Source organism: Aegilops tauschii, chromosome 6 (assembly GCF_002575655.3).
Source record: "Aegilops tauschii subsp. strangulata cultivar AL8/78 chromosome 6, Aet v6.0, whole genome shotgun sequence".
Lineage (NCBI taxonomy): Eukaryota > Viridiplantae > Streptophyta > Magnoliopsida > Poales > Poaceae > Aegilops > Aegilops tauschii.
The window spans coordinates 353,413,181-353,485,269 of NC_053040.3; the positions used below are offsets into that span (position 1 = coordinate 353,413,181).

Here is a 72,089-nt window from a genome sequence, read left to right on the forward strand (position 1 = left end):
CCCTCGCGCAGCGAAGAGGCCAATGAGGCGTCCGTCTCCCATATGATCGGCAACCAGATTGGTACGAGTCTCTCCCAATATATATTTGACTGCAATATTAATCGTTTTGGAATATACATGATTTTTTTACAATGCTACGGCGGGCTTACTCCAGCCTGAACCATTTTCATTATAAATAAGAGTGAGATACAAAGCAGTGAGTACAACAGATAACAGGGCCGGGCAGGTAAAATTCGGGGCCCTGTGCGAAACTAAAAGGTGAGGCCCTATCTAAATAGAAAAAATAAACTAACGAGCAATTATACTGTATATGATATAATGTCTAACGTAGCAATTGGATACATAAAAGATCATACCTACTCATCTTCCGGTAGTATAATATTTTTCTGTAACAACATCATTTCTTTTAGTATTCTTTAAAGTGAAATCTTCAAAGATATCCTCGTAATCAATCTTCTTCCCATGATGACTCAAATCTGTATTATTAGAACACAAGATACAAAAAATGAATAAGATAAATTTGAAGTGACACAGAAGCAATCAACAAATATCAATTGGAGATTATGCATGCGTTAATGTTGGCAATTAGACGAACCGTCTAACTCACCTAGCCTCGTGTCATGTCCAGATGAACTGCTATATTGTGATCTTTAATCGAGGAGGCAAGAACCGATCTCTAACAAAGTAACAATCTCTGCCAAAAGCTAATTAGGATTTAGGAATTAGGAGTAGGACTCTAGGAGGCAAAGTTAATCACGAGGACAAGCTAGCAGCAGCCGGCAGAAGTAGTTAAACACTTAATCTAGGGCCTGAACCATGCAAGTATTGATGAATTGTTTAACTCATGCCTGTATCAAATCAAGACGGGGAACCCTCCACGATCGATCCTATACATGCTCACACATGACTAGCGCGGCAAGAGGAGCATGTTTTGTGGATCTAGCTGATTGGGCGACAACGGGAGGAACATGTTCATCAGAGTTCAGACGAAGTTAATCGAAAATGAGAAGGCTCCTTCCCCGCCTCCGCCTGTCGTCGTCGTGTTACCCGTCGCCTCCTCTGGATGCGATGCGATCGATTTTGATCTGGTCTGGGTTGGCTGTCTAGTTTGCCAATTACTTCTGTATGTGATCAATCCCGTTCTGTTTCTGATCGAGGCATCGGATCGAGCAGCAGCCTCAGGCGGAGTTGCGCGAAAGCGCCAGGCGCCAGCGGCCCAGTGCCATGGGCGGCCCAGCACCCAGGAGAAAATATACATAGGCCTACATAAAATTTTCGGGCCCTGTGCGGGCCGCACACTGTGCACAACTATGGGCCCGGCCCTGACAGATAACATCCGACACACACAAGAAGGAAGAAGAAACAACGGAAGGAGAACCAGAAGCAAGCTACGAAAGCAGCCAACACCATGAACTTAGCATCCCTCACCACTAGGTGGACCGAGAAGAGAGGGAGATAACTTTGTTGGATCCGTCGAAGGAAGAACGCGCCGAGAAGACGTAGAGAAGAAGCCACCAGCTGCCCTGCAATCACTCTGCACCTTAAAGAACTAGGAGAGTCACGACCGCTGTCGAAGGGCTTCCCGCCGCCTAGCCACGTTGCGAGAAAGAGAGCCGCAAACCGTGCCGAAGGTCAATGTTCCACCGAGACAACCCTGCACCTCCTCTGGGCCACACCAAGGCCACCATCACAAATAGAGAGAACCAGAACACTATGGAAGCAACAAAACCTCAGGCATCGTCGAAGGGCACGGAACTACATGACCTCACCGCCGCCATGAGCAACCAAGAGATAGGTTGACCAACAGCGCCAGGATGGCCAAAGCAATGACCGCCGCCACCACCAGACTTCCCAACAAACCAACCACGCTCCAACCGAGAAACCACGCGACCAATAGTAGATCCATGGCTCCAAGATTACGCCCCCAAGGGGGAATATACGTGATGGTAATTGGTAAACATGGTGTGTTTTGGAAACAATCGTTGTTGTTCATGCATTCACGAAAGCTTAGGTGCCCAAAACAATCGTGATTCCCTTCCTTTCGCTCCGCAGCGATGCATGCACACGTATTGATCCCAGCCACACAGGCCCATACATGCACAGTCATATGGAATCGAGGCCTTTCCATTTTAGTTGCAGCACCCAGACCCAATAATTTCGGGAGGGATTAGAAAAAAAAACCATCAATTAGGGAAAATCCGAACAAGAAGTTGGCTCGTGTTGGAAAAATCGGTGTTGGGGTGTAACGCCCCGATACTGATGCGCCAGATGTCTTCCAGTGATTCGCCGTCGTTGCCATGTCATTCGCTTGCGTGTTGCACTTTGTCATGTCATCATGTGCATTTCATTTGTATTCGTGTTCGTCTCTTGCATCCGGTCATTTTCCCCGTTGTCCGTTTCGTAATCCGACACTCTCACATGCACCCGCCGCACCTCCCAGATCTTGTTTCGTGAGCGGGAGAAAAACGTTCTCGGAATGGACCGAGAGTTGACGAGTGGTCTTGGTATATCACCTGTAGACCGCTTGTCAAATTTCGTTTCGTTTGGAGATCGTTTGATGCCCAACGGTTAACCGCGTTAACCGCCGGACCCTTTTCTCTTTGCAGCCTCTTTGCAGCCCAACACCCCTCCACAACAGCCCACTAGCCCATCTAAACTCCCTCCAGGCTCTCCGTCGTTGGATCACGATCATGGGCGAACCCACACCTCAATAGCCCTCTTCTAGCTCCCTCTACCTATAAATAAGCCTCCCCCTCCACAAATCACGGGCAAACCCTAACCTCCTCTTCCTCCGCGCCGCCGGACGCATCCACCCATGCCGGACACGTCCAGCTGCCGCCGCAAATCCAATCGGGAGCCGCCACGTCAGCGCCCCGCACCTCCCACCGTCGTCGGGTCGGGCCCTCTTGGCCCGAAAGCCGCCTCCCCACGCCCCACATCCCGCGTGCCGCCTCGCCGCTCATCGCCGACCTCGCTGGACCACGCCACCGCCGCCTCGCCTCGACGTCCCGCCGCCCGGAGCTCCTCGCCGGAGCTTGCCGGCCCCGCCACGGCCGCCCCGGGTCCCACGCCCCGCGCCGCCCGGAGCTCCTCGCCGGTCGGATCCACGTCGGACCCGCTCCGCTCCACCTTCCTCGACCTGATCCGCGAACCTCGCCATTGACTACTTCGCGGTATAAAATCCTCCAAGTCCCTGATCTGTGACATTATGTGTGCAACTTCATCATGCCATAACTCCGTGCTCATGGCTCCGATTTGTGCATATGATATATAGAAATGTTCCTCTCTGAATTCTCTACATGATAGTGTAGTTTTCATGCATGTTACTGTCCATATTGATGCCTTAATCGTCATCGCAGAAGTGCTAAATGTTATAAACTGCTGAAAACTGTTGTAACTTGCTGATTTGTCTTTTTCATAGCATTTTGTGTGTTTATCTTTTGAGCATAATGTTCACATATTTAGGAGCATATTCATGCCCTCTTTACACACGTGCAATCCATGTTTTTTATGTGCCCTGTAGTGACTAGCACAAGCATGCAAAGTAGGGTACTTGCTGTTGCTGATTTCAGTGACTTGGTGATTTCTGCCAAGTCTGTAATTGCTATATTATGTTGCCATGTTAACCTGATGCTACTAGTGAATCGATGCATAATATGGAGATTCTCAGTAAGGATGTTTTGTGGATCTTGTTATTCTCTATGTATCGATGACCTTTTTTGAAATTATGGCCTGATGTAGTTTGTTGTATTCATGCTCTCAAATTGGTAAATAATGTTTCTGTCAGTCTGTTATCAGTAAGTTCAGTTTTGCCATGTGTATATCTAGTGTTCTATGCATCCTATGGCCATGTTCTTGACATGAGTAGTTGCAAAAACATGCCTTATTGCTGTTGGTTATATTCTCATGCTATTATATGCTTTATGTCGAGTTAACCAAGCTTGCAAACATGTCTATTTGTCGCTGTTTCTGCCATGTTCAGTTTATTCCAGTCTGTGAATCTGTTATCATTTGCATTCTTGCAATGATGTTTTGAGCATGTTCTAGTGTTTTCTGGCAGTAGCTCATTTTTCATGTTTTGTAGTGCCTGACATGTACATGCTTGACATGCCCTTTGACGCCATGAAATGTGTCTGTAGAATATACTTTTATTGTCTCAAACTATGCATCATGAATCTGTTTTCAGCCTTACTCTGTTTTTTACTAAGTCTGAGAATCTGTTATGACTTGCAATATTGTCTTGATGAATGCCATTGATCTAGAAGTTATATGGAGATTCTTAGTAATCATGTTTTTCCATGTTTAACCTGCACTTTAATGCCATGCTTTTTCTTGTTATGTTCTTGCACTTTAGCCTCATTGTTTCATGCCACCAACATGTTATTCCTACCCACATGTATGCCTAGTTTTTCACTAAGTCATAATCTGTGTTATAAAGTTGCTTCTTGCATTGATCATATTGGTTTAATCTTGATGCCTATGCACCTGAACCTTAATGATATTTGAAGCATGTAATCTGTACTTTGAGGGAATATCAAGTTTGTGTCCATATGTTTCCTATAGCATGTTCTTTCCTTGATTGCAAAGTGCTTACTTGCTGTTTTGGGCAGATTGTGTTTGAAACTTGTATTGAGTGTATGTGTTGAACCGTGGCTCTGTTTGGAGCATGCTCTACATGAAACTTGCTTCGTTTTGCATGTAGTTTCATGTTACCTTGTTGCATCCTTGTTTTTGAGTGTTTCTGATGTTGTTTTGCTTGCATTTGCATCAATGTCATGTTTAACTTGTTTTCCTCATATCTTCTAGGCCGTAGCTCCGAATTAAATTAACTTTATATGCAACTTGACTAGAAAACTGCGTAGATCATCTTGGTGCACTTTAACTTAATGTTTAACAACTTTAACATAATGTTTTGTTCAGATCAGTACCAATTTCGAAATTTGCATATGAGGACTTACCGGAATTGTTATATGTTTATTCCGGCCTCATTTAAACTTGCTTTAATGTGTTGTTCTTGTATGCATCATCTCTTGCCATGAGTAGCATCATGTAGCCTTGTCATGCATCATACTTGGTTGAGCATCATGTCATGTTTATGTGTTGTGTGTTTACCATGTTGTTTGCTTCTTTCTGGTTGTACTTCTCGATAGTTCCTGTTTCGTTGCGATCGTGAGGATTCGTTCGACTACGTGGGTTCGTCTTCTTCATGGACTCGATCTTCTTCCTAGCGGGATTTCAGGCAAGATGACCGTCACCTTGGATCTCACTACTATCATTGCTATGCTAGTTGTCTCGATGCTATCGCTATGTCGCGCTACCTACCACTTGTTTATCAAGCCTCCCAAACTGCCATGATAGCCTCTAACCTTTTCCACCGTCCTAGCAACCCGTTGATTGGCTATGTTACCGCTTTAATCAGTCCCTCTTATAGCGTTGATAGTTGCAGGTGCAGTTGCAGGTTGTTCCATGTTGGGACATGGATATCTTGGGATATCACAGTATCTCTTATTTAATTAATGCATCTATATACTTGGTAAAGGGTGGAAGGCTCGGCCTTTTGCCTGGTGTTTTGTTCCACTCTTGCCGCCCTAGTTTCCGTCATACCAGTGTTATGTTCCTTGATTTTGCGTCCCTAACACGGTGAGGGTTTATGGGCCCCTCTTGGCGGATTCGCTTTGAATAAAACTCTTCCAGCAAGGCCCAACATTGGTTTTAACATTTGCCATAATAATATTGAACTAGATATAATTAATTGGCATAGGGCGTCATGAACCCGAGGATTCTTTCTACATAAACAGGGGGCCAGTGCTGATGGTGTTGGTCCCAAACGGGCAGCCTGCGGGGCCACCTCGGGGAAACTCGAGGGCTTGTTTTACTCGTAGCTTGACCCATCCGATCGTGGCCTGAGACGAGATACGCGCGGCTACTATCAGGGTGTTGACACGTCGGGAGGTCTTGCTGGATTTGTTTTACCATTGTCGAAATGTCTTGTGCACCGGGATTCCGAGTCTGATCGGAGGGTCCCGAGATGGAGGATTGTCTCTGCGGATCGTGAGCTTGTCATGGGCTAAGTTGGGACACCCCTGTAGGGTTTAAACTTTCGAGAGCCGTGCCCGCGGCTATGTGGCAGATGGGAATTTGTTAATATCCTGTTGTAGTGGACTTGAAGTAAACTCAGTTAAAATACACCAACCGCGTGCGTAACCGTGACGGTCTCTTTTCGAGTGAGTCGAGAAGACAACACGGTGGGGCTATGTTTGAATGTAAGTAGTTGAGGATCACTTATTGATCATTATTAGTTTGCACCCGTTTGCGTAGATTCTCATCTTACTCTTGTACTCGTAAGTTAGCCACCATACATTGCTTAGTCGCTGCTGCAACCTCATCACTTATCCTTTCCATACCCATTAAGCTTTGCTAGTCTTGATACCCATGGTAATGGGATTGCTGAGCCCTCGTGGCTCACAGATTACTGCAACAACAGTTGCAGGTACAGGTAATGCGATGATCATGACGTGAGAGTGATGTTTACTTGTTTTGGAGTTCTTCTTCTTCTTCGTCGATCTTGGGATAGGTTCCTGGTCGGCAGCCTGGGCTAGCAGGGTGGATGTCGTTTGAGTTTCTGTTTGTGTTTCATCCGTAGTTGGATGTTGCTCTTCTGTATAATGTCTGATGTATTCGTGTGGCAGTGTATGCCTTTGTATGTATCCCCATCTATTATGTAATGGTACGATGTAATGATATCCACCTTGCAATAGCATTTCAATATGCGGCTCTATCCTTAGTGGGACCTTTGAGTTCCTCTTGGATAGGATCACATATTGGGCGTGACATGGGGGCTGGAGACGTGGATCGATCGATGTGGGAGGGAGGCTAAGAGCATCTTCAGTGGATGGTTCAAATTTTAATAGTCCAAAACCGGAGATGTAAAGCAAATAAACTCTCGCATGCAGGAAGACTCACCCTAATTAATTCTTTTTTTGCTTCAATCCCTGTTTATTATATGTCTAACATTCTTTTTCCTAAGAAATTCTTGTCAAAGCTTAATGCTATCATTAGAAAATTTTGGTGGACAGGGATAAAAGAAGAAACCAGTGCTAAATCTCTTTGCCTTAGAGCCTGGAAGGACATATGTTCCCCTCAGAATGAAGGTGGATTAGGTATCAAGAACATGCAAGCCACTAACAGAGCTATGATTCTATCTGCTGCTTGGAGAATAGTGGAACAACCCAACAGTCACATTTCGAAAGTCCTTCAATCTAAATATTTTCCTGATACTTCCTTTTGGAGAGCCAACCATAATGTTCCTAAATCTGCTTTTTGGACAACTATTCTCAAAGTTAGACCTATGCTCATCAACAACTCTTTTTATCAACTTACCGAAGGGAACATATCTATTTGGAGCTCTCCCTGGTATAAAGGCTGGAGCACAATCTACGATCATCTGATTATCCAAGATAGTCATTTTGTTTACCCTGCAATAGTCAGAGTCCTTTGGCTGCCAAATCAGAAACTTTGGAATACTAATCTTATTTGCAACCTTTTTGATCATGATACTACCGCAGAAATAATCCGAACGCCCATTATCCAATCCGGCGGAGAAGATCTTTTGTGTTGGAAACTAACTCAAACAGGACAATTCAACTCCAAAAGTGCTTGTAAATTATGCCTACAGGTGATGCAACACGAAGGAGAGCCGCAGCCAAGGGTCATTCCAGACAATACAAAAGCCCTTTTAAAGCAGATATGGAAGGCCAAGGACCTTGCACCGAGGGTTCAAACATTTGCATGGAGGCTAATTAGAAAAGCGCTTCCAACAGGTAAAAGAGCAGGTAAATATTCGAAGCATATAGATAAAGAATGCTCAAGATGCAGTGCTGAAGAAGATGAACGGCATATCTTTTTTACTTGTCCTTATGCTAGAGCAGCTTGGTTTGCAAAACCATGGTACATTAGAATGGACAACTTTATTAGTAATTCCACTTCAATCATCACCATTATTTTAAATCTGCTCAGTTCAGACCATCCTCATGCAAGTTTAAACAATATTTTCACATTCATGTGGTGTCTATGGAAAGTTAGAAATGAGAAGCTTTTCCAAAGGAAAGAAGGCTCCCCTGTACAGGTCTCCTTTGCAGCACAAGCAATTACAAACTCTTTTAAATTAGAACTAGATCATAATAATCTATGCAAGAATAAGATACCTATGCAGGACAAAAGGGAGGAACTAAGGTAGGGAAACACAATTGATGCATCCAAGCTTTCTACACAAAACACATTCTTCACAGATGCAGCATGGAATCTACAGGAGAGCCAAAACGGAAATGAAGGAGCACAAGCAGGAATAAGTGTCTACATTCAACTTAAGCAAGGTTACTTAAACCTTCAAGCATCAATTTCAGCCACAGGGATGATAGATAATTCAGCTGTTCAAGCGGAAGCACAGGGTCTAAAGTTGGCAGCAAATCTTTTGGAATCTCTGCACATTCAGGAAGCTGCGGTGCTAACAGACAACCTCACTGTGGCAAAAGCTGCAGCAGCAAGATCGCCAAGGAAGGAACCAGGGAATTGGCAGATAAGAAGCTATATAGCAGACTTTTGTGCAATGACAGAGTTCAAGAACATTCAAGTCTGCCATGTTAACAGAGATCAAAACAGCATAGTGCATGAAGCTGCAAGGTTAGCAATCACACAGGATCATGTAGCTTCTGGTTGCCCCATTCTCAGAGAAGGAGGTGTTTGATGCTATTGCACAGATGAAAAACAATAAGGCTCCCGGACCGGATGGATTCCCGGTCGAGTTCTACAGAAAGTGCTGGCACATTATTAAGGGGGATTTGTTACCTATGTTTCATGATCTGTTCTCTGGACAGCTTCACTTATTTCACTTGAATTTTGGAACAATCACACTGCTTCCTAAGAAAACGGATGCTCTGAGAATAGAGCAGTTCAGGCCGATCTGTCTTCTCAATGTTAGTTTCAAAATCTTCACCAAGGTCGGGACTAATAGGCTCACACAGATTGCGCATTCTGTGGTGCAACATTCCCAAACTGCTTTCATGCCGGACAGAAACATCCTTGAAGGGGTGGTCGTCCTTCATGAAACGCTCCATGAAATCCATTCAAAAAAATTAGATGGAGTAGTTTTTAAGGTGGATTTCGAGAAAGCGTACGATAAAGTCAAATGGCCATTCCTCCAACAGGCATTGCGTATGAAAGGTTTTGATGACGCCTGGCGCCGCCAGGTTGAATCGTTTACGCAAAAAGGGAGTGTTGGAATTAAAGTGAATGACGATATTGGTCATTACTTCCAGACACATAAAGGCCTAAGACAAGGAGATCCGATGTCCCCTATCCTGTTTAACATTGTGGTTGATATGTTAGCAATTTTGATAGGAAGGGCTAAGGAGAATGGTCAAGTAGGTGGCTTGGTACCTCATCTTGTTGATGGAGGTGTATCCATCCTTCAGTACGCTGATGATACAATCATCTTTATGGAGCATGACTTGGCCAAGGTGAGAAATATGAAGCTGGTGTTATGCCTTTTCGAACAATTGACCGGGTTAAAGATTAACTTTCACAAAAGCGAGTTGTTCTGCTTTGGTAGAGCCAAGGATGAACAAGAGGCTTATAGGCAATTGTTCGGGTGCGATTTGGGGGCTTTACCTTTCTCTTACCTAGGTATACCAATCCACCACCGTAAGCTGACAAACAGAGAATGGAAGTGCATCGAAGACCGATTTGAAAAGAAACTGAGTTGCTGGAAGGGCAAGCTCATGTCATACGGCGGCCGATTAATTCTGATAAATTCGGTGCTCACGAGTATGCCTATGTTTCTCTTATGGTTCTTTGAAGTCCCAGTTGGAGTCAGGAAAAGACTGGACTTCTATCGACCGCGTTTCTTTTGGCAGGGTGATGAACTAAAAAGAAAATACCGGCTAGCTAAATGGGATATCATCTGTAGACCGAAAGACCAAGGGGGTCTTGGTATTGATAATCTTGAAGTTAAGAACAAATGCCTTCTCAGTAAGTGGCTGTGGAAGTTGTCCAGTGAGACCGATGCCACGTGGGCGCAAATCCTTCGTAGCAAGTACCATCAGACCAAAACTTTGTCCCAGGTGACAGTCAGGTCATCCGACTCGCCTTTCTGGAAAGGACTGATGAAAGTCAAACAATCCTTGTTTAATAGGACAAAGTTTAGTATTGGCAACGGTGCTAGTACACGTTTCTAGGAGGATACTTGGCTCGGAGAGACACCCTTGGCCATTCAATACCCGTCTTTATATCGTATTGTTCAACGGCGTGAGGTGTTCGTTGCAACGGTATTTCAATCTATCCCCCTTAATATTCAATTCAGACGGTCGCTAGCGGGCAACCGTTGGGAAGCATGGCTCCGTCTAGTTAGGAGACTGATGGAGGTTCAGCTTTCTCAACAACCCGATGAATTACGCTGGAAGCTTACTAGGTCTGGAGTATTCACAGTTAAATCAATGTATATTGATGTTATCAATTCGAGCTTCATTCCTACCTCCAAGCATGTTTGGGTTGTCAAAGTTCCATTGAAAATAAAAGTGTTTATGTGGTTTGTCCATAAACAAGTTATTTTAACCAAGGACAACTTGATAAAGCGTAATTGGACAGGACCTACTAGGTGTAGTTTCTGTGATCGGGATGAGACGATCAAGCACCTTTTTCTTGATTGCCCATTAGCCAAAGTTCTTTGGCGGACGGTCCACATTGCTTTTAATATTACTCCACCGAATGTCAACACGTTATTTGGGACATGGCTTAATGGGATTGAGCCTGACTTAGCGAGACATATTCGTGTTGGAGTATTTGCTTTGCTGTGGACTATCTGGAATTGCAGAAATGATTTAGTTTTTAACAGAACATCACGTATTCATTTTTTGCAGGTTATTTTCCGAGCCACGGCATTGATCCGTTCATGGTCGCTACTCACTCCGATGGAGGCCAGGGAGCATTTGGTTACTGGATCTATCCGCTGGGAGATGGTAGCTCGGGATATCTTCAACCGATTTGGATGGCGGTCATGTAATAGGATAAGCAATTAGTTTACCTATCTCTCTTTAGCCAGCCGGTTGTGGCGTCCTTTATTTGGCTAGTTTGTGTTTCTAGCCCATTTTGGCTCTGTGTGAGCTTTTTTTCACTTTTTCCAGTTGAAGACTTTGAGACCTTGTTGGAACCTTTTTATTTGGTTAATAAGATAGCCGTATGCATCACTCTGATGCAGAGGCCGAGGAGATCCCCCTTTTCGAAAAAAATGTAGCTTCTCATATCCATAGGTTTAGTTGCACTAATCCTGTTCATACTAGAGGACATTGTCCTCTGCTTCAGAGATTAATGCACACTCAAATGCAGGGATTTGTACTTCTACGTGTAAATTGTTTCTCAGATTAATGCAATAGTATGGGCGCCTGGTGCGCCATTTGTTTGTTCAAAAAAATGGACCGTCAAATAGTGCGTTTTGGAGCTCCGAAAAATGCTCAACTCCAACAAATGGTCCAAATCGGAGATGTAAAAAAAAGAGCAACTCCAACACATGGTCCAAAACGAAGATTAGAACGACCAACTACTACTTCATCTCAACATAGTTCAAACATGAAATTAAACATAGTTTCATACACAAATTCAACTACTACTTATTCGAACTACTAGATGAAACTACTCCTCGTCGTCCGAGCTGCGGAACTGCTCCTAGAACTCGTCCTTGGTCGGGTCATCGCACCCCTCGTCCTCCTCCGCGGAGTCACCCCAGTCCTCATCCGACGACTCGATAGGGATCGCAGTCGAGGGGCCGGCCTCGTCCTCCTTCTTCACACCCTTCTTTTTTGCCTCGATGTCATGCTTCCAGTAGTGCTCCAGCTCGGCCTGGACGTACTGCGGATGCTCTCGCGCAAAACGAACCATCGCCGCCTCGTCACTCTCGCCCGAAGTGACGACAACCGCCGGTCTCTTCTTCGCCGGCATCTTCTCCATCCGGATGCCCTGCGGCACGAGCCACTCCGCCACCTCCAGGGACTCGATCTCCGGGAAGTTGAGGTCCGTCTTCGGCCGTCCGGCATGCCACACCGCCATGTCGTAGGCACGCGCGGCATCATCGGCAGTGGGATACGTGCCGAGCCACCAAAGCCACCCGGCGTCGGAGAACCCCACTCCGGACTTCCCGGAGGGCTTCGCCCTCACGCCGAAGAAACCGGACTTGCCCTTCGGCGTCTTCTTCGGCGCCATTAGGGAGCGGGCGGCGGACGGACCGGAGGCGGACGGGGTGCGACGCGGCCGGAGAGGAGGCGGACGGGGTCGGGCCGGGGCGGAGGCGGCCGGAGAGGAGGCGGGCGGGGTCGGGCCGAGGCGGCGACGGGCGGGGAGCGGGCGGGGCGGAGCGGCGACAGGCGGCTGCCTAGGCGGGGAATCGGCGGCGGGGGTCTGGATCTACGGCGGGGCGGAGGCGGCCGAGCGGGGAGCTGTGGCGGGGCGGCGGCGGAAAGGAAGCAGGCGGGTGGAAGCGGAATGAAGTGGCGGTTGGGCGTTTCGCGGACGACCGCGGTTTTGGACCAGTTATATCTCGTGATATAAATTTGCATCACAAAGTTTTCAATTTTATATCACCGGAAGGCCGCGGTTCAATTCTTTTACATATAGACTGTCTGTTGGAGCAGCGTTTTTTGCTGCACACAGTCCAAAAGTTAGATATTTTTATATTTGAACCATCTATTAAAGATGCTCTAACTATACGAACAACAACGGATCCCCTTTAATAATAGTAAAGATTCTTATGCCCGGTTGCCTGAATAGTTTGGAGAACAATACTTGGTACTGACTTGTGCCCAGATAATATTTGGCAAGCGTATGCCTGGTGCTTTGCTTCTTTTTTTTTCCCTAGTGGTGAAGTTATTTACACTGTTGGCTTAACTGTTTTATGTTGGGTGATCTGGGCATGTCGCAACTGGGGGACGTTTGAATTTAAAGCTTTCAAAACTCTTTTTGAGGTTGTTTCTCTGTTTGTGTTTTTTTGTCATACTGGGCAGGTCTAATGAAACAAGGTGATGCGGCTGACCTGAGGACGGGGGTCAAGATGCTGAAGGATAACATGTCGAGGATGATGTGCATTTGCGCTGCTGTTTAAGATGAAGGGGCGCTTTAACGGTCTTTACCCGCCTGCTGCTGCTCGCTCTCGAGTTTCCTTCCCTTTGCGTGGGTGTTCATTCTGGTGCTCTTGCGTGAGCGTGCCTGTCTTGAACTTGGCCGATGCGGCTGTGACTATTTTGTCGGTGTCGTCGGGTTTTCATTCTACAGTAGGTATCTCGATGGCGAGTACTAACAGTAGGTTTACCGACGATGCTTGAACTTGCTCTTCCCTTTCCCGCCTCCTTTCTTGAACTGATGTATTTTCGTTATGTCAAAGTAATGAAAAGGGGGCCCGGTTTAAAAATAGTAGAGATTCTTAATCATTGAAACCAAGCCGCTGCACGATTTCGTTAAAAAAAATTGCCATGAGAGTTGTCATTATGGCTGATGGAGAATTTTTCGTTGCTACAAGATAAGGCAGTATGATTTGAACCGAAATACTCACCGCCGAAACCTTTGCTTGCCGTGATAGGGTCACCCTAACTTGGGAGTTGTATCTGGAGAAGGTGGTCATCGAGATGAATTCCTTGGTCCTGGTCTCGCTTTCGGAGTCAGGAGAGGTGAGCTGGTATTAGGGAACGCTTATGTCTTCAAGCATATCGTAGTCGGAACAGGATCCTCTAACATTGAGAAGAAAAGCTAGAGAAGCTACAATACCTTAACTTTCCTTCTTTCTATCTATATGATTATGGCTAAAATGACTTAAATTAATTTGCAAATTGATGATTTACTGTGTACATTTATAGTAATTATGTACAAACAAATTGACGGTGAAATAAAATTAATTTTAAATTATTTATATTTACAATAAATACCAACAGTAAACAACCTACTAATTATCTATTAACAGTCCTTAGCTTTCCTTCTTCATTTTACACTAGGCAAACACTGTAGCACCGTGACTTTCCTTCACAATGTTAGAGGATCCGGTTCCATCGTAGTCCAGCCTACGAGGGCTTCTGAATTTGAAATTTTCATGTAAGAAAGAGGTGCAAACAAAGCAACTCATATATAAGGGCGTCTCCAACGGTAATCTACAAATTTTCTTTCGCATCCATTTGTGGACAGGGGACCAGTACGCGGACATGAATACGGGAGGTCGCCATCCAGCGTTGCCCGCATATATCCGGCCAACAATTCAAACTAATCGAACGAAATTCGTTCAAACCGGGTGGATTTTATTGAAGTTCAGACATAATTTACATAAAGGTCGATATTTCGACCGTTTAACAATTATTAAAAAAACTAAACCCTATATCGGGCGACCACCTTGTACGCATGGTCGCCCTATTCTATCGCACCGCCGTCTCCGTCCCTCCAGCGGCGGAACGACGCTGGAGGGCCGCGGCAGCCATGTCCGGCGGCTACCTGCCGCTCGCGTAGGAGCCGCTCTGCCTCCTGCTGCGCTGTGCAGAGTGCCGCTGCGGCCACTGTCGACGTGGCCGTCGGAGCCCTGGTGGCGGCCTTGCCGCGACCGGAGTTGGCGGAGCAGTCGCTAAGCGACCACTCCTCACCAATCTTGGCGAGCTCGCCGTCAAGGAGGCGGCGGCGCTTGGCGGCCGTCTTCGCGGTGGTCACGGAGCGGTCAAGCGCACACACGGCGGCGAGGTCAAGGTCGTTGCGGACCCAGTCCTACTCCGCCTGCTGGCGCGGGGCACCACGACTTCGGCATCGCCTTAGCTTAGCCACGGAGGAGGAGGGGCTCGGGCATGGAGACGGGGAAGAGTTGGGGGCCGGTGCTCGGGGAGGGGGAGTGTGGCTTTGTGCCTCGTCGGCACATGGCTTAAATAGCCACAGCGAGGCCCATGCGAAGGGGCGGTCAACCCACTTCAATGCAGCGCAGCGGCCGGAGTTGGTTCATCGGGACGCGACGTCCACATTGAATCGGCGACGTCCCAAAGGTCACGTCCTGTCAGTGCCGCCCTCCCGTCCGTCAAATGGCGGCATCAATGCCGGCCGCTGCATGCTCTGGGCCTGCATGGATGTGGCGCGGCAAGCGGCGCGACGCGTAGAATGGAAATCACGGAGGGACAGGTGGGGGTTTGGGTCTGTCAGTGTGATGAGAAGCGGGCATGACAGCCGTTCCGATGCCTGCAAAGCCCTTACGTTTGTCTTCAGTTTGCGAAAAACGCGTCCGCACCGCGCCGCAAACCGATACAGACCCGTGTTGAATGACTTTTACGGTCCAGACACGAATGCATGCGGTATAAAGGGTCGGCGTCGGAGATGCCCTAACTGTAATGTAAAACCAAATGGCCTCCGTCGATCTGGACCTCGCCTGGTCCCGTACATGAATCACGGTTGTAATCTTGCTGGTTAATCAATGTATGTAAGCACGATGGCTGAGGAAAAGAACCTACGCCTCATCGGGTACTCTCGATGCGACATCAAATCGTATCAGCATTCAGCAACACACCACAAGGGGGGCTTCCCCCACCGGCGAAGCAAACATCCTAGTACCAGTGTACCACATGAATCTAGCGGGCACCTCCATCCGTCGTACGTGTGCAACTGGAGCATAACCACACAAGAAGCCAAGTGCGCCCCATGATCAGGGCACATCGATAAGCAGCTTTTGACAGAGGATGCGAGACCCGCAACACTAACAGAGCACAATCAGATCAGACCCTTCCAAGAGTTCCAACGCCGCAAGTCATACCCAAGATCCAATCAGCCACTCGAAAGTAGGGTGGAGTGCACTCCAAAGCACGCACTGCTCCGTCCGACGACGCTGCCCAGGCGTACAAGCAAGCCACCGGAGCACGGTTATTTTATCTCCCTCTCCTCTCGCTGTCACCCTGTCGCCGTCGCGGCAGCACCACTAGCCAGCCGGGTGGCATGGCGTACTCGGCAGATCGTACACTAAGCCGTAACAGCCGGAGGCACGGTTACAGGACTGTCCCGTCCGTTTGGGCACGCAGGGCGCCACCTTGGCGAAAATGGGAGTGTCGCCGTTAGTGATGGGATCAGTCAGGCGGCCTACCGCCCTAAGCAAGAAAGAGCCACGCCACGACGCATCGGCCCGGTAGCTCTTACTTGAAGCATTGCATTTGCTTTGTCGTTGCGTGCCATGAGTGGGGTTTATAAGACACTCCCTCCCCGTTCCCCGGAACGGCATGATCGCAAGCCGCTGCCGGGGTATATACAGGTCTTGAAGTGGTAGGAGACGGCGGCGGCGTACGAGATGAAGGACTTGGTGGGGCTGGGGCACTTGTTCGTGGTGGCATTCCTCTTCCACTTCTCCTCCTTCATGGTGCTCCCGGCGATCACCGACGTGACCATGGAGGCCGTCTGCCCCGGCCGCGACGAGTGCTCCGTCGCCATCTATCTCAGCGGCTTCCAGAACGCCGTGAGCAATCTGACCTCTGCATTTGCCTGGACCTTCTTCTGCCTCTGTTTTTTGACATTGGCACGTACGTATACATGTGCAGATCACAGGGCTGGGGGCTCTGGTAGTGACTCCTATCGTCGGGAATTTGTCGGACAAGTACGGCCGGAAGGCGCTGATGACGCTGCCGGTGACCGTCGCCATTTTGCCTCTCTGTACGTATGCGCCGAGTCTGTTCTGCCTCTGCACCGTGATAATTCGTTGGCGAGGTTAATGTGCGGCCGGTGTGTGATCATGATCATTCGTTGTTTTGTTTTGGCAGTTATATTGGCGTGCAACCGATCGGAGGTGTACTTCTACGCGTACTACGTGATGAAGATCCTCGCCGGGATCTTCTGCGAGGGCAGCATCCACTGTCTCTCGCTTGCTTACGTGGTAAAGAAACATCAGATATATCAGTCTAGTTACTGCACAAAATTCAAATGAGGGGTTTGAAGAAAAAAAATCAAATATATATTTGCATTTATACCTCCCGTACAAAAAAAGAACGCACGAGAATTATATACTGGTACAGAAAGAACGTGCTTGGTACAAACAAATAGTAAAACGAGAAAGAAGCTGACTGGTCCCGCGTGTCATGGCAACACAAGCGTGGAGCTCAGCCGCTAGTTCGTGACCGTTGACTGACGAGGCGAATTTTGTGGCGCAGGCGGACCACGTAGGGACCAAACGGCGGGCGGCGGCGTTCGGGCTCCTCTCAGGCGTGTCGGCGGCCGGCTTCCTCTCGGGGACCCTCACCGCGCGGTTCCTCGCCACCTCCTCCACCTTTCAGGTCGCCGCGGCCGTCGGTGCAGCGGGAGCCATCTACCTCAGGGCATTCGTCCCGGATTCCGGCGCTGCTGTCTCCTTCCATGACGATGCCTGCGATCCCCTGCTCCAAGACTCGTCCTGCTCCTCTGCAGCTTCGTCTTCCGCTTCCTCCGACGAAGAGCTGTCGCCGAGGCTTCCGCCCTACAAGGGCGTGCTGCCGTCGCCGTCCGACATGGTCGCACTTCTCACTGGCAGGTGAGGTTTCTGCTGCCCAAGTGGTTGTGCCCTTTTTACTCCCTTCTGAAAGTAACTGAAAATGGAGTGATCCCGTGCGAAAACTTACCGCCGTGATTGTACCAACGATGTTCAGATATTACGATTTTGTCCACGTCAAATCCTCACACAGAGTAATCCTACAAGATGGCACACTGCTTCTCAGTTCTCACGACAGAATTATGAGTGGTGTGTGCTGATGTGCGGTTACTGTTCCGTGCAGTTTGACCTTGTCAACGGCGGCAATGATCACTTTCTTTTACAGTCTCGGTGAACACGGACTTCAGACTGCATTACTGGTATCTAGTAGTATTTCTTACTGTCTCATGTCCAAGTTAACCATTGTTTGGAATTTGAATTAGCAAGGATCAGAATTCAGAAGTCCTAGGGTTAAATAAAATTAGCAGTGCCAGCTATCCGGATTTCGGTATGCTGCATGAGTAAGACTACTATTGCACTGTTATAATTCAGTCGTCTAATCATCAATACACTATTTTGGCAAGAATTTTCACCAAACGGATCACACAATTGTTTATTTCTTGATCAAATAATTGCAACGGATTCCGGTTGCTCATAGTCTTGCTCAGTTGGGTCATAACAATACTCGTACAGTCGTACTGCTGTTTGGCTGAGGTCTGTTCCTCAAGAAATTCTATTGCTGTATCAGAACGATTGTAATCCCCATGGTTAAGCAATGAATTTCTTTTTCCCGCAAAAATAAATAATTGCAACAGAGTATCTGTTTTTTCTCTTATCTGTAATAATACACTAGTACTACCTGAAAGCACAGTTTCGCCACAAAAAAAAGAAACAGTTTAATTTTTGACTTGTTTGCAGTACTACCTGAAAGCACAGTTTGGTTACAGCAAAGACGAGTTTGCTAATCTAATGCTGATTGCCGGTGCTGCGGGAATGATCTCACAGGTACCAATACCATCGTAACTGCAGACCAGCTTTGCAGCCTTGAATTTCTACCCATGTCAAGGCCGTGTAGCTGTTTTCCCTTAAAAACATTCAAGGCTGCAAGAGTACTTATTCATATTCTTATATGCATTTTACCTTTTATTTGACTTCCTGCAACACCTTTGCAGTTAACAGTAATGCCAATATTTGCTCCAATCGTGGGTGAGGAGATGCTACTTATTGTTGGGCTGTTAGGAGGATGCACTCATGTAACAGACCTTTATTAAATCCTTTCTCTTACTTGCTGAAGTTTTTAGGATACCGCGGTTTTGATCATTGAATAATTTTCATATATTTGCAGGTTTTCCTATATGGCATTGCATGGTCGTACTGGGTACTTCCTATGGCCTTTGCAATTGCTTCCATACTTTGGTGCATTTGTCAGTTGCTGTGTCGACACAGCAGCAACAATAACATTAACGTAGATCTGACGCAGTGCAATAGTGTATTTCTATTTTATGTTCTCTAACGTTGCCGTAATTATCTCACAGGTGCCATATTTTGCTGCAGCATTTATAATTTTGAGTGCTTTTGTTCACCCATCTGTAAGCCATATTTTGCTCACCTTTTCGCTTTCACTTCCTTCCAAGAAATTTAAAAGAAACTTGATGATCCTTTCAACTTCTGTAGATAAGGACCAATGTGTCAAAAAGTGTTGGATCAAATGAGCAGGTAACTTACTAGTTGCTGATGTTTGTCTGTTATTACCCAACAGTTTACACTAGTGAGTTTGCTCATCAAAACTATTGTTTGGTGTCCACTTCCAGGGAATTGCTCAAGGGTGTATATCGGGAATTAGTTCTTTTGCCAGCATATTAGCTCCACTCATCTTCACTCCCTTGACAGGTATGGGCACATAACAAACGGATGCAAGTTTTGTCAGTCTTGGTTTTCCAAATGCTATGCAACTAAAATTAATTATCTTGTTTTCTTGTGTCAGCATGGTTCCTTTCAGAAACAACGCCGTTCAACTTCAAAGGCTTCAGCATTATGGTTGCTGGTTTTTGCACGGTAGGCCTGCCATGGAACACCTTTCTGAATTTTGTTCAATACAAAATTTATAATACTACCTGTTACTGAAGATTTGGTGAGTTTTTGTGCAGCTCACTGCCTTTGTCATCAGCATTAGGATGCGCGCGGCGAGATGTGGAGTTAGCGAGAAAGTGAGCCTTGTGCAGCATGAGCAAGCATGACACACACAACACCCTGGTTAAGAGTGGTTTGCTCCATGCTTCCAGGAGAATGAATGACCCTCGGCATGCAAAAGCACCTTTCTCTATTACATGAACGCTGCAGATGTCGAATTGGGTAGTGTCATGCAAGTTTAGCCTGGTGTAAACCTCCTACTGTCTTACCAGTACATAGCTGACCGGAATAGTTAACTGTATGTAGCTTGCTTCAGAAAGGGGGTCAGTGGGTAAGCACTTAGCATTCAGAGTTGGCGCAGTTCTGTTTCTGAATGCAGAATGTATGGTGGATGAATTACAAAGTACTAGTACATCGGTTCCAAAATATAAGATGTTTTGGCAGTTAATTTAAACTGCCAAAACGTTCATATTTAGGAACAGAGGTGGCAATATGTAAATACAGCGACTTCTGGTGATAAATTCGACTCGTCTGAGTACACAGGAAGCACTGGATAGAGGAAGTGTAGCTTGTTATGAAATGAGCTTATACATTATCGGGGCCAACAGGCCAGCACCCCCTCAAACTCGAGGGGGATCTTGGACACTGAGTTTGGACAGGAAAAAGTTGTGTTGTGACCGTATCTGAGCTTTCGTGAGAAAATCAGCAAACTGAAGCTCCGAGGGCACATACTGAAGGGCCATAATCCTCTCTTGCACCTGAGAACGCATGTAGAAGGCATCAACACCGATGTGCTTGGTGAGCTCATGCTTAACAGGATCACGGGCAATGCTGAGCGCCCCAGTGCTGTCGGAGAGCAAAGGGGTCGGTGCAGCAGTGGAAACACCAAAATCCTGAAGAAGCCACCATAGCCAAGTAATCTCTGCAGTCACAAATGCCAGAGCTCGCAGCTCAACCTCAGCTCTAGAGCGGGATACAGCAGTCTGCTTCTTAGTCTTCCAAGCAATCAGAGAGGAGCCAAGAAAAACACAATAGGCAGAGAGAGAGCGGCGATCAGTAGGATCGCTGGCGCAGGTTGCATCACAGTAGGCCTGAAACTGAAGAGAGCTGGAGCGAGGGAAGAATAAGCGACGAGTCACTGTACCACGAAGGTAACAAAGAACCCGAAGAAGATGATTGTAGTGAAGGTGAGTGGGAGCAGAAACAAACTGACTTAGAATGTGCACAGCGTAAGAAATGTCAGGACGAGTGATGCCTAGATAGACAAGGCTCCCAACAAGATTGCGGTAGCGTGTGGGATCTGCAAGGGGTTCACCGTCACTAGGACAAAGATGGAGACCAAGCTCCATAGGAGTGTCAATCGTACGCTTATCAGTGAGGCGAGCTCGAGTGAGAAGATCTTGGATATACTTTGCTTGAGAGAGATAAATGCCCTCAGGGGAAAAAGTGATCTCAAGTCCAAGAAAGTAGCGAAGAGACACAAATTAGTCGTCAAGAATTTCTCATGTAGACGGGTGGTCATCCCTTGTGATAAGCATGTCATCAACATAGAGTAGTAAAAGGGTGCGGCCGCGAGGAGAAGTGTGAATAAACAAAGTAGGATCATGAGCACTAGCAGAGAAACCGATCCCTGTGATGATGGAGGATAAACGCTCAAACCAGGTATGAGGAGCTTGTTTCAGCCCATAAAGAGAGCGCTGAAGATGACAAACAGTGCCATTAGAGATAGTATAGCCAGGAGACGGCTGCATATAGACTCACTTCCACCGGCTCGCCATTGAAGAAGGCATTCTTGACATCTAATTGAGAGATGGACCACTGTCGAACAACAGCAACAGCCAAAAGAGTGCAAACAGTGGTCATGTGAGCAACATGAGCAAAAGTCTCATCATAGTCACGATCATACTCCTGTCACTACAAAAAAAAGACACTTCCGTGATGATACGTGTTTGTCACAGTAGGTCACGTTTTCTGTCATGCATGTACATCGATGACAAATTTATGACAGAATCAAGATAGTCATACCTGTGCTGTTGTAGAAGTGTTCCATGACATTACCAAAATTATCATCACGGAAGTGTCCACTTACATGACGATAAATCGCGCGTCACAGAAGTGCTTTCGTCAAGGGTGACCGACACGTGGCATCCACCGTAATGGAACGCCGTTAAGCTATCGGGTCCGGTTTTGGATCTGATAACCCGTTAACAGCCTGGACCAATGGGGATTTTTCACGTGTAAAATCATCATTGGCCGGAGGAAACACATGTTGCCTCACCGTTGGGACAGATGTCATCCACTCATTGGACAGGAGGCGCCTATGATAGGTCGACACGTGGCACGACCCAATAGTGGCCCATTCCGGTGAAAAAGGCCAGCCCAGTAAAAAATAGCAGGCCGGCCCATATAAGGCCTACTTGTGTCAGGTCCATTTAAGCCCACGGCCCATACGAGATGTGCCAATTCGGCCCGTCAACGGCCCGTTAAAGATTTGACACCATTGCAGCCCATCGTCAGTTCGAGCCCGTTAACAGCCCGCTATATATTTGGACTCAATATCGGCCCGATGAGATTTCGGCCTGTTAACGGCTCATTCAGTGGATGGGCCAATTTCACGATGTACATCTTTCGGCCTTTTAGCGACCCATTTAAATATTGGGCTAATATCTGGCCCGGTGTGTCTTTCAGCCTGTTGACGGCCCATAAAGCAGTTGGGCCATTTGTAGTCGGACCCGAGTTTCGGCCTTTTAGCGACCCATTTAAGTGTTGGGCCAATTTCCGGCCCGGTGTGTCTTTCAGCCTGGTGACGGCCCATATATCTGTTGGGCCATTTGTAGTCGGACCTGAGTTTTGGCCTTTTAGCGACCCATTTAAGTGTTGGGCCAATTCTCGGCCCTGTGTGCCTTTCAGCCTGTTAACTGACCATAAATGAGTTGGGCCATTTGTAGTCGGACCTGAGTTTTGGCCTTTTAACGGCCCATGCCCTTCATGGTCCAATACCAGCCTGGTTTCTCTTTCGGCATGCTAAAGGCCCACAACACAGTTGGGCCATTTACAATACAACCTGACTTTTGGCCTCTTAGCGGCCCATGCTCTACATGGTCCAGTACAAGCCCGCTGTCTCTTTCGGCCTGCTAAAGGCCCACAGTATAGTTGGGCCATATGTAGCCCGAACTTAGTAACGCCCTGTTAACGACCCGTGAAATCAATTGGGCCCACCTGTTGCCCGCTTTGATGTCAGCCTGTTAACGACCCGGGAGTTAAGAGGGCCGACCATTAACTTTCGGTCTGGTAACGGCCCATTAACTTAATGGGCCCACTAAAGTTCGTACATGTCTTTAGGCCAAATTAGATAATTTGAGCCCATTACGACGAGCAATTATGCACAGGACCAAAACCGATCAAGCAAAGGTACGGCATACAGGGAAAAACGTTGCACATCCAGCATATATTACAGGAAATTACATCCACTGGGCAATCAAAGATTGATGCCAGTGCAAATAAATGAACAGAACCTAACGATCTACAACGTCACAATCTGCAACCTCAGCACAGATGATGCCCATAAGCATGTGGGCAAGTTCTTGCTGCTTTGCTACACTGTCTCTGAAAACATTGATCAATTGTTGTGTCGCACGACTCTGCACCTCTGATTCCTCCACCATTTCCATCATTCCTTCAGCCATTAATTGGTTCACAAACATACATTTTTTCCGTTGCATTCGAGACAGAGGATACTGAACAGATTCAGATGGCGATTATGATTCCTCCACCATTTCCATCATTCCTTCAGCCATTAATTGGTTCACAAACATACATTTTTTCCGTTGCATTCGAGATAGATGATACTGAACAGATTCAGATGGCGATTTTGGCAGGCTTGTATTATTGATAGTGGAGAGTGTCTCGACCATTGCATCATAACATAAATTAGGAGGGGAACCAAACAGATTAATCATGAGTTATTGGGTATATTACCTGGCCTAAATTTATTGGAAAGAAACAATGGGGTTGCCTTGCTGTTTTTAGAGTTTGTCTTCTTATCTTCAGTAGCCTGCACCAAATTAAGACACTAGCATTGCTATCATTGGCCAAGTCAGATAATAGGAAAGCAAGATTGGCACAACGAACGTTTGGGCAACTAGCCAACACCAAATTAACACAATATGGCACAGCTATCATCAGCCAGGTAAGGTAATACGAAAGCAACATTGACACAATGAATGAATGGGCAAGCAGAGCAGCACTACAATTCAGTAATGTGCATGATATGAGATAGTACACTCATGCAGCTCACTATGCAAAACTACCAGGCAGTTTTCTTTACAAAAATCAACATTGGCGCCTTTAACATTTTGCTACAACAAATTTTAGATCAGACAAAGGTTGGATTCACGCCGATTAACAAAATACATGCCGATGTAAAAATATAGTGATATACAACAGGTACTTACATCAGCATTGGAGCACAGAGAATTCCCGCAAGATATTTTCCTCGAATGCAATCCCAATGAAGAAAATCTTCTATCATTTAACCTTATTTTCTAAAAGAGAGATGGGTAAGAAATATGTAGAAAATATGATCAGAATGCTATAAAACTTCATGATGCGAGGATACGCACACGCTTCTTAGAATGGAGTTGACATTCTTTTGCTGGACTGGAGCGGACTAGTTCTTTGGCCACTGGAATCTGCTTATTATCAGTGGGAGTTGGGTTTCTCTATGCTGGAGCAGTATCTATGAAAAATGGAGTTGGTTTATTATCTCCTGACATTTGGATCTTTTGCAAAGACCTGGTTTGTAACCCTTCAGATTCTAACATAGTCGTCTTCCCCATGCATGCCTTATATAGAAGAATGGTGCTTCAATTATAAAACATGCTACAGCCGAGATGAAATAGGTACTGAAGAATAGAAAGGCATGACATATTGACATGTATTCCCTCTATCCGGAAGAAATGGATGGGTCTAGGCGTATTTCAGTTCTAGATACATCCAGTTTTATCCATTTCTGCGACATGTAATCCGGACGGAGGGAGTATGATGTAAGAGCTAGGGATACGACAGGACAACACAGTAAAAAACACTGAAAACCCACTGCAGAACCAAAGTAATCAAACCCACTGATATGAGATAGTACACTCATGCAGCTCAGGATGCGAAACTACCAGGCAGTTTTCCTTACAAAAATCAACATTGTGGCCTTTAATCATACATTTTGCTACAACTAAATTTAGATCCGATAAAGGTTGGATTCACGCCGATTAACAAAATACATGCTGATGTAAAAATATAGTGATATACAATAGGTACTTACATCTGCATGGGAGTACAGAGGATTCCTGCAAGAATCTTTTCTCACAGACGATACCAGTGCAGAAACTCTTCTATCTGTTAAGCTTATTTTCTAAAAGAGAGATGGGTAAGAAACATGTAGAAAATATGATCAGCATGCTATAAAATTTCATGATGCAAGGATACGCACACGCTTCTTAGAATGGAGTTGACATATTTTTGCTGGACTGGAGCGGACTAGTTCTTTGGCCACTCGAATCTGCTTATTATCAGTAGGAGTTGGGTTTCTCTGTGCTGGAGCAGTATCTATAAAAACTGGAGTTGGTTTATTATCTCCTGGCATTTGGATCTTTTGCAAAGACCTGGTTTGTAACCATTCAGATTCTAACATAGTCGTCTTCCCCTTGCATGCCTTGTATAGAAGAATGGTGCTTCAATTATAAAACATGCTACAGTAGAGAGATGGAATAGGTACTGAAGAATAGAAAGGCATGACATATTGACATGTATTCCCTCCATCCGGAAAAAAATGGATGGGTCTAGGCATATTTCAGTTCTAGATACATCCTTTTTTATCCATTTCGGCAACATGTAATCCGGGCGGAGGGAGTATGGTGTAAGAGCTAGGGATACGACAGGACAACACAGTAAAAAACACTAGTTGAATGAAAAACTATATGCTAGGGGAATACATACAGAAAAAACTAAGGCAGCATACACGTGTATGATTGGGAAACTAAGATGGCATTGCAACAGAGCACTAGAACAACACTTCAATGTAAAAAAACATGGTATGGTAGACATATGAAGTACGTACTGATGTATAACAATGCATAAGATATTCAGAAGCATGATGTCCAAATTAAGCAGATGGCATTGCGATAGAGTAGAATGACAGTACTTTAATTTGAAAACATGTTATCATGAATGGAATAGGTACTGAAAAACAGGAAGGCATGACATATTTACATGCATGATCAGCATGCTAAGCACATGGCATTGCAACAGAGTACATACACTTCAGGACATTATATGCATGTTGTACCCATATCACGGGCCAACTTAGAGCAAGGACCTTGTGGGGTGAAGAGGATTCAACATCTTTCTGCAAGTCTTCTGAAGAACTGCCTTTACATGTTCCATCATATTGGGTATCATTGACATCAAGTTTATTGGCCTTTACATTGCTCCGTGAGGTTCTTGTGGATATATCAGTGTGTGCAATTATATCTGACATGCATGGAAGACAACTAGTAGTTAGATTTATGTAATGAGTGCCTGTAGGAGACGACATAAATAGTAGGACTGGGGTTAACTAGCAGCAACAGGTCTCAAAAACTAAAGGGAGAACACAGATGAAAGCTACATAATATGTATCGTTTGTACTCGAGATTAACTAGATGGCACACAAAAGTATTAAAGAATAACATAGGTAATACTAGAAGTGGTATAATACTATAATCACCAGCCTGTGCGATAGCATTGGCTGATGGATGATAACTATGGAACAACGTTACCTAAAGAACAAGTATCTTAGCTGAACTATGGAACAACGTTAACTCCTGAACAAGACCCGTAAGAGATCAGCATAAATATACAGTGAAATGTGATAATCTATTTTCCATGCTTAGATGAATAACAAAGCCATAAATGTTGCACACAAGTAAGATGAGGGTACAACCTAACTGGCCGCTATCCATAGGAGTGAGCATAATGTGCTGACTTGTCGATGGCCCTATAGTTGTTGTGGCTGTCCATGTCGGGCACGCGCATTCGATGCAGGGAACTGTTGAGTGGGGACTATAGCTCCCTTTTGGTGTATGCTTCCCTTGTTGGAGCAGCTCCGGTGAGTCAGAAGACGGTGTGTGGCTGAAGATGTAGATAACGCATAATGTTCAGAATGACACATCTCTTTGATCTGAAGAAATACACTAAGAGATCAACAGCAAGGTACGAGAGTGGTCACACGTTTGTTGACTGAGACTAAATTGGGGTCAGACGATTTTATTTTATTTTGGTACTGTCCGATCTACGCCGGATGGCTTGATAGCCGTCTTGTGCCTCCCGGCTGACACTGTTAGGAATCTTCCCCGAAGAGCCAGCGACCAACGGCAGAGGAGCTTGCCTCCGCCGTCCGTGGCCCCGACCAAAACCCCGCTCCCCGCCCCACCGCACTGCCGTGGTTGCGCCGCCCCCGGGCCAATCCACAAAGACCCCCCGTCATCCAGATCCGGCGGCGGCAGTACCTTGAACCCACGCAACTCTAAGATAGCCATCTAAGTGCTGCTACCGCGGTGAACTTGCGGCCCCGCACCCTTACGTTAGAGACCAGCCAACCGGCAGCCTAGGAGCTCCGTCGCCTCGAGGGGTGTTGCTTCCCATTGGGAATCGATTGGCCCAGAATAAAAATTCAGACAACTGACGCCTAAATAAAGTGATTTGAGATGAGGGTGCGACCTATCTGGCAGCATGGTGAAGTAGGCAGGTCCAGCTGCCAAGTCGGTGAGGCCGGCGCGGTTGCGGTGGCCACCGGCGGCAGGGAAACAACGATGTCGCGACGGTCGACGGCTACGGGGAAGCAGCGCTGGGACTCTGGACGGATCCGAAGTTGGAGCCACTCCGGCGCCGTGAACAACGGCGAGGGTGAATCGGCTCCGGTACGGTTCACGCGGCCGTCGTCGAGGCAGCTCCAGCAGCATGAAGTAAGAGGCACACGGCCCAGTGCACGAAGACAAATGGACAGCGTCTCCGGCATTAGGGAGGAGGGCGACTGTGAAATTGGTGCGGTGGGGCGCCATGGAGGAGGGGCTGAGGTTTCATGGCTCGGGAGAAGGGAGCTTCCGGGGAGAAGGTGATTTGGTGCCCACGAGGTATGAATGGGGGGGATTGGGAGGGGAGTGGAACCATGTTTTACGGACGCATTTGTCTGAAATGTGAGGGGGAGTTACAGTTCTACCCCTGCCTTTAGGCTTCTCTGCTTGGGTCTGTGTACGGAGGGTCGGGGATAGTAGAGTAACTTTGCGTCTCCCCAAATAGTGGGCGGGAGCGATTTCGGGCGAGGAGGGCGTGTTTTGAAATATAGTGGGCGCGAGCGATTTCGGGCGAGGAGAGCGTGTTTTGAAAAAGTGGGCGCGAGCTATTTCGGGCGAGGAGAGCGTGTTTTGCCTACCATGGTTTATGAATTATTCGGCACATGTCATTTCGGCCGAGGAGAAGGCGCGCTTGGATGAAGTTACGAACCTACCCTCGATGCACAATGGGCCAATTAATGCGTCTCCCACATAGGACGGTAATTTCGCATCTCCCATTTATTTGCTCGGGCGAATTCCACCGAGCAGACGATGTTTAACGGTTCGTTCAAAATTTGGGAGAACGAGCATCCACGTCTACCTTACCAAGTCGATTCGAATCAAATTTAGAAATATTAGCTTGCCACTTCTTTTTTAGATGGAGAGATGATGCTCGGGAGTAATGTGTTTTTACATCCTCGTTGCGAGCGATTTACTATATGACAAATAGTTGACCCACTCAAAAACGGGAATCAAACCCAAAATGAAATACCTCGATTCAATGAAATAGCTCGTTAACCAGGTCAAAACAGTGAACTAAATCCAAAATTGAACACCTCAATCAAATAGCATGTTGTACAATATTATAGTACTCCATGAACATGTTGAAAGTCAAATTAATGAACTTGTTTGATATACGCATATATCCGTCCATGTGTGGATTGCAGACAACATGTTCTCCAATTTAAATATTTGAATGCAAGTTTATATCGAAACATGGTTTATATCAGTCTTCGATGCATAAAACGCGACCTCCCCCTCTCCCGGACTCATGCTCTCTCTCTCTCCCTCTCTCTCTCGCCAACAATCTTCAATTCTGTCGCACGCATCCAACACACAAACCTTGTTGGTCCTCTCTCTTTCTCTCCATCTCTCTCTCTCTTTGTGTGTGTGCGTGGGGGGGTCTTTCTAGTTCGCATGCATATATACTCCATCTATAGGTCTCTCTCGCACACTATGTATGATTATCTAGTCCAAGCTAGATATCTTGGGTGCACTCATCGTACGCACACAAATTCCTTGGCTCGTTGCCCGTAACTCTCTCACGCACCACTCTGTCGTCTCGGAGCTCTTCCCCCTCTCTCTCAAACTCTCCATCTACCTGGGTCACACATACACATGCATATCTCACTCGCCCTCGATAGGCCCATCTAAAACTCTATCTCTCTTCCTCATTCTCTCTCCATCTCACACGCACACACACACAATCTCATGCCTAGCTAGCCAAGTATGATGGTCTCTCACTCAATTGTAGGCACACGCAGTCCCCCCTATATGTATATGACTAGCTAATCTTAGTCTCCATCACAAACATGTGCATGGTCTATCTCGATTTCTCTCGGGGCATCTTTCTATCGCGCACGCACCTCCCTCGATCTCCCACCCATATAGTCCCCTCACGATCTCAAGGGGGTCTCTCTATCACAAACACACCCTCTCGCCCTCCCCATGTGTCCATGTTCTCCATGTGTCCCTCTCGACCTTTGTTCCTTGTTGGCCAGACCTCTATTGGACATGTGCTATAGGGGTGTCTCTCTCCGTTGCAAACAATCACACACTAGCTATCTTCGTGTATCTCCTCACCTTGCTTTTCTATCTCGGAGATGCATGCGTGATATGTTCGCCTAAGAAACAAAAAACACACACTCTCTCTAATTTATCGTTTGTTGTCACTTTCTCTTTCACACACATACTCTTTTTGCACACTTACTCATTCTCCTTCACACGCACTTGATCCCTCTCGAATTAGGCACTCTCCTCAGTCCATAGCATATTGATTTACTGAAAAGTCAAACATCACAAAGTTTGACCATGTACGTGGAGAAAAACAATTACATCTGGAACGACAAACATATACCATTAGATTCACCATGAGATGTAGTTTCGTATGATGTATCTTTGGTATTGAAGATATAAATAACATTTGTGTAAACCTGATCAAAGTTTCCAAAGTTTGACTTCTAAAAAAATTACATGCACTGCATTATCGAGCGGATGGAATATCTCTTTCCCCCCTCTCAGCTATCTGACGCACCACTCAGCCTTATCGGGGCTCCTCAATCTCTCTCAAACTTTATATCTCCCTGGTTCACACATACACATGTCTCGCTCGCGCTATACATATAGACCCATCCAACACTCTCCGCCCTTGTTCTCTCTCTATGTGACACGCACCCCCCTAATAAGTACCATAATCCCTCACTCAATCATAGGCGCAAGCACTCCCCCCCTAAGTATGATTATCTCTCACTAGCCATCAGGAACACACGTATTGTCTCCTTCCATCCATACGTCTATCTCGATATCTCTCGGGGTATCTTCTATCGCGCACACACCTTGTCACTTGATTTACCACCCATGTAGTCCCATCACGATCTCCAGGGGATCTCTCTATGACAAACATACACTCTCTCCTCCCCATGTCTGCATTTTCTCCATACGTATCTCTCGACCTCTCTCCCTTGTTTGTCAGACCCCTCTTGGCCACGTGCTAGGGGTCTTGCTCTCTCGGTTGCAAACAACCACACACTATCTCCTCACCTTGCTTCCGTTGTCGAAGATGCATCTGTGATATGTTTGCATAAGACACACATGTTTTTTCTCGACTTTTATCGAGTGTTGTCCATGTCTCTTTCACACACGTACACACACTTTTTTCACTCACTCTTTCTATCTCTCTCTCTCTCTCTCTAGTCAGGGACTCTCTCACGTCCATAAGCATATGGATGTTTTGGAAAGTCAAACCTCAGAAAAGTTTGACCAGGTATATGTGGAGAAAAACATTTACATCTGGAAAGATCATTAGATTCATCACAACATGTACTTACTTCATACTATCATTTATCTTTGGTATTGTAGATATAAGTAATTTCTTTATAAACTTGGTCAAAGTTTCAAAAGTTTGACTTTTAAAAAAATGTTGGAACTACATTATCGAACGGAGGGAGTAGCTCTTTCTCTCTCTCTCTCTCTGCTATCTCTCACGGGCCTCCCCTCTCACACGAACACTCTATACCGACAGATTATACGCTCACTGTGTCAGCGTATAGCTCCGTATATTGTTCAGTTGACCGGTCAACCAGTCCACATGCTGCCTTGTTAGCTCGTGTTATGTATCTTCGTGTGGTGGCCCATGTGGCAGTGGGTGAAAATAAGTAAACTAGAGGCCCATCTGACACGCGGTGAAGTAAACAAAGTTGAAACCACTCGGGGTAGCACCCTGCACGCTAGTAAATTGAGGGCGCATTGAGGACACACTTCTTCCGCGTGGAGGACGCACTCGCGCACAATTCACCAATGCGCAGCAGCATGCACAGAAGGACGCACTCGCGCACTCGCGCACACCCAGCACACAACACACACCAGCACACGTGTACACCGGCATCACCGCCGGTTGAGATGGACGGCGAGGCAGCCAACAAGCAGAGGCGGCTCGAGCCAAAAAACCGCATCCGGCGAGCCTGGACTTCATCAGCAGCTTCCCCGACGACATGCTGCTCGTCATCATCGGCCTCCTCCCCACCAAATCTGCCGTGCGGACCGCCCTGCTCTCCCGGCAGTGGCGCCCCCTCTGGCGCCGCGTCCCCCTCAACCTCACCGTCGACAGCTGCCTCTGCGATGGGGATTGCAAATGCATGGCCGCAGTCTCCAAGATCCTTTCATCGCACCCTGGGCCAGCTAGACGCCTTGACATCCCCATGTTCAGTACCAACTGCAAGGTCCAACCCAAGTTCGACGAGTGGTTCTTATCCCCCGCCCTAGATCAGCTCGAGGAGCTCAGCTTTGAAGCTGGACGATGTCGCTCTCTGCCGCCGTCCGCGCTCCGCCTCGCGCCAACGCTGCGCCGCGCCAGCTTCAGCTCCTGCTATCTTCCCCAGATTAATGCCGCGCCCACCCTTCTTCTCCCTCAACTCAAGCAGCTCGACCTCTTCGACGTTGTCATCTCGAAGAAGGCTATGGAGCACCTGCTCCGCAACTGTACTGCACTCGAGTACCTTCGTATTGAGCAGATCCACGGGTTCATTAGCCTCCACATCGCCTCGACGAATCTCCGATGGATTTATGTGTCTTGGTGGCCCCGCAACAAGACATCAATTGGGAAGAGATCACTCCAGCTGTTCCATGTTATGGTCATTGAGAATGCACCTTTCCTTGAGAAATTGCTTGTATCGGATCTAGAAGGTCCAACAAAAATCAGGGTCATTGACGCGCCGAAATTGACAGCGTTGGTGCACTCGTCTGCCAAATTCTCTGAACTCTTTATTGGATCCGTAATCATTTAGGTACATCACTCATCTTCTTCTCCGTCTTCTTGAAATTCACATTTTTAAATTTCTTCTTGATGTATTTACGACCATCTTCCAGAAAATGATTCCCACAAGCTTGACCCAGTCTATGCGCACAGTGAAGATCTTGGCGATAAAATCTATCGGCCCCAATCTGGATCAAGTTGTTGGATTCCTTACATGCTTTCCGTGCACGGAGAAGCTACTCATCGAGGTGAAACTTCTTTCCTATTAGTAAACGGTAATCACAACGTAGCTCAAATTTTCGTATTTTTCCCAAATTACGATGACAAGTGTAGTGTTCAAAACTGCATCTACGCACTGCACCGAAAGAAATGTTTTTAGTATTTTCTCACGTGATCACCTGCATCGTTTTTTTGTTGTACTACTATAGTAGCCTAGGCTAGTCATAGTGGAAAGTAACTTAGACTACTCCAGTAACTCTATGGTTACCCTAAGAGCAAGTACTACCTCCGTCCTGGTTTACTCTTCCTATTTTGTAGTATCAAAATTTGACCATAGATTTAACTGACAAAATGTTAATGCATGTCACTAAGAACTATATCGTTGGATTCGTATTTGAACATAATTTCAAATGGTGTAATTTTTAGTGACATGCATTGGCATTTTCTTACATAAATATATGATCAAAATTTTATACTAAATAAGAGGTAGTACAAAAGTGGGCTATAACGGCCCTCCACTATGTAGGCCAAAACACATGCCAAATTCACTTGTGATGCATTTGGCATCGATGCCCCTCCATTGCTCACCTGGTGCCCCAATCTGGATCACCTACTCTGCTCCGGCGCCAAATTAACTCACGCAATGAAAAAACACTTGCGTGGGAGAGAGAGAGGACTGAGGCAATAAAAAAACACTTGTTTGGGAGAGTGAGAGGCTGGTGTAGTTGGTTTGATTGATTTGTTTATACATGTGGGTCTGTGTGCACAGCGGTGCCAACTCTCTCACATCGCGAGAGCGGTGCCAAAATCTTTTGATTTGACATCGATGCGTATTATGGCATCGGCCACATAGTGGAAGGCAACAAATGCCCAAGCTCTTCACGTACTCCTAGGTAAATGAGAGGAAAGAGAAAGAGAGAGAGAGAGTGAAAAAATATCACTAGCCAGCCAACCCTATCGTATGAGCGAATGATATTGGTACCTCTTGATGACACGGCAATCTTATACAGCCAACTGCACTAATATGTTCTCTTCTTTTGCAGATAAAAAAAGACCCGAAAGTGAAAAATGTGCTGCACTATAACAATCTCATTGAATGCCTTGATCTCCATCTTACAGAAATTGATTTGATCGACTACCGAGGCAGCACATCTAAGATTAAATTGGCCAGGTTCTTTGTTCTGGAGGCAAGTGTGCTCAAGGTAACGAGGTTTGGCGTTCTCTGGCGCAACAATGAATGGCGTGCTGATCACCACAAGCGTCTAAGCCTAAATGACAAAGTCTCCGCAGAAGCTGAATTTGTTTTTGAAACATCAAGTGGCCAGAGACTCGAAAACTTATTTGCCCATTAGTGACTTGTCAGGGCGGTGGATTTTAGTTTGTACGATAATGCTGCATCCACCTAAAGTAACGAAAGTTCTTACGTAAACTTCCTAGTAATTCCCTCTTCGTAGGTGCAACATTACTCCTAACATTTGTAATATCAGTTTGAAACTTGTAATATTGCCGTGTCCTATTCCTGCGTTTTCAAAATCCTGCGAATCAAACAGGTCCTGAGTTGGTGATGATGTTGTGCCTGCCATCTTTCACCAATAGCCGTCGGATCTAGATCTGACGCATACAAACCAAACTTCTCCAGTTTTGCAAAAAGATGCCCGCACTTGTTCCCTATTTACAAACAACTCCTTGTCTCTCACAATCAGCTTTATCTCCTCCCCACCACATCTAGAAGGCCATGGAAAAATATGGCGCGATGGTCGCTGCCGACGCCATCCACCCCCCAATCTTGGTGTTCCATGCAATGCACGGGCATCTACGCATGGGAAATTATGTCGAACACGGCTAGTTGTAAGCAGGCTAGGTCTACAGCCATGATGATAGTGACTGCAGACGGTGAGGCTGACTATGGTATGCCGAACACGGCGCCTATACTCAAGTGTCATCTCCGGCGTAGGGTCTTGTCACTTCACTGTGAGGAGAAGCACGTAATAATTTGACCAACGGGTAGTACAGTGCTACTACATTGGTAGTACTACTACTACTAGTACTAGCACCACCGTCTGGATTTAGTAGTACTACCACGTCCATCTGGATTTAGTATTTGACTAGCAATATCTAGTAATGCATGTCACAAAAAATGTACTACTCCCTCTGTAAATAAATACATGGTGTATTGTTTTATTCCTATCGGCGAGGTAACTTAATGTCTTTTTGCTACTTAATAGGATTACATGCAATGAACTAACCACCGCATGTGATGTTTGGTAGTCTCAAGTCATTGAAAGCATGCACGGGCACGGAGGGGGACGCAGCTTCATTGACTTACTGCACCTGCCTCTGGGTGTATGACACGTGGGTCCAACGAGTGGCTGGCCAACCTGTCATACAGCCAAAGGCAGGTACAGTAGAGGGGCGAGGAGTAGATGGCCAACACGCACGTGAATTCAACGCGGTCTGCACTTCTCATATAAAGGCTCCCGCTAGTCCAATCTACGAAATCCTACGCACCTACGCACCCAAGGGCAAGAGTGATCACTCCAATCACAAGATCAGTTGACTAGAAGCTAGACCCATGGAGGCGATGAGCGCGAGCATCAGCCGGCTATGCCAGATGGTCCACGATGCCGGCCTGCGGCCCGGCACCGAGGAACGTCTCCAGGTAGTGCTTGAGGCCGACAGGGCGAGGGGCCGCTTGGACGACAGCTTCGTCTCCTTGTTCGACGAGGTCCTCGTCGGCTTCCTCGACAAGTTCACCGTCATCAAGAAGCTCGCGAACGACCTTGAGGTACACCTCCAGCCCACGCGCCCAGGCTCTGTGATGCCTGCCACCCTCAACGGCCTCTATGGTGACAACCTCTTCGACGCACTGGTGGCCTTGCGACTGCGCGCCGTCGCGCCGGAGAATGTCCACCTCGAGGTCGCGCTCGCCACGCAGCGCCTGGCGCATCAAGACACCATCGACATAATCACCCACGTCTATGCACAAATTGTCCACAAGGACTACTACACGAAAGAGGAGGACGATAGGACGCTGGCCTTCTTGGACCGCAGGGCAACCTTGGACGGCATTGTTCAGAAGCACGTTGAGCTTGCCGCCAACGCCGCTGCTCCTCACACGTCGGTTGGTGACCCGGTGCGCTAGGGCGTGAGGATGTCGTTGATGGATCCGTATGTATCTTTATCTTTCCGTCAAATCCATGTAGTAGTATATGGTACTACTAGTAATTATCTTACCTTTCGCATCAACTTCATAATTTTCCTACGTACTCCATGCATGAACCGCGCCAGAACCAAACTTCTCATTACTCTAGGGAAAATCATTATTTCTATCTATCGGTCGCCCCATGGAGTAGAACCAAATTTTACAAGTTACAAGTTCAAAAGGAAAAGCCTGCCATGTTCGCGTCGCACCCCCACACAGTTTGTCCGGCACACCGCTCAAGGGGGAATGCGTGCTGTGTTGCATTTTCACTTACAAGTGGGACCGCAGTTGAGCAAACCGACTATCGGCAAACCCCCACCCCGCCCACCACACGATGGCTGAGAAAACAGGAGGGAGAAGAGATGGCTGTAGCTAGCACGGACTCCAAGAAAATTGGTGTCGGATGGGACTCGTGTGGGTGGCGTGTGCCGTACTGCTAGACATGAATGCTAGTTATGGCCCATGCCACCCCACTATATCAAGGTGCTGGTTACTCCACTATATCGAGTACGTAGAACAAATTTCCTGGAGTCCGTGCTCAGCCCTCCTCTATCTCTCTTCTCAGCCAGCCAGCAGACGCGCAGAGCCCATCATCTGTTTGCTCATATGCGGTCCCACATGTCAGTGAAAACGCAAGAGGACCCACTGAACCTGCACATCTTTCACCTCGACGTGCTGGTGATGAAAAACAAATCCAATAAAGATCTTCGGTGGCCGCTTTTGGAGTTACTCAAGAGTAGTAAGATTCTATTTACAGTTTAACCCAAGATGCACATCACGTGGCTTCAACTACCACTCTATTTTATTGCATGACACGACCTGGATGCTGGATGTCCCACGTGTCGGCAGAAGGAGGAAGAACTCGACCAAATCTTCGGTTGTGCTCTCAGATTAGACTAGTTGTTCTAACTAAAAAAATTATTGTGTAGAATGGATGCAAGTTTTGGTATTGGGAAGAAGAGTACAATGATATATTGATAGAGCGCAATTTAGTAGATGTTCTAGCACTTTTAGCTAGCATAGAGGCTAGAGATGAGACTAGTGCACTTGTTGATAGAATAGAGGCTAGACACGTCTACTTCTTTACACGAAGAGGCGCCCCGGCCTACACGTCCTTTCGGAAATTGTACAAAAGGACTCGCCGTTATCTCACTGACATGTTGGAACGGGACCACATGTCAACGAAACATGGTGTGTAATTTCTCATGCAAAATGCGATCTAGCCGCGTTGGCCCGAGGTGCCGCATTAGTTATCGACCTTTATTTTTTAACATACAATCTGAGTGGATAGCTCCTGTGGTCATCACACGTGAGCGGATATATAGGTGGGCTAGGTGGGCAGGCGGCAACAATCTAAGTGCTAAAAGAGTTGATCTCGAAAAAAGAGTTGATCCAATGCTTGGTTTTGTTTGGATTTTCCAACTATGACCATTGGATAGAGTGAATCAATGGCTTACGTTCAAACTTATTCTCATACTATAGAATGGTATAGGAACGTGGAGAGATTTGGTTGATTTTATATGTTCTTCCACTCCGAGGTTTGTAGCTCCTTCTCGGTCGTCGGGAATCTATGTTCTTCCACTCTTTCGTTTAAGACATGAGCTTTGTTCATCCTGTTGCCGACAGGCGGGACATCTATATGCCTCCATTTTACAAAATCATACTATATGCCTCCATGACACGCGGGACATCTAGCATCAAGGTCACGTGTCATGCAAGAAAATTGAGATATGCAGTGCGTAAGTGAGTCGTGCACTTCGATGGCACCTAGTACTACGCAATATTTTTTTCTCCTCGATGGCACGTGAATAGTGCATGTAGAGCACGGGATGGTAGCCATGGACATGGTCGGCCCTTTTTGAAGAGAGTACTAATAAATAACTTTGATGTGTCCCGTCAACTCGCAGAACGACGAGAAGCTTGCTTACTACGCCTTCTCCCTCGCCAACGCGTGTGCGGTGGCTCGCGGCACGAGGAGAAACTTTTGCTTACAAGCGGTGGACGTGCAGCAGTTCATTTGGTGTCAGATTGCCAGAAGTACTACTGTATTACCATCATTATTGTTCGACTTCCGGAAGAGGAGAAGAGCCAAGTGCAAGGTCACCTACTAACCTAGTACAGTACTAGTACTATAGCCAAAGCTGGTCCACCTTTTTAGAGCATGGTTAATAAATATAGGCGGCTCTTGCAGCAGCACATCATTTAGATCAAGTACTCTCTTCGTAGGAACAAAGCAAGTGAAACAAAAGTTGGAGTGGATGCTAGATTGCCAATTAAAACATGATTACATAGGAAAAAAATCCTATAGCATTCTATCCTATGAATCAAACGACCAATGTAGGAAACTTATGAGGGGGGTCTCTCCAATAGTGTTACTGGGCTCGCACCTAGCATCACGGTGGTCGAACTTGGAGTCATTCATCTGGTACACGTGGCATCTCAGATCTGGACACAAGGTGACGCGACCTCTCACTTCCTCCGCCATTTGAAGCAGCGCGCCGGTGGAGGGCTAGCATACTCCAATATTAGGTTGGCTCTATGTGATGTGGCAACTTCATATACTAATCGGATGCTGGCTATACTACTACGGTACTCACACTCCAAGAAGTGACTCGAAAACCATTCATAAATTGAGTCTATGACATGCAATTGCAACTGAAATGTACCATTCATTAAATACAACAAGTCATCAACACACAACGACAATGAGGATACATGTTGGATTATAGATTATTTCCAACAAAACATTCTAGCAAATACTAAAGTTTTCATCACACAAAAAATAACAAGCAATGAAATGAACTTCAACTCAACCAATCCTCGGCGTTGGAAACGCTTGCTTTGAACCATAGGTGCTCTAGGAAGGGCCAGCTATTGTCAATATCGAGAGCAACGCAGGACTGATCATCCAGGCTGAAGCGGCATATATCAAGACCAGGGTAGGGAACCACCAAAATGTCCGAGGTATAGATACAATTGCTTCTCATAAATGGTAGTAATGTTGTGTCAACAGCCGCTGGATCGCCTTTCACCATCATTGGATAGTTTGGTCCAAGGAAGAGCGAGTTTGCTCCAAGACTATCAATACTGAACCAGGGAGAAGGTGTTGGTGCTAGCACACTAGTATCCGTCCTGAATACCATGCAACGGGTGTTGGAATAGGTCAGGAGAGGGCGACCATGGGAGACAACACCTGCTTCCTCAGTAGTAACAGTCTGAGTGCACTATATACAGACAAGAAGAGGTGATCCATCGGAATTAGTTTCCACGCGCCACTAAGTATATAAGTTCTGCTCCTCCTCATGCTCGTGATCATCACCATCGTCATCTCCCCCTTGCTTATAAATTTTTTCAAGTATAGGTGGTGGAATGTTCATAGGACATTGGAAACACAAGAAGAAGGTTAATTAGTAAAGGGAAACTTGCTAACCCGCATGCATGTGGATGAAACAATTATAATTATGGTGGAAGACAAACGTACCAAAATCATAAGGATTCCATGCAAGTGCCACGAATGATGGCAGCAAACACAAGATCCTCGTATTCAATTGCATCACAGTACACATCCGTGTATAGAAACTGATTTTTGAGCAATATCCATCCAGTCGAACCACGAAGGACGGCAACAAGCTTGTCGAAGATAGCAACAACTTGATAGTTCTTGTAATTCCAAGAGCGGTTGGGAACTCGACAAATTGCTATCTTCAGTAGACGACAGTCACCATGATCGTATTTGAACGTACGTAGATCATCTGTGTGCTCAACCTCAGGGCACTCGGAGATTTTTGGAAGTGGAATCCGCTGACGAGTGTACACATTCACAAGTTCCCACTCGCAATTGTATCCAATATAAACAACCCAATCTCCATTTGCGCCAGCCCAGGACTTACCCTTAAGTGATGGCATCTTGACATCACACGTATCATTATCAAGCGGCATCAACTTGCACAAGGCGAGGCCTTCGTCGTCCGCGCCCATGCGAACATGCTTATAACGAAGAAGATAGGGGAGATCAAACCGCTCCTGGACCCTTGGGTTCCTTGTAATGATGTTATTAGTTGAGTCAAGAATGTTCTTGAACGAACCTGCCATGCTAGCCGAGGTGATGACATCGCACCAATCAATGAGTTCCCCCACCACGTCATCTTTCAGATCGGGGCAAGAATAACGGGGTCGTTTCCGGCTTGTTCCCTCCATGGAGAAGACGATCGAACAATGGCAGAAGGAAGGGTGAAGGCAAATGGAGGAGGGAGGAAGAGCGTGCGACAGCAGTTCCAAATCAAGAGGGAAAGGCGAAGAGTCGGTGGAGGGTTGCCAGTTTGCCACGGTACACGAAGAGGCGCCCCGGCCTACACGTCCTTTCGGAAATTGTACAAAAGGACTTGCCATCGTCTCACTGACATGTTGGAACGGGACGACATGTCAATGAAACATGGTGTGTAATTTCTCGTGCAAAATGCGATCTGGCCGCGTTGGCCCGAGGTGCCGCATTATTTCTCGACTTTATTTTTTTAATGGCGTGCCGTTCAGTTTTGAAGCACGACTGACTGGTACTATTTGCAGAGAAAATATAAACTACTCTACCACTACTCCACCTCTAGTACTAGTAGTATATAGGCTGGAGCTTCAGAGCTTTCTTGCTAAGGGCTGCCCACTTGCTTCTCACACTATCACCCTCTCTCCAGATCTAAAAAAGACGGCCTCTCTCTCCCTCCTCACCGGTGGTCACAGATCCGCCGGGGAAGAAAAGGACGTGCAGCGTTGACGCACTAGCCGTCGGCGAGCGAGGTCACGCACTGACGACAAGGTCGTCCTCTCAGACCTAGCGCCCGCGCGGGATGGCCTCCGTCCCCAAGCTCGCTGCCGTAGTGCGTGCGGAGGACGACGACCACGAGCGAAGCCACTTCCCGCCGACCCTCAGGTATGCTACCTCTTTTCGAACCATATCCTTGTTCTATTGCCCCATCTGCCATGTCGCTGCATGTGGATCTTTTTCCACTCCACCATCTTCCCAATTTGCTATCCTCTGCTCTGCTGGTCACGCAGACGAAAACCTTAATTTGCACTATTAAAGGAAACCCTACTTCATGCAGACTAATCCATGTCTGGGTTGAATAAGGAAAGGAAGGGAGACTGTACTGTCCAAGAGAGTAGGCATCGAACCCGCATCTAGGTTGAAAAGGGGAAAATCAGTAGCTAAGGAATGAGTCTCGTGTCTCTTGGTTGAAGAAGGGTAGAAAGGCATGACAACACAGTAGAGAATGACCAGGTCGATCGGTTTGTTGTCCTCACATAGGAAAAAGGTGGCTAAACATAAGAAAAATGGGACATAATCCACATATGTTGCCTGGATATTTGTTGCTCTGGGCAACCATACCTCCCTCACCACTCTATGCGTCCGTGGAGGTACATCGTACTGGTGCGCCCACTGTCCGAATCGCCCTCCCATGCTCTTAGTGTCACTTTTTTGTTGTTAGTATAACGCCAGCAGTCAAGTCAAGCAATGCTACCACTAAAGTGATGCCACATTTAACTAATGCCGCACTCAGTCTAATGCCACCGATAAATTTAAGCAATGTCATTTAATGTCACTGGATTATTTCAGGGTTAGCTGTTGATTGTGGATGTATTAAAGATTTTTCAGCTAAGGCATTCTAATGTTGTTGCATAGCCAGTATACCAACGATGAAACTTGTTACTACCTTCAGATTTTTGCATTGTTAATGCTTATGGATTACATACCTCACTTTCATGAGATAAGTTAATTTTTTTTCTACAGTATCACCAAAATGCCAAGGCGCTGGTGTCATTTTATTTTGGTTAAACTGCACAAAAAATTATGAAGACAAGAGGAGAGGTGAAGAGTGGGCACCTCCTCCTCCTGCTGTTCTCTTGATTCATTCGATCAAGTTTTTATGTTTGATCGATTATCAAGATTGGGATAGCAATTTTTAAGGTCCCCCTGAGTTCAAAATGATATTTACCTTGGAGGTACATGGTTTGCAATTTTTTTATACTGTCATTAGTTAATAATGCTAGTTACCTTCAGACTTTTGTATTTGGTTTAATGCCCATGCACAGCTAGTATATCAATTCTGAAACATGTTACCTTTACATTTTGTATTGTTAATTCTTATAGAAATCTTCCAGTGCCAGAGTTTATTGAAATCTGTTCAGTAAAACCATTGTACTGTACCCTGTAATAAAATAACTACTCTACTGTTGCACTAGCCACTGGATTAGTGTATATTTGTAGTATTCGAAATTTCGAATGGTGTTGCATTAGCATATGGACATAAATAAAGTGTGGCAAGCTTTCCCAGATATCTGCTCAAGAAAACTACTAACTGTTTTTCTAAATACTAGTAGACGTTTGGGTACTTTAAAGTGAACCGCGAAAAGTCTTATATTAAGGAACAGAGGGTGTAGAGTTCACTCAAATTATCCCGGTAAAGCTAGTCACACTTTTGTTAAAATTAATGTTCATTATGTTATCGGAGGAGGTCTGTAAGTTTGTCTCTAATGCCTGTCGACTACATACCTGACATCATGATGTAATGTTAAGTCATTTCTTTTTGTACAGTGTCACTGAATTGTCAAGGCGGTTGGCATTTTATTGTAGTTGAACTACACAAAATATGCTTAAAAGAAGAGGAAAGGTCAGGAATGGTTCACTTTTTCAGAAAAAACTATATATGCCTTCCAGACATCAGCCGTTGTTGCCTTATTTATTCCTTCAAACAGGTGGTTAGAAACAGTCTTGCTACCTTTTCCCATTAAGAAATTGGAATGCTTATATTTGTGAGTCTATACTTCAACTAGTGCCACTTTTATAGTAATCACACTTTCAATATCTATGCAAACAGGGATGCTCGATTTTAGTGGAACTGCACAAAAAGTCCAACTGGTTCAACATTAGGAGCATGTTTTCTTCCAAACCTTTATATCCAATTGGTGGCACTATGAGCTGTTCATTAAGAAGGTACATGGTTTGCTACTATCTTGCTACTCTTTTTGTACTGTCATTAGATAGTAATACTAGTGGTTTGCATGTGAATTTGTTGGCAGGGTGGACCTACATTGGAGGTGCAGGACATGATTCAATGATTGGACGATCAATTTCGGTTGTATCGATTTCACCTCTTCCATCACTGCGAACATGGATATCCCTGGTCTGATGAATAATAGGCGCTATATTTCTGCTCTGAACAAGCAAATCAGTTCAGTATGAAATTGTCCAGGGCAAAACATGACTGTATCAAATTGTCCAGTGCAAAACATGACAGATGCTAAGCGGAAGAGACATGTTTAAACCGAAAATACAAGGTGGGGTATATGTTTACTAGCTGCTTGATATTTGTGCAGACAGAGATGTCTGCCCGTTGCTATTTGGCAAACACACAAAGTGACCGCAATTTTGGTTGAACTGCACAAGAGAATAGTATAGTCACTGCATGTAGTGCCATTTGAAAATAGACACAGAAAGATTGGATAGTCACTTCATGGACTGCAGAAAAGTAGTACTGTACTATTTATTGGCCAACACTAGGTGCTTCATTGCTTTGGTCTGATTATACAATGGGCATCATTTTGCCTAAGTTAAAGTTTGTATTCCGAAAATAGTCTCGCCATGTGATCAAGAGAAGACCAAATCATATTGCAGTGGATGTTCCTCCATCATGTGTGGTTCATTCTCATGGTTCCAGCTGTTGGTGAAACCAGTTACGTTTGCAAGAGGAATTGTAGACTTCACAAACAAATTTGGCTTTTAGTCTGTACTGAATGTTGGCCAAGAGAAGCATCCATGTTAGTAGGAAGAACATATGTTTTTTGTAGATCTTTGCTTTTGGAGCTACATATTTGTATATGATCTGTGAATCATTGAGATGCATTAACATGTTGATCTTATGTATGGGAATCGTACTAGTTGGTTTTAGTTGTGGCTGATCTTTGCTTTTGGAGCTACATATTTGTATATGATCCGTGAATCATTGAGATGCATTAACATTTCCTTATATCTGTTCGCCTAGTGTTTACAAGTTACTGATCGATCACTAGCTAGCCTACTAATGCGCTCCTGGCTGTTTTAGTTGCGATGCAAGATCTGAAGTGACAGTTTTTTGAATAAAAATGCCTACCTCTGAAGAAACTGACAAGCTGCTCTGAAGAAAATGCCATGCGAATCTGAAGAAACTGCCAGCGAAAACGTTTGCAAATGCCTTATCTCCCAACTAAAGTTCATCAACTAATGCCCTCGGCTGCGACTCATTGCATGCTGCTCCGCGTACTGGCCGCGAGCGATTTTGAGTGCCTGCATGCAGCCGGCCGTAATTAAAGCAGCTAACTGATGCGAAAAAAGATGTGCTTTAATTGTTGCGGGCCTTTTAAATCCGTGGAATCATTATTGACAAGGAGGGAGATGATTCGAGTGCACTCGTTTGACCGTCATGCCGGCGTGCGACCCAGCACGGATGGGATGGGATGGCACAGTCAGAATTTCGGTTTCTCTAGTTTTCCACGGCAAGCTGGCGCGATAAGCCATGCCTTCTTAATTATGCATTGAATTTCGATGACCGTCGCGCTACCTTCCGCCTATAAGTAATGTTTCCCGGCCTTCTATGGTGGCACCGTGACCCAACTCGCCCTATCCTCATAAGCCCCCACCGGCCCGACGTCGCTCGCCACTTATCCTCGCTCTCGCCACGTCCGCCATGCCCCCGCCCGTCCGCGATAGGCGAGGCCGGAGGCGGTCACCGCCGGAACTAGTGTTCGGTTTTTCACCGGAAGGCAAACGGAGGGAGGAGGCATTCTATCGGTCTTTAGATGGCAATGCGGAGATCGAGGACTTGTTGGAGCGCGACCGCCTGGCGGAGGAGCAGGAGTTGTTGGAGCGTGACCGCTTGGCGGAGGAGCAGCGTATCGCCGATTTGCGCCGCCAGCGGGACATGGAGCAGCAGCGCACCGACGCTCTGAGTCGCGAGCAGAGCGCCCACACCTAGGCCGACTACGTCGAGGCCGACGCCCGGCAAATAGCCCTGGAGGCTGTCGGGCACGCACGCGTTCGCGACGCCGATTTTTACTACCAGCTCGTCAAGTGGGTTTCCTGCTTAGAAGCCGAAGCTTCGGTGGACCACGCCGGCATGGAAAGGGCCAACGCGCGTGAGCAACGCGCCCTATCGCACCTCTGGCAAGTCCGAGGTGAGGTGGAGGACGCCGGTGCCGGCGTTTAGCGTGTACCGCAGATGGCGGCCGGCATCGTCTAGTTAGCTAAGAGTAAGTTAGTACTTGTACGCTACTAGAGTATTAGTGGGAGTAGATAGTTAACTTGGCTATGATGGTTGTCAACGTGGAAGTTTAGTACTCTATATGTGGATCAGACCTGTTAGTTTGCTCTGAATGTTGAGCTTTCCGTTTGAACCTATGGAATGGGCTGTTATTTTTTTAAATGTGTTGTATTTGTCCTCCATGGGTTTAGAGGCTGACTTGTGGGCCTACCAAGTTGATGCGTACACAATCAGGAGATGATTGTACGTGGAGAGGATGACAGCAGGGACCCGCCAAGGTCATGGCAGTACGCAAGCAAGTGCCTCCTTATTTCAATCCAATAAAAAAATGGCTCCTCCTAATGGATTTCTGACATCTGGGTCCCATGCCATTGTCAACGTAGTCAATACGAGAGAGTTGCACAACGAGCGGCTGACACCAGGGACCCAGCAGCTCACCCAGTTATTTTTGTTTTGGGTTAATTTGAAAAATGCCACTCCAAATCTGGTGTTTCTGAGAAATGCCACTGCAATTTCCAAACTTTGAAAAATGCCATTTCATGCCATTTCCAGTGGCATTTTTCGAAGTCTGGAGTGGCGTTTGCAAAGTTTGCAAATTGCAGTGGCGTTTTCAAAGTTTGCAAATTGCAGTGGCGTTTTCCAAAGTTTGCAAAAATTACAGTGGCGTTTTTCAAAGTTTGGAAATTGCAGTGGCATTTTTATGAATCGCCATATTTGTTGTGGCATTTATCTAATTTGTTTTTGAGACGGAAGCAGGGTGTCAACTGGGCTGTGCGGGGCACTCTGGCCTGTCTAGACAGCCTTCTCTTTTATGTTTACCACAGACCAGCCCAGTAGCTTTTTTTCTTTCTGAAAATGGCTAGCCCAGTTTTTTTGTGATTTGCCAAGTAAGTCGCTTTGTAAGGCCTGTTGGGCTGCAAATCTTTCAAGACGAGGAGAGCTTCATTCGGCTGGACGAGAAAATAGCCTATCAGTAATGAGAAATGGGTTGTACATTTTTAAAACACATCAAACCGGCAATTACTTTCAAATTTCTTTTTTTCATTTCAAGATTTTAAATTGCATTAATTTTTATGCGTGGACAATTTGTTGGATATTATATTGATATACATTTATTTTTAAAATCAGTTTGAATGTGACTCGAAATTTTGGGATTAAAAACAGTTCGGACCGCACCGAAATATGCAACATTTCGTATAATTTTTTAACCGTGGCCACAATATGGCCTGTAATGCTAACAAAAATAATATGGGCTCCAAAAAAACCTTAAGAATTAGCAAATGGGCTGTAAATTATTAGAAATAATGGCAGATGGGCTGTATGCTGTTTTCCACAGATTTGAGGCTTTTCTAAAAAAAGGTTGACGCACAAGCAGTGACTGTTGGATGTCCATCCAACGGCCGTCGTGCTTCTTCAATCTCTGCTCTTCCTACTGCAGCCGCTCTAACAAGCGCCGGCGGGACTGCCTGCTCCCTCCTCCCCGGGGCCGGCTGTGCTGCCGCGCAGGCCTCACCGCCCCACCGTACTCCCATCGCTGGCCTAGCCATCCCTCTAGTCACCCACACCTGCTGTTATTCTCCGGCGACGGCAGATGAACCAGTAAACCCTCGTACAGTCGTACTCCCCTCCGTGTGGGAAATAACTGCCGAGTCTTCCCTGCCTCCATGGCGTTCCCTTCCTAGGCCTCGCCGTCGTCCACCCCCCTGGTGCTCTCGGCGCGGCCTGGTCAACGTGGTCAACGACCGACATGCATCTGAAGTGGACTGTACGTGGAGAGGCTGCAGCTGGGTCCACGGCCGCATGCAAGGAAATGCCTCCTTATTACGCGCAAAATAATGATTCCTCCACCTGACATCTGGGACCCACCGAAAGGGCCTCTGTATTTCGCGAAAAAAGTTACCGCCGCTGACAGCTCGGACCCACCAGCTATATCTTCGCACGCAAGGAAGTGCGTCCTTATTACGCACAAAAAAATGAACACCCCCCTGCTAGCTGGGACCCAGTATAGTGGCAGGCTGACTTGTGGGCCTACTAAGTTGACGGGGACGGAGGGCTTTGTCAACTTAGTCAATATGCACGATTCTAGCTCCAGTGACCGTAAGATGTCCATCCAACGGCCGTAGTGCTTCTTCAACCTCTGGTCTTGTTGCTCCAGCCGCCCAAAGCAGCGCCGGTCGTGCCGCATGCTCCTGCCTCCCCTGGCCGGCTGTGCTGCCGCGGAGGCCTCACTGCCCCTACTATTCCCACCGCTGGCCAGGCCCTGCGGCGACGGCAGCCTCACACCGCAGCCGAACCAGTGAACCCTCGTACTCCTCTCCGCGCGAGCTTCCACTGCCGCGTCTTCCCCGGCTCCGCGTCGTCCCCTTCCTAGGCCTCGCCGTCGTCCACCGCCCTGGTGCTCTCGGTGCGGCGTGGTCAACGTGGTCAAGGAACGACTTCCATCGGAAGAGTACTATACGTGGAGAGGCTGACAGCTAGGTCCACGGCCGCAGCAAGGAAGTGCCTCCTTATTACGCGCAAAATAATTATTCCTCCACCTGACAGCGGGGACCCACCGGACGGGCCACCGTATTTCGCGAAAAAAACGTTTCCCCCTGACTGCTGGGACCCACCAGCTACATCTTCGCATGCAAGGAAGTGCGTCCGAGCAAAAAAAAACGATTCACCCCCCTGACTGCTGGGACCCACCAGCTACATCTTCGCAGGCTAGGAAGTGCGTGATAGTCGGGACCCACCTGGTCGAGTCATACGTAGCGTTGTCATTCTGGTCGCGAACGTGTACGTACAGACTGGTCGATGTAGAGGTGCGCACGTGTCGTAGTAGAGGCGCGCACGTAGCATGTACACGTAGGTAAAGCGGCCAGTGTGCAAGAAAGAAAATACGACCACGTACGTACATACGGGCAGGGTCTCGAATGCCTACTCGCGCATACGTACGGCCAGGGCTCGTGTACATGGCTGGGTCGGAACAGAGAAACAAAATCATCGTCGTGTTCATGGGGAGCCAACCGGCTGGGTCGGAACGGAATGCGTCGTCATGTTCATCGGGAAGGCTTGGACGGAACAGCCGATGGAAACGAGGCCTGGCGTACCGCGGAACGGAGGAAACAGCCTTGTGTTCGACCGGCCACGTTCGAAACGGGATCCTGTTCATCGGGAGGGGTCTGGCATACCGCAAAACGGAGGAAACGGACCTCCTACGGTCGAAACGGGGGTCATGTGGATCGGCAGGGGAGTGGCGTACCGCAAAACAGAGGAAACGGACTTGTGTTGGAGCGCTACAATCGAAACGGGGGTCCTGTTCATCGGGAGGGGTGTGGCGTACCGCAAAACGGGACTCCACGGGATACTGTTCATCTCCACCGTCGACCCCCTCTAGCCTCCATGGGCTACTGTTCATCCACCGTCGACCTCCTCCAGCCTCCACCTGCGACTGTTCATCCACAGGCTCCTGTTCATCCAGCCTCCACCGCGCGCTACTCCACCGGCTACTGCTCAACCAGCCCTCTCCACAGGCTCCTGTTCAACCACCCCTCCACGGGCTACTGTTCATCCAGCCCTCCACCGTCTACTGTTCATCCTGCCCTCCACGGGGTGGTCCTGTTCATCCTGCGCTCCACGGGGTCCTGTTCATCCAACCCCAACCGGCACGAACGATCGGGGTCCTGTTCATCCAGAGGCAACGCCACGGGGTCCTGTTCATCCACCCCCATCGGGAACTGTTCATCCAAACCCCCCAGCAACGCTCACTGTCCATCCAGAGGCAGCATCGATCGACTTCGGTTAGCAGCAGTAGCGAAGGAATCGCTCGATCGGGTTTAGTTAACAGCCATCGATCGATCGCTCGGGTTCAGTAACGCGTAGCCTGCAGTGCAATCGCTCGGGTTCAGTTAGAGCCCAACGCCTCGCTCGGGTTCAGTTAGAGCCCAACGCCTCGCACACACGCGCGTACGTACGAGAGAAACGCGCATCGCTCGGCCCCCGACCACCCACCGTAACCGGGGACTCCCAGATATTTTCCGCGCCCTCACTTCTACCATAGTTTTTTCCGTCATGGACGGCCCAAAGAATGTCATGCAGCTGCGTCTCCGGCCCGCCCAGGACGAAAAGCCCATTTTCTGTCATGATTTTTTGTCATAGAAATAGGACCCCACCACATCTATGATGATACCGGGTTTTGTTACAATTATCGTCATAGAAGTGTCATAAGTATGAGAGAAAAGATTTTCGTTCGGCCCAAAATGTCATGGATGTGTCTTTTTTTGTAGTGTGTTGGAAGCCACGCGCAACAAGACAGGCTTTGTAACGCACGAGAGAACCGTCTGAATGTGTCTTAACCTTGTAGACCCATTTGCAAGTGATGGGTCGAACGCCTGGAGGTAGGGGTACAAGGTCCCAAGTGCCTGTGCGCTCAAGAGCATGAATCTCCTCTGCCATAGCATGCTACCATTTAGAATGAGCAGCCGCCTCACGATACATAGACAGCTCAACAATAGTGGTAGCAGCAGCTACATAGTAGGCAGGACGTTGGAGAGTGTGGCGATCACGCAGATTATATCGAGGAGCAAGGGGGTAGGTGGTTCTGAAGGAACGGGACCCAACAGGGAAGGAGTGGAAATGGAAGTGGTCGCATCCGAGGGGGAAGGGTGCTGAGCACGACGGGAGTAGACAAAAGGAGACGGAGAAAGAGTGGAAGTGGAAGGTGGCGCATCAGAGGAAGAAGGGTGTTGAGCACGACGGGTAGGGGAGTTAGAAACATAAACCTCATCCTGTGTAAGCTGAAGCTCATGAGCAGACACAGGTGAAGGGCAAGGAGTGGACCTAACAGGTGACTGTGAAGGTGGAGAATCAGGTAGAGTCAAAAAAGAGAGGCTTGAATAATGACTCGATGGTGGCAGTTGAAGAATGACGAGGGTAGAAGAAGCAAGTCTCATCAAAAGTGATATCTTTGGAGATTCTCAGTCTCCTAGCTATAGGGTCCCAGCAACGGTTACCCTTGTGCTCCAAGCTGAAGCCAAGGAAAACACGTCCTATATACCTAAGAGATTCATCCCCACTAAGTTATTTACCTTAACATGCAAGCTAACCACATCAGCAAACCAGCCACATCATCGTTTCATTACCGGCTTACATGTGGGACCCATCACCCTACAACACAGCCACATTAGCAATCAGTTACCAGCAGCCCACTCAACAATTATTTTTCTTTTTTCTTCCAACAAACAGTTTTTTATTGAGGGGCCAATGTATAGTTTCTTAGTGGGATGAGTAGATCAATTACTTTGTCTCCTCCCTTCGTGATATATGGAAGGAATAACTCTGTCTTCTCTGCCCTGTCCCTTCCACTCCCCCTCCACCGATCAATAATCCCCACCCTGCATCCCCGAACTTCCCTCACCACTACCATCCATCTCCCTCTAATGCGCTACCTTGGCCATCCTCTTAGTCATGTTGGCTTCCCCAATCGCAAGACCAGCGTATGTTTCCTCTTCGCCTAGCTATGCCACCCATGGCGACCTTGGGTTTCGATCGAGTGGTCTATGAACAACAACCTTGTCACATGGTGTTGGTCTTAGATCATAGCTGCCCTGCTCCCGGCTCATGAAATTATTCTCCTCGCCAAAGATTTCTCTCCGTTGTCTTTTATCATGTCTCACATGTAGATTTGAGGTTGTTGATTACATTGTACAAATCTGGGATTAGCAGTTCATAAAGTTAGATTGATTAAATATGTTTTCATACTGCGCCTTTTAAAGATGTACGCCATGGGCAACAGTATCCAGCGCAGGTGGCCACCCCTGCTTACAAGGAATTGGTATGTCCCCAAAACTCATGGCGTTTTTACAGGTTCCTTTTCGGATTCTTATGTTCATAGCAAGTACGACTCAACACATGGTCTACTAGGTCTAATTATACACCATTATGTTTAAGAGAATACATTTAATCTGCTTCTTTCACATTCAGTAGAAACAATTTGTGATAGAGCATTGCCACATGTACGATGGATTGAGTCCGATTTTAGTACGAGAAAAAATAACATCCATCCATCACATCTGTTTTGTGGGTTGTTCATGAAGGAAATATGCCCTAGAGGCAATAATAAAGTTGTTATTTATATTTCCTTATATCATGATAAATGTTTATTATTCATGCTAGAATTGTATTAACCGGAAACTTAGTACATGTGTGAATACATAGACAAAACTGAGTGTCCCTAGTATGCCTCTACTTGACTAGCTCGTTAATCAAAGATGGTTAAGTTTCCTGACCATAGACATGTGTTGTCATTTGATGAATGGGATCACATCATTAGAGAATGATGTGATGGACAAGACCCATCCATTAGCTTAGCATTATGATCGTTTAGTTTTATTCTATTGCTTTCTTCATAACTTATACATATTCCTCTGACTATGGGATTATACAACTCCCGAATATCGGAGGAACACCTTGTGTGCTATCAAACGTCACAACGTAACTGGGTGATTATAAAGATGCTCTACAGCTGTCTCCGAAGGTGTTTGTTGGGTTGGCATAGACCAGGATTAGGATTTGTCCCTCCGTGTATCATAGAGGTATCTCTGGGCCCTCTCGGTAATGCCCATCACTATAAGCCTTGCAAGCAATGTGACTAATAAGTTAGTTGCGGGATGATTCATTACGGAACGAGTAAAGAGACTTGCCGGTAACGAGATTGAACTAGGTATGATGATACCGACGATCGAATCTCGGGCAAGTAACATACCGATGACAAAGGGAATGACGTATGTTGTTATGCGGTTTGACCGATCAAGATCTTCGTAGAATATATAGGAACCAATATGAGCATCCAGGTTCCGCTATTGTTTATTGAGCAGTAATGTGTCTCGGTCATGTCTACATAGTTCTCGAACCCGTAGGGTCCGCACGCTTAACGTTCGATGACGATTTGTATTATGAGTTGTGTGTTTTGGTGACCGAAGTTTGTTCGGAGTCCCAGATGAGATCACGGTCATGATGAGGAGTCTCGAAATGGTCGAGAGGTAAAGATTGATATATTGGAAGGTTATGTACGGACACCGGAATGGTTCCGAAGAGGTTCGGGGATTTTTTGGAGTACTGGGAGGTTACCGGACCCCCCCCCCCCCACCCCCCCCGGGAAAGTTAATGGGCCTCATGAGTCATAGTGGAGAGGGGGAGGCAGGCCACAAGAGGTGGCACGTGCCTCCCCCTGGCCAATCCGAAACTGACAAGGGGTGGGGGCGCGGCCCCCCCTTTCCTTCTCCCTCTCCCCTCTTTCCCCTTTCCCCCTCTCCGTTGGAAGGAAGGGGGGCGAATCCTACTAGGAATGGAGTCCTAGTAGGACTCCCCCCCTTGGCGCGCCTCCTCCTGGTCGGACACCTCCTCCCCCTCTCCTTAATATACGGGGGCGCGGGGCACCCCAAAGGCACATAAATTGTTCTCTTAGCCGTGTGCGGTGCCCCCTTCCACAGTTTACTCCTCCGGTCATAGTGTCATAGTGCTTAGGTGAAGCCCTGCGCGGATCACATCACCATGCCATCGTGCTGACAAAACTCTCCCTCGACCCTCTGCTGGATCAAGATTTCGAGGGACGTCATCGAGCTGAAACTGCGCTGAACTCGGAGGTGCCGTACGTTCGGTACTTGGATCATTTGGATCGTGAAGACGTTCGACTACATCAACCGCGTTAACCTAACGCTTCCGCTTTCCGTCTACGAGGGTATGTGGGCACACTCTCCCCCTCTCCTTGCTATGCATCTCCTAGATAGATCCGAGCCAGGTCTATGCGTAGACGATATGCACAAGTAGAACACAAAGAGTTGTGGGCGATAATAGTCATACTGCTTACCACCAACGTCTTACTTTGATTCGGCGGTATTGTTGGATGAAGCGGCCCGGACCAACATTACATGACCACATTCATGAGACTGGTCTACCGACGTGCTTTGCACACAGGTGGCTGGTGGGTGTCTGTTTCTCCAACTTTAGTTGAATCGAGTTTGACTACGGCCGGTCCTTGTTGGAGGTTAAAATAGCACACTTGACAAAAAATCGTTGTGGTTTTGATGCGTAGGTAAGGACAGTTCTTGCTAGAAGCCCATAGCAGCCACGTAAAACTTGCAACAACAAAGTAGAGGACGTCTAACTTGTTTTTGCAGGGCATGTTGTGATATGATATGATATGGTCAAGGCATGATGTGATATACGTTATTGTATGAGATGATCATGTTTTGTAGAAGTTATCGGCAACTGGCAGGAGCGTTATGGTTGTCGCTTTATTGTATGAAATGCAATCGCCATGTAATTGCTTTACTTTATCACTAAGCGGTAGCGATAGTCGTAGAAGCACTAGTTGGCGAGACGATAATGACGCTACAATGGAGATCAAGGTGTCAAGCCGGTGATGTTGGAGATCATGACGGTGCTTTAGAGATGGAGATCAAAGGCACAAGATGATGGTGGCCATATCATGTCACATATTTTGATTGCATGTGATGTTTATCTTTTATGCATCTTATTTTGCTTAGTACGGCGGTAGCATTATACGATGATCCCTCACTAAATTTCTAGGTATAAGTGTTCTCCCTGAGTATGCACCGTTGCTACAGTTCGTCGTGCCGAGACACCGGGTGATGATCGGGTGTGATAAGCTCTACGTTCACATGCAACGGGTGCAAGCCAATTTTTGCACGTGCAGAATACTCAGGTTAAACTTGACGAGCCTGGCATATGCAGATATGGCCTCGGAATACTGAGACCGAAAGGTCGAACGTGAATCATATAGTAGATATGATCAACATAGAGATGTTCACCATTGAAAACTACTCCATCTCACGTGATGATCGGACATGGTTTAATTGATATGGATCACGTGATCATTTAGATGACTAGAGGGATGTCTATCTAAGTGGGAGTTCTTAAGTAATATGATTAATTGAACTTTAATTTATCATGAACTTAGTACCTGATAGGTTTTTTCGCATATCTATGTTGTTGTAGATCAATGGCCCGTGCTGCCATTCCCTCGAATTTTAATGCGTTCCTAGAGAAAGCTAAGTTGAAAGATGATGGTAGCAACTACACGGACTGGGTCCGTAACTTGAGGATTATCCTCATTGCTGCACAGAAGAATTACGTCCTGGAAGCACCGCTAGGTGCAAGGCCCGCTGCAGGAGCAACTCCGGACGTTATGAACGTCTGGCGGACTAAAGCTAATGACTACTCAATAATTCAGTGTGCCATGCTTTACGTCTTAGAATTGGGACTTCAAAGACGCTTTAAACATCATGGAGCATATGAGATGTTCCAGGAGTTGAAGTTAATATTTTAAGCAAATGCCTGAGTTGAGAGATATGAAGTCTCCAACAAGTTCTATAGCTGCAAGATGGAGGAGAACAGTTCTGGCAGTGAACACATACTCAGAATGTCTGGGTACCATAACCACTTGACTCAGCTGGGAGTTAATCTTCCTGATGATAGTGTCATTGACAGAGTTCTTCAATCACTGCCACCAAGATATAAAGGCTTCGTGATGAACTATAATATGCAAGGGATGGAAAAGACAATTCCCTAGCTCTTCGCGATGCTAAAGGCTGCGGAGGTAGAAATGAAGAAGGAGCGTCAACTGTTGATGGTTAACAAGACCACTAGTTTCAAGAAAAAGGGAAAAGGGAAGAACGGGAACTTCAAGAAGAATAGCAAGCAAGTTGCTACTCCCGGGAAGAAGCCCAAGTCTGGACCTAAGCCTGAAACTGAGTGCTCCTACTGCAAAGGGACTGGTCACTAGAAGCGGAACTGCCCCAAGTATTTGGCGGATAAGAAGGATGGCAAAGTGAAAGGTATATTTGATATACATGTTATTGATGTGTACCTTACTAATGCTCGTAGTAGCGCCTGGGTATTTGATACTGGTTCTGTTGCTCATATTTGCAACTCGAAACAGGGGCTACGGATTAAACGAAGATTGGCTAAGGACAGGGTGACGATGCGCGTGGGAAATTGTTCCAAAGTCGATGTGATCGTCGTCGGCACGCTACCTCTGCATCTATCTTCGGGATTATTTTTAGACCTAAATAATGGTTATTTGGTGCCAGCGTTAAGCATGAACATTATATCTGAATCTTGTTTGATGCGAGACGGTTATTCATTTAAATCGGAGAATAATGGTTGTTCTATTTATATGAGTAATATCTTTTATGGTCATGAACCCTTGATGAGTGGTCTATTTTTGTTGAATCTCAATTGTAGTGATACACATATTCATAATATTGAAGCCAAAAGATGCAAAGTTAATAATGATAGTGCAACTTATTTATGGCACTACCGTTTAGGTCATATTGGTGTAAAGCGCATGAAGAAACTCCATGTTGATGTGCTTTTGGAATCACTTGATTATGAATAACTTGATGCTTGCGAACCATGCCTCATGGGCAAGATGACTAAGACTCCGTTCTCCGGAACAATGGAGCGAGCAACTCACTTATTGGAAATAATACATACTGATGTGTGCGGTCCGATGAGTGTTGTGGCTCGCGGCGGGTATCGTTATTTTCCGACCTTCACAGGTGATTTGAGCAGATATGGGTATATCAACTTAATGAAACATAAGTCTGAAACATTTGAAAAGTTCAAAGAATTTCAGAGTGAAGTGGAAAATCATCGTAACAAGATAATAAAGTTTCTATGATCTGATCGTGGAGGTGAATATTTGAGTTATGAGTTTGGTCTTCATTTAAAACAATATGGAATAGTTTCGCCACTCACGCCACCTGGAACACCACAGCGTAATGGTGTGTCCGAACGTCGTAACCGTATTTTATTAGATATGGTGTGATCTATGATGTCTCTTACCGATTTACCACTATCGTTTTGGGGTTATGCTTTAGAGACGGCTGCATTCATGTTAAATAGGGCACCATCTAAATCCTTTGAGACGACAGCATATGAACTGTCGTTTGGCAAGAAACCTAAGCTGTCGTTTCTTAAAGTTTGGGGCTGCGATGCTTATGTGAAAAAGCTTCAACTTGATAAGCTCGAACCCAAATCGGAGAAATGCGTCTTCATAGGATACCCAAACACTGGTGCGCGTCGGTCCTAAACAAACGGTTTAAAACCCCTTTCCGCGACGGCATTTGGAACCGTCGCCAAGTGAGTGTGGGCGATAGGGGGGTCCTCCCACACGACCCAGAAATCGTCGGGGATAGGCCCTCGTCGGACCCAGGCTGGGGCCGTGTGCGATCGGGCGAGCCATGGAAATCCAATCATTTCCGTAGATATGTACATCCCACATGGTGAATCCCAGAAATCATTTCCGTAGGTATGTACATCCCACACGGTGAATCCCAGAAATCATTTCCGTAGGTATGTACATCCCACACGGTGAATCCTAGAAATCATATCCATAGGTATGTTCATCCCACACGGTGAATCCCAGAAATCATTTCCGTAGGTATGTACATCCCACACGTTGAATCCCAGAAAATCATTTCCGTAGGTATGTACATCCCACACAGTTCTTTGTGTGGAAACGTGTGTGCAAGGTGGCCTAACGCAAACAGTTCGCTGTCGGAAGCCGTGTGTGATTGTTAGTTGATCGAACACGCCTACTTTCTAGAAACCGTGCGGGTTGTTTGAGTTCATCGCCCACGGTGTTGTGTGAGTAACTGTTTGCAATAGAAAACCCCAATAAGCAGGGTAATTAGCCTATTATTGATAATCCATCTACTAATCAAACTGATATTTCTTATAAAACACGCCAGATATTTCATATCCGTATAAAAGCAACCAAGATTTCATAATCGAATTACATCAGATAGCTTTGGCACTCAGTTACGCCATTACACAGCAGCACCAAGCTTCACATGCAGCATCAAAAACCTTTGGAAAGTAGCATCATACACGATAAATGGACAGATGAATCTCATCTGGGAAATTGCAGAAGCGGAAGCAAATATTGAGCCTTCAGTGATGTTGAATGTCCTTGCAACTTTAGGCCAGTGGCTATGGATAATTGCCCGCCCAACCTTCGTCCTCTTCAGCAAGACTTCAATATTGTACCGTGGGTGTTGAATGAATACCTTCCTTGCCTCTTGACCATGCAGGTGGTTTGAGAGGTAATCATCGGTGAACTGCTTTGAAAAGTACTGAAAACAAAGCTATGCATAATTCGCTGTTGTAAATTTTGAAATGGCGCAAGGGGTAAAAACAAGGTAAAAGAGTTGGTACCATCCTATAGTTGACTGATGTCTTCTTCATTGTGCAAACAAAGATCTTGCCGTTATTCGTCGCAAGTTTCTTCATCCTAACAATCTTTCTGAGTTTCTTGACTTGACTGATATTCATGGACATCTCATTTCCCCATATGCAAAATGGGTCAAACAGTGGGTCTAAGCCTCTGACAGCAGGACCTGCATGTGCAAGACCAAATTGTAAGAAACCTAAATATTAGAATGATTCCTGCAACTGCACAATAATGTGCTATTAGCCAAAGGACCCTGCTTGAACAAACCTCGATGGTAAACCGCAGTGTCTCCCATTGTTTCCCTGCAACACACATAAGGAAGATCTTGATCAGGTTAACTGAGAGTTGCCATACTATCAGTAGAATATGTATTGAGTACAGCCAAATTCGATTGGTGTCACATGCATAACAATACAAAATTGTACCCACAACAAATGAAAATCAAATTGCAAAACTAAACCAAACAGTTAAATGGACAGCAGACCAAATGAACCAAAATAGTTAACTGAGCACGACATTGCAGAATAGAAACATGTACTAGAAGATAAGACAGTTAACAAAACAAAGAATGCTTGAGAACAATACTACGAAATGTAGCAATTGTTGGACCAAAGTGTTAACTGACCATTACATTTCAGAGGACCAAACTATTAACTGAACATCAGATTGCATATTAACATTACAGAGGACAAATCACTAGAAGGCACTGGCAGTGGCCTCGAGAAAACATCACGAACTGTATTTTAAAGTAGATAACCGCGCGGCAGTGTCGACAGTGGCCTCGAAGACAAGGTGCTCCTCCAAGATCTGGCGGCCGACACGCATGTCAGCGAAAGCGACCTTGTTCGCGCGTGCGGCCGCATGCTACTCAGCTCCAAGTTATACTGCGTGTAAAATGGCTGTGGGCGGCGCTTAATTGGAGGAGGGGGCAGTGATTTCGGTGGAAGGTGTCGCTCCGTCAATCGGGGCATGTGGGACGGGAAAGGAGGAGGATGGTGTGTGTGTGGGTGTGGATTACCTGACCATATCGACGAGGCCGCGCAACAAGAAGAAGGGTCGGCGGCGAGGAGGCCACGCAACAAGAAGAAGGGTCGCCGGCGAGGAGGTGGCGCTGCAAGAAGAAGGGTCGCCGGCGAGGAGGCGGCGCTGCAAGAAGAAGGGTAGCCGGCGAGGAGGCGGTGCTACAAGAAGAAGGGTCGCTAGCGAGGAGGCTGAGCTGCCAGTAAGCAGCAGTGAAGGTTTGAACTTGGAAAGTATAGAGGAATAGTGGAAATGGGGCTTTTGGTTGGAGGGAGGGGGCGGGGAGACAGATATTTCCGTGTTGGCAAAAAAAATTCGCTCGGTGCCGCGATAAACTGGCGCGCAAGTGTGGTTCAAGCAGGGGCGGTGGACTGTAGACGACGAAGCTTCCTGCGTAAGCTAGACAAGACAGTGCGCCAAGATATTTTATATCGCATCCCACACGATTCTTTCTAGTAAACTGTTTGTGGTATACCTGATTTTTCATTATGTTTTGAAAGACAAAATGGTGTTATGGAGGGAAAGGATGGTGTTTGAATTGCTAGAACATTTACGTACAGTGAACTTGAAACTAGTACATGAGTGTCGTGTTTAAATTTAGAATTATTCCGGGTTCGTTTGGCAATTTTATGCATTAATTGAATTTCTGGGCATTTAATGTGCATAATTCAAATTTGAACTACAAGCACATGCTCCAATGCACCAAAGTTTGCTGAAAAATCACATGTGTGTCTTTGGGTAAATTTATAGGTCCCATCCAAGAAATGGGAATAAAATTCAAACATCTGGGTGACGTGGCTCAGCCGGAATGATTGAGAAACTTGGTTTTTTAATTCCTGTAAATCCAAAACACGGCTGAAAATCATGAAACTTGGCATGGTGTCATGACATGGCACCAACATGCTGTAGTAAATTTTTTGGCCAAATTGGGACAAGCTTTGGTGAAAGCTTCTTGCAAACCGGAGCTTCCCTCAAGAAGGCTCCTGGTTCCGAGAGGGAACGTGTCACCTCCGTGTGCGAAACGACATACGTACACTGCCTTCTCCCGCCTTAATTTTTTACACAGGCAGATTAGACCAAATAGAAGTATCGTGCTAAATTTTGGAATTATTCCGTGTTCGTTTGGCCTTTTTATACATTAATTGAGTTTCTGGGCATTTAATGTGCATAATTCAAATTTGAACTACAAGCACGTGCTCCAGTGCACCAAAGTTTGCTGAAAATCACATGTGTGTCTTTGGGTGAATTTATAGGTCCCATGCAAGAGATGGGAGTGAAATTCAAACATCTGGGTGTCGTGGCTCAGCCGGAATGATTGAGAAACTTGGTTTTTTAATTCCTGTAAATCCAAAACATGGCTGAAAATCATGAAACTTGGCATGGTGTCATGACATGGCACCAACATGCTGCGGTAATTTTTATGGCCGAATTGGGACAAGCTTTGGTGTAAGCTTGTTGCAAACCGGAGCTTCCCTCACGAAGGCTCCTGGTTCCGAAAAGAACGTGTCACCTCTGTGTGAGAAACGACATACGTACACTGCCTTCTCCCGCCTTAATTTTTTACACAGGCAGATTAGACCAGATAGAAGTATCGTGCTAAATTTTGGAATTATTCCGTGTTCGTTTGGCCTTTTTTATACATTAATTGAGTTTCTGGGCATTTAATGTGCATAATTAAAATTTAACCTACAAGCACGTGCTCCAGTGCACCATAGTTGTTTGAAAAATCACATGTGTGTCCTTCGGTGAATTTCTAGGTCCCATGCAAGAGATGGGAGTGAAATTTAAACATCTGGGCGTCGTGGCTCGGCCGTAAATATTGAGAAACTTGGTTTTTTTAATTCCTTTAATTCCAAAACACGCCTGAAAATCATGAAACTTGGCATGGTCGCATGACATGGCACGAACATGTTGCGGTAATTTTTTTGGCCGAATTGGGACAAGCTTTGGTGTAAGCTTCTTGAAACCGGAGCTTCCCTCAAGAAGGCTCGTGGTTGCGAGAGGGAACATGCCACCTCCGTGTGCGAAACGACATACGTACACTGCCTTCTCCTGCCTTAATTTTTTCGCACATCCAGATTAGACCAAATAGAAGTACCGTGCTAAATTTTAGAATTATTCCGGGCTTGTTTCACCTTTTTTATACATTAATTGAGTTTCTAGGCATTTAATGTGCATAATTCAAATTTCAACTACAATCACATGCTCCTGTGCACCAAAGTTGTTTGAAAAATCACATGTGTGTCCTTGGGTGAATTTCTAGGTCCCACGCAAGAGATGAGAGTGAAATTCAAACATCTGAGCGTCGTGGCTCGGCCGGAAAGATTGAGAAACTTGGTTTTTTAATTCCTGTAATTCCAAAACACGCCTGAAAATCATGAAACTTGGCATGGTGTTATGACATAGCACCAACATGCTGCGGTAATATTTTTGGCCGAATTGGGACAAGCTTTGGTGTAAGCTTCTTGCAAACTGGAGCTTCCCTCAAGAAGGCTCGTGCTTTCGAGAGGGAACGTGTGTCACCTCCGTGTGCGAAACGACATACGTACACTGCCTTCTCCCGCCTTATTTTTTTACACAGTCAGATTAGACAAAATAGAAGTACCGTGCTAAATTTTGGAATTATTCTAGGCTCGTTTCGCCTTTTTTATACATTAATTGAGTTTCTGGGCATTTAATGTGCATAATTGAAATTTGAACTACAAGCACATGCTCCAGTGCACCAAAGTTATTTTAAAAATCACATGTGTACCCTTGGGTGAATTTCTAGGTCCCATGCAAGAGATGGGAGTGAAATTCAAACATCTGGGTGTCGTGGCTCAGCCGAAAAGATTGAGAAACTTGGTTTTTTAATTCCTGTAATTCCAAAACACGCCTGAAAATCATGAAACTTGGCATGGTGTCATGACATGGCACCAACATGCTGCGATAATATTTTTGGCCGAATTGGGACAAGCTTTGGTGTAAGCTTTTTGCAAACCGGAGCTTCCCTCAAGAAGGCTCATGGTTCCGAGAGGGAACGTGTCACCTCCGTGTGTGAAACGACATACGTACACTGCCTTCTCCCGTCTTATTTTTTATACACAGCCAGATTAGACCAAATAGAAGTACCGAGCTAAATTTTGGAATTATTCCGGGTTCGTTTGGCCTTTTTTATACATTAATTGAGTTTCTGGGCATTCAATGTGCATAATTCAAATATGAACTACAAGCACATGCTCCAGTGCACCAAATTTGTTTGAAAAATCACATGTGTGTCCTTGGGTGAATTTCTAGGTCCCATCCAAGAGATGGGAGTGAAATTCAAACATCTGAGCGTCGTGCTCGGCCGGAAAGATTGAGAAACTTGGTTTTTTAATTCCTATAATTCCAAAACACGCCTGAAAATCATGAAACTTGGCATGGTGTCATGACATGGCACCAACATGCTGCGGTAATATTTTTGGCCGAATTGGGACAAGCTTTGGTGTAAGCTTTTTGCAAACCGGAGCTTCCCTCAAGAAGGCTCATGGTTGCGAGAGGGAACGTGTCACCTCCGTGTGTGAAACGACATACGTACACTGCCTTCTCCCGTCTTATTTTTTATACACAGCCAGATTAGACCAAATAGAAGTACCGAGCTAAATTTTGGAATTATTCCGGGTTCGTTTGGCCTTTTTTATACATTAATTGAGTTTATGGGCATTCAATGTGCATAATTCAAATTTGAACTACAAGCACATGCTCCAGTGCACCAAATTTGTTTGAAAAATCACATGTGTGTCCTTGGGTGAATTTCTAGGTCCCATCCAAGAGATGGGAGTGAAATTCAAACATCTGAGCGTCGTGCTCGGCCGGAAAGATTGAGAAACTTGGTTTTTTAATTCCTATAATTCCAAAACACGCCTGAAAATCATGAAACTTGGCATGGTGTCATGACATGGCACCAACATGCTGCGGTAATATTTTTGGCCGAATTGGGACAAGCTTTGGTGTAAGCTTCTTGCAAACTGGAGCTTCCCTCAAGAAGGCTCGTGGTTTCGAGAGGGAACGTGTGTCACCTCCGTGTGCGAAACGACATACGTACACTGCCTTCTCCCGCCTTATTTTTTTTACACAGCCAGATTAGACAAAATAGAAGTACCGTGCTAAATTTTGGAATTATTCTGGGCTCGTTTCGCCTTTTTTATACATTAATTGAGTTTCTGGGCATTTAATGTGCATAATTGAAATTTGAACTACAAGCACATGCTCCAGTGCACCAAAGTTATTTTAAAAATCACATGTGTATCCTTGGGTGAATTTCTAGGTCCCATGCAAGAGATGGGAGTGAAATTCAAACATCTGGGCGTCGTGGCTCAGCAGAAAAGATTGAGAAACTTGGTTTTTTAATTCCCGTAATTCCAAAACACGCCTGAAAATCATGAAACATGGCATGGTGTCATGACATGGCACCAACATGCTGCGGTAATATTTTTGGCCGAATTGGGACAAGCTTTGGTGTAAGCTTCTTGCAAACCGGAGCTTCCCTCAAGAAGGCTCATGGTTCCGAGAGGGAACGTGTCACCTCCGTGTGTGAAACGACGTACGTACACTGCCTTCTCCCGCCTTATTTTTTATACACAGCCAGATTAGACCAAATAGAAGTACCGTGCTAAATTTTGGAATTATTCCGGGTTCGTTTGGCCTTTTTTATACATTAATTGAGTTTCTGGGCATTCAATGTGCATAATTCAAATTTGAACTACAAGCACATGCTCCAGTGCACCAAATTTGTTTGAAAAATCACATGTGTGTCCTTGGGTGAATTTCTAGGTCCCATGCAAGAGATGGGAGTGAAATTCAAACATCTGGGCGTCGTGGCTCGGCCAGAAAGATTGAGAAACTTGGTTTTTTAATTCCTGTAATTCCAAAACACGCCTGAAAATCATGAAACTTGGCATGGTCTCATGACATGGCACCAACATGTTGTGGTAATTTTTCTGTCCGATTTGTGAAGGCCCACACATTAATAATCAACAAAGTCATTTTGGAACAAGTGCTGTCACGTTACAAATCGGAAACACGAGTATTATTGAAACCGTGGGTGTTCGACTTACCAATTACGTGCGGCCACGCGTCCCTTTTTTTATTGGCTAGGAGGTGCCGTGCGGGGTAGCTATTTGAGTACGGGAGGCGTGCGACCAGACCCCTGCGCGTGCTCATTGGGAGGAGAGCCCTTTGACCGCTACCTGTCGCGCACCTCCCTCCTAATGTCTCCATTAATGGCGCCCGAGCACCTGTTCTATGGTGTGGCTATATGTCTCACTGGACTGAGATTTAAGAGAGAGAAATGAAAATCTAAAAAGAAAGTTTTGCACGGATCTTGATGTAAGATCCGACGGACCTATATAGCATCGACTGCGACTTATAGCAAGCATGATGAATATAAGGACGATGACAGTGGATAATAATTGTCTTACATATTTAGAAACATAATTAAAAAAGCCACATGCGGCAACGCCCGAAATACACAAGGGCAAAAGAAGAAGAAAGACAACGATCTGGCTTGCTGATCTCTACTTTCTTGATGCGTTGCTGCAGGCCGCGGGAACTAGTCTCCGCAGCGAGCGGCGACGAGCTCTTTCTTGTCCTCAAGATGCTGCTTGAGAGCATCCACGGATTCCTCCACCAGCCTTCTGCGCTCGATGCACAGCTTGTTATTCTCGTCCATAAGTTTCTCGACGATGACGCCGGTCCTCTTCAACAAGGCAGTGGTCTGCTCCTGCTGCTCCGCACTTCCGACGATCTTCGCCCTCAGCAGGTCGCGCTCGGCCTGGAGCTTCGCATTGCTCTCATTTAGTTGTCGGATGACATCGTGATGCGGAGCATCCCACGATCATCCCCATGGACGCATCTACACCTCCAACGACACCACTTGGACCAATGACAAGAGCCCGAGCCAAGGCTATTGAAGATAAGGTGAACTCGCTCCTTTCTGAGCTACCACTTTTGACACATGAGACATGGCTACTACCTCAAACGGAAACACTATGTGTGATCAGGTACTTGGAGGAAAGCCGTGGAACATCTACATCCAATGGACAAGACGACGAGGACACCAAGTGCGAGGGACAGGAAGAAGAGCCATCACAAAAGCTACAGGCTCCGGACGACCAGCCCAGCCCGGACATCCGACCCCTGGAGGTCACAACAGCCCAAGGAACCCAGGCCTGGAAACGCTACAACGGCCGGACGACCGACCAGGACCGGACGTCCGATGACCCCCAGGCTCCGGACGACCGAGTCCCTCCAGACGACCGACACTACGACGATAGAACCAAATCTACGGAAATCCGAGGAAGACCGGACGACCGGACACCTACGGACGTCCGACGCCGCGGCAACAGAACCTAATTCATGGACATCCGAAGATCTACGGACGTCCGGACCTCCGCGAGCCTCCGGACGATTGGCCCCTCACGGACGTCCGGACCCTGGTTGCGTCCAGTTTCGGACCGAAGCCCATGTACCCCTCCACTTCACCCCTCTTTTGTACTAAGACTATAAATAGACCTGTCCCTCCTCCTAGTCAGGGTTAGCAAAGGATTAGCTCATGTTTGTGTGAGAGCTTTGCTCATCCACTTGGTTACCTTCTCCTCGGAGATCGCGCCTCCTCGGAGAAGATCCTTCCCAGCGTATTCAAGACCCCCTCTTGGGTGGCCCCATCAAGACCTCCTCACGGAGAAGAACCGGTTACCTATGTATCGCCCCCTGTTGACTTTGGATCGTGTATCTCCCTTTGTGTTCATGGATCTAGCACATGTGTGATCTATTCTTGTTGGTTGAGTGATTCTCTCGTGTTTCCCTCGTGGTTCCTTGCGTTTTCCCCTTGTTTTCTTCGTGTTCATCACGGGATCCGCTCCTTTCGTGAAAGATTGGCCGTATAGGGTTCCATCCTACATCATCCTGGTATCATGAGCCACGTTGATCACGATTTCGGAGCCTCCCCTCTTCGTTTTCTAGCTTGATTTTGTTGTTTTTTCGTCCTAATCCAAAAATCCCCACCAAAAATAGCCCCAAATTTTTTTGTGATTTGTTGGTGTGATGAAGTTTTGTTGGATTTGATCCATGGATTTGCTTTGACTCGAGTGGATCTAGCTTTTCCCCATCATCTCCACCTTTTCCATCCACAAAATTGGCCGGATTTGACCAATTTTGCCACTCCCACCATGAACCCTAGCAGTTCATCCCGTGCCCGAAATTGCCCAGGCACCGGACGTCCGACAGCCTCCGGACGTCCGATGACCGGACGACCGTAAAACCCCGGACATCCGTAATACCCTGATGAAACTGAATTTTTCGTCCCCGAAAATTTTCAGCCACATCCACCACTTTCACATACACCTTCCTATACAACCACCACTTCCGCATACCTCCACCATAGCTTTTCTACTACCCACCTACGACGATTTTAACACATTTTGGTCTTGGAGAATTTGAGTTGTGGTAACCGTGTCCTTTTGTGTTTCGGCTATGTAGGTACGGTTCGACATCGACATCACTACCGCTCATCTTCGCCACGGACTACTATGATCTGCTGCATCATTTTGGTATCAACCTCATCTTGGTATCGTGATATCATCATACATTCTCGCAATTGCATTGATAACCACATAGCCTTACTTTTGCGTCACTTACCTATCGAGAATAGCCTTTGAGTATTGTCGGCAACGTGACTTGTGCACATTAGTGATCATTCTTCACATAACATACATACCATATCATCGTGGTGCATATCTTGGTATCATCTCTTGTGTCACAAAGTTGTCATCGCATACACAATTGCTATCTTGGTTCGTGAAGCATTGCATGAGAAAAGAGCTCAAACAACAAAGAGTCAAACAAGCTTTTAAGCAAAAGGGAAAGATAAGCAAAGAGCTTATAAGCAAGAACCATAGCATCATAGAACATTAAGATTGTCATACTTGACCATCTTGGATCATAGCATAGAAACATCATACATATAGCATACTTGGGATAGAAGTCGTTGCATTTTTGCCTAGTAGGTTGTGCACAAGTTCGTATCCACCTATTGTGCAATTGTGCTAGCGTCTCTCTAGTGTTGTGCAACAAGAGCATCTTTGTGGCTTCCACATTTTGGCTCACCCTTGGTTGCACGACCCCATCTATTTGCGTGTGTGTTTCCTTGTAACTTATCTTACTATTGGTCTACTTGTTGCATTTGCAAATTTGTGAATCTTTTCCAACATTATTGAGTCTCACTAACAATTGCATCAAATTTTGTGCCACCATCCTATCCAAACTCCACCATAAGCTTTTACTTGTGTAGGTGTGAGAAACCGACAAGAATTGGTACCAATTGTGCTATTTCCTTGTTACACATTGGAGTGATCTTGATCCATCTTCAACATCGGTCAAGGTACATTTGGTATTGGTTCTTCTCTTTCTCCCACTCACATATCTTTGTTTGGAATGATGGATAGGCCAAGTACTTCTACCAACCCACTTTTCTTGGAGCAAGACGACGACATGTCATCCTACGTCAAAAAGAGCCACCTCTTTGGTGCACAAGGAGCCTTGCATTAAGATCAACTAGCAATGAGCGACCGCATCAACAACCTCGCCACCGACTTGCGACTCTCCGAGCAACGTACAAGAGACTACTTCGACCACAAGCTCGACGAACACAAGCACGAGAATGACGCAAGAATGGACGAGATTCGTGCCTTGTTGGTCAACCGCTCTTCTACCACTTCGTCCTACTCAAGAAGGAGCCGCTCGAGTCGACACTCCGACGACACTATCTCCGGCTCAAGTACCCTGACATCGAACACTCTTCGTCGTGCCGCGTGTCAAGATCGTCAAGCAAACCAAAATCCTCTACACGACACCGACTCTCAAGAGCATTGACAACGTCAAACCCAAGCCGCATTCGCGCAAGCACAAGAACGGCAACGCCGACGGCAACAAGAACAAGAGGAGCGAGCGCGACAACATCAAGATGCACAAGATGCCGAGGCACAACGTCAAGAACAACAACTACGTGAAGCTCAAGCTCTCGAGGCGCAACGTGCCTTTCACGAATCAAGTCGAGCCATAGCCAACCGAGGCCGACAAGCTCGTGAACATGAAGAAGCACTTCGCGATGAAGTTCAAGAAAGGATTTTCCAAGCACGCGTGCATCGTCACGCTCCTCGTCAAGCTCGACAAGCTCCTCCTCGAGGACGACAAGAACAGCAAGTCCATCGAGAGCATGAAGACAATGGACATCCTCCACATGAACACGAGCAACATGAGGTCAACAACCCTCCTCGACAAGAGCAACATGAGATTGTCAATCCTCACCGACATGGGCGTCATCATCCCCGACCCCAACACAATGAAGAACAACGATATGGCAAGCTAAAGTTCACCATGCCCAAGTTCACCGGAAGCAATGACCCCGAAGAATACATATCATGGGCATTGAAGGTTGACAAAATCTTCCGCTTGCACAACTACGAAGAAGAGAAGAAGATCGCGATGGCATCTCTTGAATTCCAAGACTATGTCCTCATTTGGTGGGAACAAGTCATTGAGCGTCGAGAGGCCAAAGGTGAACCGCCAATCACCACTTGGGCGCAAATGAAGGATGTCATGAGAGCACGTTTTGTGCCAAACTACTACAACCGCGACCTCTTCAAGAAAATCCAACTCCTCAAGCAAGGAACCAAGAGCGTTGAAGAGTACTACAAGGAAATGGAGATTGCCATGATAAGAGCCAATGTCACGGAAGATGATGAGCAAACTATGGCGCACTTCTTGAATGGACTCAATCATCCTATCAAGAAGATTGCCGACTTCCAACCATACTCGAACCTCATCGAGCTAGTGCACCAAGCTACCAAAGCGGAACGTCAAGTGCAAGATGACTTCAAGTATGCCAAGTTCTCATCCAAGTCCTATGGCTTCTCCAATACCCAAGCTTCAACGACTCCAACAACTTCTACTTCAACCAAGCCATCTACAAGCAACATCGACAAGTCAAGTTACAAGAAAACTTCGACAACCTCAAGTCGTTCTCCTACAACAAGCAACTTCAAGCCGAAAGCTTCATCATCATCTACCCCAACCGATGAGACCATCAAGACAAGTTCCTTTGAATGCTTCACATGCGGCGGCCGAGGCCACAAGTCCTTCGAGTGCACAAACAAGCCCACCATGATCCTCGACAACGACGGAACCTATGACTCAATGAGTGAAGGAGAAATGGAAGCCCTTGAGCAAGTGGCCATGCACCGGCAAGTGAACAATGAAGATGAAGATGATCAAATATTTTGTGATGAAGATTCAAGTCCCGCTCTCATTGTCTCCAAGGTCTTGACTTTTCAACATCAACAAGAAGAAGACCAAAGATGCCATATCTTCCACACAAAGGCCGGCATCAATGGAAGGTCCGTCAAGGTCATCATCGATGGAGGGAGTTGCCATAACTTAGCAAGTGAAGAACTATCCTCCAATCTCCAATTGGTCAAGATGAAGCACCCGCACCCCTACAAGGTTCAATGGCTAAGCGACAACGGCACCATCCAAGTCGAGCATAGGGTACAAGTCTCTTTCAAGATCGGAGCTTACGAAAACACTTTGGAGTGTGCTGTCCTTCCGATGACCGTTTGCCACCTCCTTCTTGGACGGCCATGGCAATATGACCGAGGTGTCATCCACAATGGTCGTACAAACCACTATAGCTTCAAGATGAAAGGGAAGGAGTATGTGCTACGACCTATGTCTCCAAGCCAAGTGATCGCCGAAAAACAAGCCACCCATCATGGAGAGAATAGTGAGAGAGCGAACCACCAAAAAGAGAGTGAGCGCCACAAGCCCAAATTGAGTGCCTCCATGATGAGCGACAAGAAAAACTTAGTTCTATTTGCCACCAAACACGAGATGAGAGAAGTGTGTGAGAACCCATCAAGCGTCCTACACTATGTCCTATTGTGCAAGGACGAGACACCAAAAGCTAACACCTCTCACGATCTACCTTTGGTGTTATCTTCTTTATTGCAGGAATTCCAAGATGTTTTCCCCGACGAGCTACCTCCGGGTCTACCTCCACTACGAGGCATCGAGCACCGCATCAACCTCATCCCCGAAGCTCCACTTCCATACAAGGCTCCCTACCAAGTCAACCCTGAAGAAACCAAAGAAATACAAAGGCAAGTAAAGCATCTCATAGACCATGGACATGTGCGCGAAAGTTTGAGTCCTTGTGCCGTACCGGTCATTCTTGTGCCAAAAAGAGATGGTAGCTTTCGCATGTGTTCCGATTGTAGGCCCATCAACGCTATCACCGTTCGATATAGGTACCCCATTCCACGCCTTGATGATATGCTTGATGAACTTAGCGGTGCCACTATCTTCTCCAAAATTGATCTTAAAAGTGGTTACTATCAAATACGCATACAAGAGGGTGATGAATGGAAGACCGCTTTCAAAACAAAGTTTGGTTTGTATGAGTGGTTAGTCATGCCTATGGGTTTATCGGAAGCACCCGGTACTTTCATGCGTCTTATGCATTATGTGTTTCGCCCTTATATTGGTGAATTTTTTGTTGTCTACTTCGACGATATCCTTGTTTTTAGCAAATCTCTCAAAGCGCATGTCACCCACCTTCGAACCGTGCTACAAACTCTTCGAAAAGAGCAACTTTATGCTAATATGGAAAAATGCCTTTTTGGTGTTGATAAGCTTGTTTTCTTGGGTTTTGTAGTATCTTCTAAGGGTGTTCATGTTGATGAATCTAAAATCAATGCTATTAAAACTTGGCCCCAACCAACCAACTTGCAACAAGTGCGTAGTTTTCTTGGTTTAGCCGGTTTCTATCGTAGATTTGTGAAGGATTTTAGCACCATTGCTTCACCTTTGCATGCTTTGAGCAAGAATAATGCGCCCTTCGTTTGGGGATCATCCCAAGATACCACATTCAATGAGCTTAAGAATTTGCTTACTCATGCTCCCGTGCTTGCATTACCCAACTTTGACAAACCTTTTGAAATTCATTGCGATGCTAGTGGTAATGGCATAGGAGGTGTGTTAACACAAGAGAAGCGCCCAATTGCTTATTTTAGTGAGAAAAATTCTGGAGCGCAACTCAATTATCCCATCTATGACAAAGAGCTTTATGCTTTAGTGCGAGTTTTGCGTGAATGGGAACACTATCTCCGCCCTCATGAATTTATCATCCATACCGATCATGAAACGCTTAAATATCTTAAGGGTCAAACTAAGTTGAATAAGCGTCATGCTAAGTGGAGTGAATTTATTGAGTATTTTCCTTATGTCATCAAGTATATTAAGGGCAAGGAAAATGTTGTGGCGGATGCACTTTCCCGTATATGCATGCTTGTTACTACCCTTGAGTTAAATGTCATTGGCTTTGAGCATATAAAAGACTTGTATCGGCATGATTCTACTTTTGCTATCCCTTATGCAAAGTGTTTGACGCATCCATCTTGGGAACGATATTACATCAAGGATGGTTATCTTATGAGAGCTAACAAACTTTGCATCCCCGAGTCTTCTCTTCGTTTGTTGCTTTTGCAAGAATCTCATGGAGGAGGACTAATGGGACATTTTGGACGCGACAAGACACTTGCTATGCCCTCCAAGAACTATTTTTGGCCAAAGATGTTTCGCGACGTCAACCGCTTCACCAACCGATGCTCTACATGTTGCAAAGCTAAGTCTAAAGCTCAATCTCATGGCCTTTACATGCCATTTCCAATTCCATATCAACCATGGGAAGATATTAGCATGGATTTTGTGCTTGGTTTGCCTAGAACTAGAAATGGCAAGGGTTCCATTTTTGTTGTTGTGGACCAATTCTCCAAAATGGCTCATTTCATTCCTTGCAACAAGATAGACGTGTTGGGGAACGTAGCAGAAATTCAAAATTTTCCTACGTGTCACCAAGATCAATCTAGGAGATGCTAGCAACGAGAGGGGAGGAGTGCATCTACATACCCTTGTAGATCGCGAGCGGAAGCGTTCAAGAGAACGGGGTTGATGGAGTCGTACTCGTCGTGATCCAAATCACCGATGATCCTAGCGCCGAACGGACGGCACCTCCGCGTTCAACACACGTACGGAGCGGGGACGTCTCCTCCTTCTTGATCCAGCAAGGGGGAGGAGAAGTTGATGGAGATCCAGAAGAACGACGGCATGGTGGTGGAAGTAGCGGGATCCCGGCAGGGCTTCGCCAAGCGCAAGCGGGGAGGAAGAGGTGTCACGGGAGGGAGGGAGGCGCCAGGGCTTGGGGTGCTGCTCCCAGGCGCCTCCCCACTATATATAGGGGTGGAGGGGGCTGGTTTCTTGCCCTCCAAGTCCATTGGGGCGTTGGCAAAGGTGGGGGAAAGAAATCCCATCATTTCCCTTCCCCACCGATTGTTATCCCCCTTTTTTAGGGATCTTGATCTTATCCCTTCGGGATATGATCTTATTCTTTCTAAGGTGGGATCTTGGTGCGCCTTGACCAGGGGTGTGGGGCCTTGCCCCCACTACCCACGTTCATGTGGGTCCCCCCATGCAGGTGGGCCCCACTTCGGAACCTTCTAGAACCTTCCCGGTACAATACCGAAAAACCCCGAACATTTTCCGGTGGCCAAAATAGGACTTCCCATATATAAATCTTTACCTCCGGACCATTCCGGAACTCCTCGTGACGTCCGGGATATCATCCGGGACTCTGAACAACTTTCGGTTAACCGCATACTAATATCTCTACAACTCTAGCGTTACCGAACCTTAAGTGTGTAGACCCTACGGGTTCGGGAGACATGCAGACATGACCGAGACGACTCTCCGGTCAATAACCAACAGCGGGATCTGGATACCCATGTTGGCTCCCACATGTTCCACGATGATCTCATCGGATGAACCACG

General features: G+C 46.4%; 2 protein-coding genes across 2 annotated transcripts; one reads left to right on the forward strand and one right to left on the reverse strand.

Moving 5' to 3' along the window:
* Positions 1-11,715: 11,715 nt before the first annotated feature.
* Positions 11,716-12,249, reverse strand: LOC109780672 (ethylene-responsive transcription factor 2-like). The gene has a single exon (XM_020339249.1). The coding sequence runs from the start codon at positions 12,247-12,249 to the stop codon at positions 11,716-11,718; it is 534 nt and encodes a 177-aa protein (XP_020194838.1).
* Positions 12,250-16,247: 3,998 nt separating this feature from the next.
* Positions 16,248-20,127, forward strand: LOC109780685 (uncharacterized). Its single transcript, XM_020339264.3, has 13 exons — positions 16,248-16,495; positions 16,578-16,689; positions 16,797-16,909; positions 17,184-17,539; positions 17,781-17,856; positions 18,395-18,481; positions 18,649-18,729; positions 18,822-18,854; positions 19,012-19,065; positions 19,151-19,192; positions 19,288-19,366; positions 19,461-19,531; positions 19,624-20,127. The coding sequence occupies exons 1-13, from the start codon at positions 16,331-16,333 to the stop codon at positions 19,711-19,713; spliced, it is 1,359 nt and encodes a 452-aa protein (XP_020194853.1). The 5' UTR covers positions 16,248-16,330; the 3' UTR covers positions 19,714-20,127.
* The last annotated feature ends 51,962 nt before the right edge of the window (positions 20,128-72,089 follow it).

Excerpts from the sequence above, each read along its gene's own strand:
- LOC109780685 (XM_020339264.3), top strand. The coding sequence starts at position 16,331 with ATGAAGGACTTGGTGGGGCTGGGGCACTTGTTCGTGGTGGCATTCCTC. Across the intron at positions 16,910-17,183 it reads GTCTCTCGCTTGCTTACGTG|GCGGACCACGTAGGGACCAA; the intron begins GTAAAGAAACAT and ends TTTGTGGCGCAG. Across the intron at positions 18,482-18,648 it reads CTGCGGGAATGATCTCACAG|TTAACAGTAATGCCAATATT; the intron begins GTACCAATACCA and ends ACACCTTTGCAG.
- LOC109780672 (XM_020339249.1), bottom strand. The coding sequence starts at position 12,249 with ATGGCGCCGAAGAAGACGCCGAAGGGCAAGTCCGGTTTCTTCGGCGTG.